The sequence below is a fragment of the Chinchilla lanigera genome, unplaced genomic scaffold, assembly GCF_000276665.1.
Source record: "Chinchilla lanigera isolate Chin_1 unplaced genomic scaffold, ChiLan1.0 scaffold00004, whole genome shotgun sequence".
Taxonomy (NCBI): domain Eukaryota; kingdom Metazoa; phylum Chordata; class Mammalia; order Rodentia; family Chinchillidae; genus Chinchilla; species Chinchilla lanigera.
Window position 1 is genome coordinate 20,456,412 of NW_004955405.1, and position 72,089 is coordinate 20,528,500.

Below are 72,089 nucleotides of genomic sequence, written 5' to 3' on the forward strand. Positions count from 1 at the left end.
TGTTTCCCTCTCTTGTAAGGAACCAGTCCTATCATATTAGGCGTCTACTTTTATAATCAAATGTAATCTTAATTACCTCTTTAAAGTCCCTAACTCCAACTGCAATGATGATTAGGACTTCAATGTATAAATTTTAAGGGGACATGTTTGATTTTATAACAGCACCAGTCACTCCAGTGTGGTACTATTTATAAACAGATCAATAGTCTGCTTGGTAGAAAGGGGAAGTAGTTCATTTTTATAGAGGTAGAAATCTACTCAGGGTATGAACTTTTCTTCCGTACTTGCTGAGACTCAGAATTCTCTAACCCACAACCCCTATAACAAAGCTTCCAATCCCCAGACCCATTTCACAGCTAGGAGAAATGAGAATGAGCCCATGACCATTGGGTTCACTGAACAAAACTCAATTTATCATTCACAAATAACCATCTTCATATAAAAATGGAACAACCTTCTAAAAATCTTTACATTGAAAGCAATACTCAGGAAAGATAGAATCTCATTTTTCATGATGTTCTATATGGATAATATTAAAATCCCAGATCTCTATCTGATGCTGTGTGTCAGTAAGGAGATTGCCTGTGTCTAAGAGGTGGGGGGTAGAAGTATGAGTGGACCACCTTACTGTTACACTTTCCTCACTCCTGATGACTCACTGGAGAACTTTTATTCCTGTCCAAAACAACCCTAAAAGTCTGTAGTGTTGGCTATTCTGGCCCACAGAGGAAAAATATTCTAGCAAATGACAGAATATAAGTTATGATTATTATCAAGAAACTTCAGATTTCTTGTGTTCAGTAGCGATCAGCTGAGAAAGAATAACTAACTGTGTTCAGCTGAAGGAGGTAGGACTACTTTTACACATGGAGAACAACGAAAAACATATGGAACCCAGATGATCTACTTGGGTGCCTTTGGATTCCCTGGAATCACAAGTATGAGCAAATGCACATCAACTCCAGTTTGAAGTGGAAATAATTATCAAGGGCTCAGAGCCTCAGAAGTGAAATTTTGAACCACATGATTAGCTGCTTAGCAGTTTACCCCAAGCATCACTCAGGCAGAGCATTTATGTACTGTCTAGAGCATTGCTTGAACTGTTGCCATTTCAACCAGTCAATTCTTGTATTGGATGAATTTGATGAAATTGTCATTTTTATATGTCTTATTATATTATGCTATAAAATTAATGAAAAATGTGTAATCTTGGTTATCCTGTGTTTAAATAGATGGACTGGCATAAGTCTGAAGACTTGATGAGTTGACATCTGAGAGTGAAGGATATTTAGAATGAATGATGGAGAAGAGAGAAGACAGTTGTTGCTTCTATCAGCAGTAGGGACAAAGGCTATATTTCATGCTACTAACTTCTCCTTTTTATATTGCTCCTCAGTATAAGAGGTCAACAAGGACTACAAAGGAACAGCTCCTGGAGTATACTTGTAGAAATAGATGTTTACTACACAACGGGTGGACCTTGGTGACCTTAATAATAAGCCACAGAGCATAATTAATGGACAGATCCAGGGGTTGTGTCTCTCCTCCACTAATTCTGTTTTTATCTTGCTGTGTGTTATTGGGATCAAATGGGCATTATGGATCTTGCTTTTTTGTGCCAACACAGGTGTTTCTTGGTGACTCTATTGCACATCTAGTCCTATCTTGGTGTCTTGGTTTAGGAAGACCCTACAAGACACAAAAGGAGAGATTGATGCAAAGCCTGTAATTATAAAAGGAAGATATTATAGAGACTGGAGAGGAAAAGCAATAATTTATCATGTAGACATGAGGACACTTTTAAAAGTCTATAAATATATTTTGCTCCACAAAATAGTATAGTGTGAAAATATTTTTGTAAATAATAAAATCAAACAAAATAGAAATGACTATGGATGTATTAAATGGAAGTCCAAAGACAAATGGGTTAGATATTAGGTGGGAAAAAGGAAAACTTCAGAGGATGCCCCCAGAACAAAGACCACAGTTGTTCTGACTGTGATATAGGCAAACAGCTTGCAGAATAGCATCCCCATAGCTCTTCTGATATTTAATTAAAACACTTTCTCCTCCTTTCTGAAAACCACTAGACTTGATTATCCAATAACCTGAATTCAAATCCGCATTCCACACTATATCTATGCTCAATGCTTCATTGCCTTTCCTTGTAAGTGGAACTAATGTCAATCCTGCCACAGAAGTTTGTTTTAAGATTAAATAAGAAGTGCTGAGCAAATGATATGAATTCAATTTATATTATTTTCTCTACAACAAAAAAAAAATCCCAGGAATTTAAGTGTTCTCAATATGTCAATCTGCAAAATAAAAGTTGGCAAATTATAGATGCTTACCTAAGGGAAATGTGTTGTGAAAAAACAAAGAGTAAAAGCAACATTATTGGTTTTAAGGTTGAAATGGTAATGGAAATGCAGAGATGCCAAAAGTCTGTTATTGATATTGGAAAGTGTATCTCTGGCAACTAATAGGGAATTTTTGGAGGTATCCTTTGCAATGACCATGACATTGGCACAGCAAGCACAAGGATAGGGAATTTGCCTTCCCTGGCTGCCTTAAGCCTTTGCTTTGTGCAGCAATGTCAAGAATTCTAGAACTATGAGCCACAGAAAAGAAAGGACAGGAGATGGAGTTATCAGGTCTTGATCTGTGATCAAGCTCAGGCTGAACTAGATGACCACAGTGGTATACATAAAGAATAACTATGGACAGACAATTATGAATTCTACCTTCCAAGGGAAATCTGCCTACCTATATATCTGTTTGTCCGACTTTGCAACAATGAAAACCAACACTGAGTGCCAGATATGGCACTACTTCCTCAGACACATAAGTAGCAAAAAGGGGGAATTTGCCTAAAACAGCCTTCTTCCATCATTCATGGTCCCAAAGGATTCTTATCTATGGAGTGAATTTTCTTTCCTCCATATAGAATCTCAGACAGCATTACTAGTAAGTGGCTAACGGAGGGTTTCAGGCATAGAAATGTAATCCTGCACAGCATAGCACCTGGTCAGGAGACTCATTCAACATGAAGAAACAACAAACTCATGGAGAGAGAAATTAGGGAAACCATGTCCTTCACGATAGCATCCAAAAAAATGAAATACTTAGGAATCAGTTTAGCAAAGGAAATAAAAGACCTATATATTGAAAATTGTAGTACTCTGAAAAAGGAGATTGAAGAGGATATCAGAAAATGTGGAATGATATCCCTTGCTCATTGATAGGAAAACCAACATTGTGAAAATGGCCATACTCTCAAAACTTTTATACAGATTTAACGAAGTCCTAATCAAAATACCTTTAAAATACCTCACAGAACTATAGAAAACATTCCCAAAATTCATCTGGAAGCAGAAGAGACCTAGAGTTGCAAAGGCAATGCTGAGAAACAAAGGCAAGGCAGAAGCATCACAGTTCCTGACTTGAAATAATATTATAAAGCTACTGTGTTCAAATCAGCATGTTACTGGAAAAAAAAAAAATCAGTCCTGAAATCAGTGGAACAGATGAGAAGATTCAGACACAACTACAAACACACTCAGTCACCTTATCTTTGACAAAGGGGCCAAATATAGTCACTGGAAGAAAGATAGCCTCTTTAATAAGTGGTGCTAGTAAAACTGGCTTTCCACATGCCAAAGACTAAAACTAGACCCAAGTCTATCACTATGTACTAAACTAAAGTTAAAATGCATCAAAGATCTCAAAATCAAAACAGAAACACTAAATCTACTGGAAGAGAAAGTAGGTAGAAATCTTTATGACATAGGGATAGGCAATGAGCTCATGAACTGAGCAAAACTTAACTGCAAGGGAAACACTCAAAGAATCAACATGTGGGATCGCATCCTACTTAAAAGCTTTTGTAAATCAAAAGAAATCACCAATATAGTGAAAAGACAACCCACAGAGTGGGAAAAAAATTAGCTTATTGTCCTCTAGACAAAGGACTTATATCTAGCACATATAAAGAATTGAAAAAATCAGATCTCTCAAATTCAAAGACCCAATCCAAAAATGGGCATCTAAGATGAATACATACTTCTCAGATGAAGAAATACAAATGGCAATAAGTACATAAAAAAACATTCAACATCATTGGTCATTGGAGAAATGCAAATTAAAACAACACTGAGATTCCATCTCACCCCAGAAAGAATGGCTATCTTTAAGAAATCAACCAACAACAAATGCTGGAGGGCCAGTGGAGGAAAAGGAACCCTTCCTTCTCCACTGTTGATGGCAATGTAGACTAGTGCAATGACTTTGGAAATCAGTCTGGAGATTCCTCAAAAATCTAGGATGAGAGGTCTCATTTGATCCAGCTATTCCACTTCTGGGTATTTCCACAGAAGAATTAAAAACATCATACCACAGTGATATATGTGCACCCATGTTTATAACAGCACAATTTGTCACAGCAAAATCTTGGAAACAACCCAAATGCCCATCAACTGAGGAATGGATAAAAAAGATGTGGTATTTTTTATACAATGGAGTACTACTCAGCTACAAAGAAGAATAAACTTAGACATTTATAGGGAGATGGATGCAGTTTGAGTCCATACTCATAAGTGACCTAAATCAGTCTCACATATAAACATCATATTGTCTTCTTAGTGAAAGGAGCTAAAGAGTAAATAAGACCCAGAATGTAAATAGATATTGCAAAATGGGAAGAAGCTGTTCAGAATGATAGAGGAAACTGGGATGGGGGAAAGGAGAAAAGAAGGAAGAAAAAAGGAAAAAATGTATATATATATATACATACACAAGATAGTTAAAATAGTTATACCACTAGCTAATTGCTATTAGCTAATTACTATTAGCTCATTGAAAGGAAAGGTTTATGCTTATATTAGTTGATCAATTTTTCATGCCTATATCTTGTGGTATGAGCAACTGCTTTGACAGGGCTAGGGATTTAGCTCAGCGGCAAAAGTGCCTGCCTGGCAAGCGCAAGGTCGTGAGTTCGGTTCCCGGTACCGGAGAAAAACCAGAAAAAAAAAAAAAAATGAGCAACTGCTTTGAGATAATAATACACAGTGTACTAACTATTGTTACTCTCCTACAATCTTGTTTTGAAACTTTATACTATTGTTTTTATTGGTTTTTCTTCTCTTTATAATAAATTTTTTTCATTTTAAACAATTAAATAAAATACTAATATCTAAAAAAATGTGAAGGAGGTGAGAAAATAAGCCCACATCTAGCGGACCCATTGGTCAAATCCTTTACCACACCAACTGAAAGCAGATAGCTCTGTACAAAGCTATAACAGTCTCTTAAAGGCACTGAAAGAACTCTTCTGAAAAGATGGTGCATTATCTTCCAGCAGTGTATTTATGAAGTCAAAAGCCATGGTACCATGCTGTATCCTCAATAGGAAGATTCATAGATCCTTCACTAAGGTGTGGGAGCAGGAATGACCCCACTTGTCAGCCCTCCCGGAGACTCATCTGATGATTTTTACTTCCAGGCCCTTACACTCCGGATTCCTTTGCTTCACATCTCAGGGCCCAACAGGAAATACTCTTGTCAAGATATTTCTCAAGTGGCTCACTGAATTTAAATCATGGATGCTGCCAACAGCTATAAAAGTCTGTGTCAAGGGATCACCTGGAAAGACAGAGGTGATGACCCTAATCAGCAGTAGGTACAGGTGTTTTTAAACTATGAATTCAAGGAATAATAATAAGTATGGAGATCAGGTGTTCTAGGTGGGTGTCTCCTAATACACCTTTGCTCCACTGTTACTGGGCTAGACAAATGTAGCAACCTCATGCTGAAAAGGATATGATTTCCAAAAGTCTCAAAATCTCCACAGACATGAGGAAAAGCAAAACGTGACAGTATCCTATATCATTATAGTAGAACTGATGTCTAGCCACCCCCAAAACTCTATAATCTTTTGGCCTTATTAGGTTTTTCACACTTTGTAAGGATTTGCCCTGTATCTAAAATGTATTTCCTAACATATTGGTGCAAGTTTTCTCACCTCTTTTTTTCTTTATCTAAGTAGCACCTCCTTACTAAGAGCTTCCCTGGTCATCCCTGCTTAAAACACCCTATACCCCTATATTTTATTCTTGCTTTGTATTTCTCTGTGGCACTAATTACCCAAAATTCAGCATAACTAATTTATTTGCATATTGCCCTCTCACCCTAACACAAATGTAAGTACCACAAGAACTGGGATTTTGTCTTTCTCTATCTCCACCAACCAGAACCGTGTCTGTTATACTGGAGTAGATCTTACTGAGTGAGTTAATGGTGGGTTTCATCAGCAACAACAACTTGTGTGATGTGAAACAACATAGGAAAAATCTAGATTGCAAGGATTATCATATAAATGGACACTGAGAAAAATAACAACAGTTAACACTAAATGCTTATTATGTTCTACAAAATGTACACCTTGTTTTATATGCATTATTTAATCTTGCCAACTCAATGATGTGCATATTGGTATTCATCTCATTTTCTATGGCTTAGAAAGGTTAAATATCTTAAACAAGATAGCAATGATAATTGGAAGAAGTGTAGTACAAACTAGATTTGACACCAAAACCTGAATTCTTAACCTGGGATCTCTGGTGAACACAGAAATCAGAGAAAAATTTTAGAACTTGGTAGTATACCAAAAAAATGGAATAAAGAAAAGAAATATTCAAGTAATTCAACAAGACCTACCTGCAAATATTTCTTATGTATGAAATATGTATTCTTACCTTAACAAAAATGTAAATAATGTTTTAAAAACACTCAAAATAAAATATTAAAACCTATAAAAGTAGTTTTAAACTATGCCCTATGAATACTAATTGTCTTTCTTCAAGAAAACAGACAATGAGTATATGCTTTTCTATCAATTCTTGAAATCAATTTTGACAGAAGCCTAGTTAAGAAAAGATTACAATACCAAAGCAAAATCACAACAAAAAGGCACTAGTAATACTCTAAGACCAATAAAGAACAATAAATAATTTATAGAATCACACCTTGGATTTCAAATTCCTGGCTCTAGGACAACTTTTTTAAGCACACACACACACACATTTATCAAATGGAAATGTACTATGTTCTTTTCATTTTTGTCTTATCAGTTCTAATCGAGACACAGGCACAGTATGTCATGGAAAATTTGCTCTTACGGAAACAAACAGCTACATTCTCAGTTGCTCTAAAAATATTTGAATTTCAAGGACGTTTACTTTGTTGCTTGAATGAAAAGCAGGTGAAAAGTCTGCAGGAAAGAAGCAAATCATAAAAGAACTACCGATATGGAAGGCATTTATGTCAAGGATAAGAAACAATGGTAATTATATGTATTGTACACAGAATAATCTGAATCAATATGAAAACAGAAAAAGCATTTCCTTTGAAATTTTCCAATGCATTTGTTGTTTTCAAGTATATATTGATGTATGCTGAAGGAAATTTCACTATTTCATTTGTAGGAAACATTTATCATGGTTTAAGATGCATATATTAGAATTTTAATTTTACCAAACTACTAGCTCATTAATGCATGCATTTACACACACACACACAGATACACACACACACACACACACACACACACAAACACACACAGGCAAGCACTAAAATCTCGGGTTGGGAAATAGCTCAGAGGCAGAACATTTGCCTAGAATAAGTAAAACCTTGAGTTCAATCCTCAGACCACCCCCAAAAAGGAAAGGAAACCTCTTGACAACTAGAAGTTAAATTTTGACTCCAAGATAAATGACCAAAATCAAGTAATAGAAGCAGAAACACAGAGTACTAATTGCAATACATCATGAGAGCAGTATGAGTATAGGTAGAACCAAGTTCCTGGGTGAATAATAGCTTAATTTAAATGAAGGATTCACAGAGTATAAATTTTAGGCGTAATGGTGTGATGTAGGGTAGTTCTTAGTCTTGAAATATTGTGGAGGTTACACTGAGACATTCGGCAGCAGGCCATCTAATACATTTTAAAGGTATTAGAAAGTGAATTATTTGCATCAAGTAAAAAAAAGAAGACAGGACCATTTTGAACAGAAAAACAATATCAGATGTAAATGACCAGTATGGTGCTGTGCAAGATGTACTAGAGCTATTGGAGGCAGGAGGCAAAGACACTGCATGCTACAAGTGTTGCGAAACGAAACCCTCTTGGAAACCAAGTTGCACAAACTACTTTAAACCAAGATGTAATCTGCGTTAGGCTGTTATAAGCAGGGCTGACATCAGCAGATCCTATGTGTGACATTTATATTTGCTGCCCGCCACCCTTCACACTTTACTCACGTTATGTCAACAGTACAATTCTCTCAGGCATTCAAGCTGTTCAGCTCTGGCCCAAAATTAGGGTGGCAGAAGAGGCCTCATATCAAGATCACAAGTTTTTCTTTTGTTGTCTCATGTAAGGCTTGTTTTTCAATGACAGCATATTTATAATTTTTTCTTTCATCATTAATTTACACATTAGTGGCCTTCACAGTTTGGATAACAGTTTACATGTGATATTCAAATTATGAATGACCTGCACTTTTTTTTTTTCTTCTTATTGGAGGTTGAACCCATGGCTCCTTCACTAAGCTACTTGCCATTATATCCTCAACTCTCACTCAGTCACTATGTTACCCAGCCTGGGCTGAAATTTTTAATCGTCCAGCCTTGGCCTTCCAAAGGGCTGAGATTACAGTACATGCCAGGACACTGGGTGTGACTATTTTCAATTATAAGGATTTTAATAGATGTTGCTTCTCACCACGTTTTTATTTCTTGAAGACTATCAATATTTCATTACATACTGTGCATTTGATTCTTGAGTTTATTATTGATGTCTCCTGATTCTACACAAACTATTTAACATTTAACTTGTAAGTCACAGTCTCTGGCAAACATTTATTAGAAACATCATAGAAAGACGTATCACAATCAATGAGCCAATTTCACTTCAGGCAGTGAAATCCGAAAGGGAGGAATTAGTCCACAATTTGAAGAAAGCAGTGGAGAGCCTGATGCGAGCTTATTTTATGATAACTACTTTGTCCTTCACAGTGAGAAAGAGCTGAGGACTGTGAAGGCTATCATTAAATGCACAAAATTTCATTCAGCATGCATGCCTTTTTTTAGAAATATTGATTTTGATGGAAAAATTTTGCAGTGTATTTTGAAACTAACAGCTTCCCTAAATAGCTGATTCTATCAACCCAAGACATGGAGTAAAATGAAACAAATGCTGTGATTCTGTGTGTGATCTTGAAACTGACAAAACAATTACCCAGTTATTTTCTGCTGTAAGAACCGTCTGTCAACAGAAAGAAAAAGAAAAAGTTTTGGGCTTTTTAAAAATCTTTTGGCTGCTCTGTTGGAAGAAAGTGGATCTATCTTTCTATGAATGTTATTACTTTTAACAAATAATTACTTGGTATTGATAAGAGTATTAAAATTTCTAGAAAAGAAATTATATCTTTTTATCAAATACAGATAAAGATACTATTGCAACAGAAATTAACTTGACATATGTGTGTGTATATATATATATATATATATATAATTTAATTTGAAAAATCCTTAATGCTAGAGAAACATGAAAAATATAACTTGAAAAACAAGGATGCGATAGTGAAAGCTAATAACAATTTAGCACAGATATAACCAAAACTGCCCCATAATTTAGTGATTTTAAAGAGATAGACTTCTTACAGTTAAAAAAATGAGTACTTATTAGGCCAGTAATATGCAATCAGTTCTTAAAAATTTATTCCTCAACTTTATTTAAAATTTTTTCCCTTTAACCAAGTCACTAATTAAATCTCATTATCTTTTCATAGATATGGCCTAAAATAACAAATACTATTTTTACTATGATTTTTCAAAGATAAACTGATATGTAATCTCTTGAATATTAATATTAAACATTTTCTGAAAACATTATCTTGCTGGAACTTAACATGTTCTATCTCATTTAAGCCTTTGACCCAATACCATTACTATCCTATTTCACAGAGGAGGAAACTGAGGCTTAGAGAACTTAAGCAAACTACTAAAGGCTATAAAACTGTCATTTACCAATATCTAACATTAACATCCGAGTATTCATAGTTTAACTAAAAAGCCTAAAATCTTAATTATACCATATTACCTTGTAATTCACAACAAGGATTCAGTTAAATCTCTAAAAATGCTGAAATAAATCATAAAAAGAACTCAGTAGCAACAATAAGGATTTAAAATGTTGATAATTGAAATCTCCTCCACAAAAAAAATTTCATGGCTTTGTCAACATGCCCTGCTGAAGTGATCTGTGAAGGAGTAACAAAGTTTTCATTTAAAAATGATTAATATCCAACTATTTGTTTAATGATCCAATAAGCTAATTAACTAACTAAATGCTATGAGTTTCATTCTTTACGGATCTATGTCTTATATCTTATAACAGGTCTATTTTTTATAAACAAAGTTCACTGTTTCATCTCAGTTCAAAACATTTTAACATGTTTATCATAGCATGGTTAATATTTTAAAACTGTACTTGTATACAATCTGATGAATTCAAACATGGCCATATATCTACAATAGTATAGTCGCAAAGTATTAAATACATTCATCGCCTCCTTTTTTGAGTTTGAAGATTTGTTGATGTCTTTGTTGTAGTTTTGCATATGTGTGTGGTAAAAATATTTAGCATGATAGCTACAATTTCAAAACTTTTAAGCACAAAATATGACATTGGTAACTCTAGATACTGTGTTATACAGCTATAGACACCGTGTTATCCAGAACTTACCCATCTTGCAAATGAAAATTTTAGGTGCATTGGGACACAGAAAATTTTAGCTGCATTGGGATGCAGCTCCTCATTTTATTCACCTGCTAGTCCCTGGAAACTGACATCAGGTTCTCTGTTTCTATGAATTTGACTATTTTACCTACCTGCTGTAAATGGAATCATGCAAAATCTATTCTTCTCTGACTGATTTTTGTAACTTAGTAAAATGTCCCTCAAGTTATTCATTTTGTTGCAAATGGTAAAATTTTCTTCTTTTCTATAAGGTTATGAGTAAATGATACTCCACTGTGCATGTTTAGGATTTATTTATGTCTATATACTTATATACCTACATGTGTATATATCTATATGCGGATAGGTAAATTACATATCCACATATTCTTTATCTATTCCTCTGTACATATAAATTTGGATTTTCTCACATCTTGACCATGGTAGATAATATTTTTTTCTTTTTTTCTTTTAAAAATTAAAAACTGACAAAACAACAATGAAGACAAAATCAAAACAACACAAAAACAACAAAAATGTTACATGACCTCAAAACAAAATGATAGAAATTGACAATGGTTGGTATATTTCATACTGTTGTTTTCAACGAAGTTTCTCAGTCCACTAGATCTAACAATGTAAGTTTGATCAAACAATCAAAGACAATAACAAGTAAAAAAAAAATTAAAAATTTAAAAAATTGGAAATGATGAAGAGCTTCACCACACAAGACGGCAGGAGTGCGACAATGGTTCTTATACTGCGTATTGTTTTCAGACCAGCCATTCTGCTTACCACAAATTCAAGTGTGCGAAATTGGTCAAGAAAAAAGAAAATTTTAAACATGGACTGTTCGTCTCAGTAAACCACAGACATCAGCAATACACCTATTCCAGCTCTCCTTATATATACGTATAAACTTTGTTTTTCACTTTAAAAAATAACAAAAATAAATACATAAAGAAAACACCATAGAGAGCAATTTAATGAACACAAAAGGGTGATTGTCTCTTTGAGATCCTGATGTAATTTTTTTCGGATATGTACTTACATGATGTTTTCTGTAATGGCCGCACCAGTTTACATTCCCACCAACAGCATACAAGCATTTCAATTTCAATGTTTTGTTGTTTGGATTTTGGATTCAACTAGCATTTTGTTGCTTATTTTCCCTTTCTATATTTAACTCAAATAGTCATACAAAGGCAAAGTACAGGCAGCAGTGTACACCTTCCAGAGTTTTGTCCTGCAGGACCCCATTCAAAGTTTACACGTTACTCAAGGAAAGGGTTGGAACAGCACACTGAAAAGGGGACCATATTGCCACCAAAGTCCGGGTGCTCTATGGGTGTTGTGTCTCTTCATTTATAGATGACGTGTACAGAAATTTGATTTTTCTGGAGAATGCTATCATATACCCTAGAATTCTTGGATCCAAAGAACAAAAACTCCCTAAATTTTATGGAAGAGTTTTTCACTTATTCTCCAGCACACATTAATTTTACTGCTCATTTAGGTATTTGTCTTTTACTGCTTCCCAGATGCAATAAATTTATCTAATTAAAATATAGAGGAAACAATACACCTTATAGCACCACTCTTTAAAAAATAAAATTAAAATATGAGAAAAATAAAATGAGGGATGTTATGATACTGCGTTTAATACAATAGGTATAGGCAGGAATTGATGTAATGACTTACATTATCTGATTTTTCAATAAACTGAGATGAATACTGTCCAGTTGTCAGAAAAATATTTTTAGTATTAGTGAACTGGCTTTATCTGAATAATTAAATTTCTTTATAGGCAATGCAAATCAATAGATAATACTTTTACCTAATTTGTGTCTTTCAGATTGATAGCAGTTTGAGAAGAACCTATGATACAAGTGATGGGTGAATTATGAATTGGGTTACAGTTATTAGTCATGTAATTTTTACATGGGTGACCAAGATGTCTAAGAAGTATTGTCCAATTATTCCCTCCAAACAAGGTATAGCACAAATTAGGAGAATTCCAGAAGAATTTTAATTCAGTCTTCTTCACTTCCTTCCTTATTTCCTTCTCGTATTACTGTCTTTGTCCGATGGCACTGGAAGTTTCCTTAGTTAAAACTGACACACAGCACAGTCACCAGTCTAATGTTACAGCACTGTTTTGACATTTAAAATATGGTTATAATTTTAATTAGGTTTCCATTTTTATGAAGTCTAACCAGAAGTTAACTACTTAATAAGTCATAAATTTAGCTGTTAAAAATAATTTAAAAACTGTTCTAAAATATTTTAACTGATACCATCATTTATATATTCATAGTCATCAATGGTTAGTACTTGCAAGGTAAAATTCACTGTAGCTATTTTATTTCACCTTTAAAAGTTTTCAGATTGCATTTTCTCACCTTGCCTGCTTCATTAAGAGAAAATCAGAGTCATAAAAAACTATATATGATTGTTGAAGAAGTCTAATAATTCTTATAATCCAGTAAGGCATAGGTTTTGCTAGGACATGATCATATATATTCTATACCTATGATATAGATAGATAGATAGATAGATAGATAGATAGAGATATATAGATATATATCTATATCCTGTGTCTAGATGTCCCCCAAAGCCTTGTGCAGTCGCAGGTGGGGCTTTTTAGATAAGGTTGGGTCTAGAGTATGTGATGATGGGTAAAGGCTATGTGTTTACTACATTAGTCCACTCATTGGTTTGGCATGGTTCTGAGTATGGACGATAGAAAGGGTCAACCAGGGTGCAAGTGCTACCTGCCCTAAAGTTGTACAGCCTGAATAGAATATATGCAACAGGAAGGGGGCTAATATTTTTGCTTGTTGCTTGCTGTTTCGCTACTTCATTGCTTGCTGCCTTGCTGCCTTCTGCCTGCCATGAATTGTTTCTCTTCTGCAATGTTCCCTTACCGCCTCACCCTGCCTAGGAGCCAGCCAACTATAAACCGAAAGCTCTACAATCTGTGACCTACAATAATCCTTTAGTTTCAGCTATTGGGTATTTTGTCTCAGCAATGAGAAAAAAATATATATATATAGTCATAACTGTTAATATATTATACATAAATTGTAAAAAATGAAATAGAATGAATTACACTTCAGTTTTGTCAGGATAATTCACTTATACCTCTTAAGCATGAGTCTAAAAACAATTTCAAGAAGGCCTTCAAAATATTTAAAATATTATATCATCATCTATATCAATATATATGAAATAACTGTTGATTTTAAGAGTTATAAACTAATCAAATCTAAGATTCTTCAGATGATTTATCTGTAAAATTATTTAAGCTTCTAGTTTTACAAACAAATATGCTTCTATTCATTAGAAGCAAGTAATATACGAGGTATCACTTTTATAAACTAAAATCTTGCAATAAGCACATGCAATATATGTAGAATAGAATTCATCAAAAAGAATCAGGCATAAATATATATATATAAACTGCAACAACTCATCGTTAACATTATGCAGGAATTGCCCATTCTGTATTTTCTTACCAGTTCCACTTTTAGTTTGTGAATTAGCAAGAATCTATTTTGAGCTGACCAAAGATATCTTTGAATTATATATGGAATAGGCAGGCATATGACTTAAATGTGATACTTCCTCTCTCTAGCATAATGTTTACCATATATAGTACTTATTAAGATCAACTTCCTTTTCATGTCTAAGCAAAATTTTTGAACAAATTTGCAGATGCATCTAGAAAATATTACAGCATAATGAAAAACAACATGTGAGGACAGAAAGTGATTGCAACAAAATATGTTGATGGTGCCTTGACAAGTATATTCTTTTAGAATTAATTTCTGCCAGATGAATATACATCAGTTTTACTAATTTTTATGGGATAGTAAGTAATTTATCCAATGTGAAATCATAAGACAAAATTTTTTCCATGAGAAAACTACATAATTTTTTTACTAATTACATAATTTTTTTTACTAATTTAAGAAAATTAGTAAAACATATGTAAGTGGCTAAACCTAGGACAAATTGCATTTTACTATAAAATACTTTATTTTAAATAGCTAATATAATATCATTTTGAATCCAATGAGAGCAAGAACCAGATGTTTTTCTCACTTGTATCCTATAGAGTATATGCATCTTATGGGACCTATATGAATACAAATATCACTCATAGTACTAAGAGATTAACTGAAAAAATATCACATGAAAAGATATTTCCAGATAAACATATAAAACTGAAAGAAATAACAGCTAATAATATTGTTGTAAAATAAGTAACTAATAAATTACTTCAGTAACATATAGAGTGAATTCAGGAAGAAGAAAAGTAGTCTGAGTATGTTGGATTGGGAAAAAAATAGTGCAAATGTAGTTAGAATGTTCTACATAAAGTAATATTCCTAAAATTTAATTTGAAATTTTAAAATAGGACTAAATGAACAAAGGGCATAATAAATTTGTAATAACACGTTCAAAATGAAATCTTTTTTTTTTTTTTTTTTTTTTTTTTTTTTTTTTTTTGGTTCTTCACCGGTACCAGAAACCAAACTCATGACCTTGAGCATGCCAGGCAGGCGCTTTTGCCGCTGAGCTAAATCCCCAGCCCCCAGAATGAAATCTTGACATTGTTTGTAAGGATGGTAATGGTGTAAATTAAATTACTTCTTCAAGTTAGGTATTTATGTTAAAAATTCTTGTTTACTTTTAGTATATAAAATAGAATACTTCTAGTAGAGTAGAATGAAAATGAAGAGAAAATGTATGATTAAAAATGACATTTAAAGCCATGGGACTGGTTGCGATCTCCAGTGGGATGTGTGAAGACACAAAAGAGAAAAAAGTGTACATCTGAATTCTGCAATATTAAGAGTTAAAAGTAGAAAATGATAAAAGGGATGAGATGGAGATTAATGTGTTAAGAGAAAAACCAATAAGGTTTATTGTTCTGACACCAATAGAGGACAAGGAATATGAAGAAAAGAGTGGCAAATTATGTTAAACACTGCTGATAGGTGGAACAAAATGAGAACAGACCATTGGATTTACTGTTGGTCTCATTGGTAACCACAGAAGAGTAGTTGCATGGAGTAGTCTAATTAGAGTGGTTTTAAGAGAAAACGTAGAGGTCTTTGGAAACACCACTAAAGACAAATGTTTTGATTAGTTTTTCTGCAATTGAAAAGAATGTAAGTGTCATAGTAATGAAGAAAGACATGATTTAAAATAGAAGAAATAACAAAATACTTGTATACTTGTTCAGTAGTAAATTAAGCCAGGTGTAGTGGCACATGTCTGTAATCCTAGCAATCGAGAGGCTGAGGCAGGAGGATTGCTGTGAGTTTGAGACCTGCTTGGGCTACAAAGTGAGCTCAAGATCAGCCTGAACTGCATAGTGAGATCCAGTCTCAAAAAAAAAAAAGACAGTAGTAAGTTAGTAACAAAAAAGGAATTGTGTTGGAGAAAGGAAGATTTCTAAAACAATGGCATAGTATAGGTGATGGAACATGGGACTGTATTCACCAGTAGAGGAGCTGTGTTTGTTAGCTTTGCATCACTATTACAAAATGCTTGTACAAATCAATTTTAAGAAGAAACTATTTACTTCGGTTTATGGTTTCAAAAGGTTGAGTCCATGGTTGGATAACTAATTGCCCTATCTCTATGGAGAGGCAGAAATATCATAGCTAAATAGCATAATAAAGGAAAGCTGCTCATTTTGTGGCAATCAGGAAGCAATGAAGCAAGTAAGAGAGTTAGAAAGGAAGGGGCCAGGAGCCAGATACAGTCCCCAAGGTCATGACTCCACAATCTACTCCCCACTGGCCCATCTTGTTTCTGTTACTCCCCAAATAGGTTTGCCAAATTATCATCTCATCAGTAGGTTCATGCACTGATGAAGCTGGAGCCTCCCAGATCCAATCACTTTCAAAAAGCCCATCAGCAGCCAAGCCTTCAACATGAGCCCTTGGTGGCATATTTTGGATTTCAAACATAACATTCTATTGCTGGACTTCAAAGTCTCATGTCCATCTCACCATGTAAAATACATTTATCCCAACTCCAAAAAGTGACACAATCCTAACAATTCCACGATTGCTCAAAAGTCCCAGTCAAATTCTGCCAACAACCTGAATGAGCCTGGAAAAAGACCCTGAGGAGAATTTAGGAGAAATATTGATTATATCCTTGCAAGATCCTGAGCAGAATGGCAGCTGTACCATATCAGGACTTCAGATCTACAGAACTATAAGATTATAAAAGGATGCTTTAAGCCACTAATACTGTGAGCATTTGCTAATATATTAGTAAAACAAAAAAAGGCAAACACATTCCAAAAGAAAAGTCAACATCTAAAGTCTTCTCTGACACTTGAAGCATCACTTTTCTGTGAAAATCGAAAAGTTCCACTTACTCCCCAAATGGCACAGGATAAACATTCCCCTGCCAAAGTGAAAGAATGGGAGAATGGGGAAATGGAGGAGTTGGATCAAAACAAAACCAAAACCCAACAGGAAGACATTAAATCCTGTATTTGCTAGTCCAGAGTCAATGGAACATAGTGGCATGATGTGATATTTAAAGGACTTGTACAGCCCCATCCTTGTGGTTTTTCTGTTTAGCTAGCCTTGTTTACTGACTGAAGTTTTCTTTATCAGAAATTCTATGGCCCTGGCACCTCTAATTTCTGGTATCCTCATTGCAGCTTCAGTTTCAATCTCACAGGTTCAGGAATCACCCTCTCAGGGGCTTCCCCTAGGAGTTCTAATCTTGCCACACATTATCTGGGTCTCTGAACTATCATAGAAATGGTCATGACCCAATAACTCTTGCTTTCTGCATGCCTGTAAAATCAGTATCATGTGGGCAATGTCACCATGAGCATAGGCTCTGCCTTGCTCAGTGCATTAACCCCTCCGTGTCTGGAGGACTTAAGGCAGGGAAATGCTTCCCTGGCAGCCCTAAGTAAGTGGGGTCCCCTGAGTCTGTCTAATTCTTGAGATTCTCTCAGAAAATCTTTCCTACCACCTCTGTGCACAGTACTTCACTTCTTTTTAACCGAGCTAATGTCTTCAGCAACCACACCCTCTTTGTACACACTTATATTCTGACCAAATTGCAAGATTTTTAAAAATCCTTCTGCTTTGCATTTTACTCTGGATTCTCACTGTAAACATGGGTAAAAGCAGCCCCCAAAACCCATGCCATAGTCTAAATGTTGTGCTACCTTAAAATTTCCTCGACCAGATTAGTTAGGTCACTCTCTCACAAAATCTCAAGGCATAAACATAATGTTCTTTGCCACAATGTACATGAGTGACCAATGGTCTAGTTCGCAATAGAGTCCTTATTTCCATCTGAAACGTCAGTCTTTACTGATTGCATTCACATCCATAATCGGGTCTTTTGGAGCTCACACCAGATTCACCTATTAAATGATGCCTATAACATTCTGTATCATCTAAAGCTTGAATCTTGTGACCTTACTAAATTTTTCCTGCAAACCAATTCCAAAGGCTTTTGAACCACATCATCAGATAATAGTAACAGAAGTGATCTCATTCTCAGCACCAATGGTCCGTGTTAATCAGCTGACTGTTACTGTAACAAAATCCTTTGCACAACTAAGAGGAAGAAAGGTTTATTTTGGCTTTATTTTCACATGTCTCAGTTCAAGGCCATATGGTTCCGTCGTTGTGAGCCTGAGGTTAGCATGGCTCCATGGGCTGAGGTGCATCTTCTTTCAGGGTGTGGTAGAGCAAAGCTTCCCATCTCATGGAAGGAAGCAGAAAGAGATGGCTAGATCCAGGGAAGAAATGGATGAGGACCAGATAGTTGCCAAGTTCATGCCCCTACAACCTACTCCCTTCAATTAGGACTCACCTCCCATTCTATCAACTACCACTAATGGCTCAAATCATGGTCTCATCAGTGGGTTAATTCACTAATAAAGTTAGATCCCTCATCATCCAATCATTTCCCAATACCCTATCAACAACAAAGCCTTCTACACAATGATCTTTTTATGAACCACCTTCTCCAAGGCATCACAATGGCTATTTTTAAGTAAAAGTACCATGAATGCATGTAAGAACCAAGATAGTTTATATATGAATGTGTTAACATTAACGGATGATTAGATGTAGTACTTATTTTCTGTGACTGCCAACGATTTCTGAAATTTTCTCAATGAACTATTGAAGACCATTAATGGAAAAATGAGACATTAGTATAGCTGCACTTTTTTCCTATTCTTACATTTCATGGATATAAGCTTCATTTTGTAGATTAGTTAAATTCACTGTTTCTTAAGTTTGTTAGTCAGTTTACCCATTGCTGGATACAATACATGACATCCACAATTTAATGAACGACAGGCTTCATTTGTCTCAGATTTTCAAGGCATTTGGGCCATGGCTGGTTGGCTCTAAGGCAACATCATGGTGGAAGGGAATGGCAAATTAAAGATGCCTCATTTTTAGTGGCTGGAAATAGAGTAAGGGAATAATGCCACAGAGGAAGGAGTAAGTACCAGATCTAGTACCCAAGATCACTACTCCATGGGCCAGCCAGTCCAACCAGAAGTGTGCTCACCCATGCCCTGGGCAGCTTCCATATCAATCAAGTTGACAGAATCAAGCTTAATGGTCACATTCTAATCCTTGTCAACTTGACATCAGAGTGAGAGAGTGCCAGCAGAGAAGAAGGGGCAAGAGACTAGATATAGTACCTAAAGTTAAACCTTCGTGATCTGTGCGGGCGCACCCAGAAGTGTGCTTCACTAATTCCCCAGGTGCCTCCCAAGCCAACCAAGTTAATGTAATCAAGTTTACCTATCACACCAAGGGAGTGAAATAAAGCAAAATTCGCTTTTGAAAAGTAGAGATTATGCAAGGAAGTAAAATCAGACACCATGGTAAAAGACAGTGAAACAGTAGCCATTGGAAAGTTACTGGTTAGACTGAAGGAGACTCAAGATCTGGGCAGTAGTGAAATGCAAAAGGAAGAGGAAAATATAGTTAGAGACTGGATATATGGAAGTATTGAAATTTGGAGTGGTTGTAATTGTGGAAAAGACAGAGTCTGTATGGAATTCCCATGGAAATGAATGAGTTAGAATAGAGGACAAGATCAAAGGAGAAGACTAGGCAAAACCACAGAGTCCAGAAGATTTGAAAGATTTCCCACACATTTAGTAATTTTCTACAATTAATAACTCATAAGAAAACAACTGTAGAAGAGGAATTAAGAGAAATTAAGAGAAATAATCTGGGACACTGTATGTTATAATGAAAAAACTGATGTAAAATTTTTGTTCCCTAATTTCACTCTAATTTAAAGCTTTGTTTTTGAAGGAAAGGCTGAATAGTTATTATTTCAGGATCTTATCTTATTTTTTAAGAGGTGTTCAACTACAAAATTCTTTATAGTTTTGTGAATTAATGTGCTCCAAAAAATATACTAAGAGCCAGGCATAGTGGTGCATGCTTGTAATTCCAGCTCTTGGGAGGCTAAAGCAGACGGATTGTCCTGAGTTTGAGACCAACATGGGCTACACAATGAGTCCAAAAAAACATTATATATATATATAATTTATAGGCTTAACATTGACAACTGAAATGACATAGAAAACCTTCCTCAAGATCATAAATAGAAGCAGAGGAAAACTCTTACAAGCAGTAGGTAAGATCAGAGCAGCTTCTCAGAACAATGACATAACCCCATACAAAGGCAGTTATGTGATTAAGTATCAGAATGCAAAACACAAGCAAGAAGATTATTAATTTTAAGAAGCTTGAAATTCTCACCTCAAAGGTGATGGTATAGGGAGCTGGAACCTTTGCTAGATGCTTATAATGAATAGTATTAATGCCATTATAAAGGAGGCCTGAGACAGATCCCTTGCTGTTTCCATTATGTGAAATTACAATGAAAGGATGACTAGGATATGGATCCTAACTAGACACTGAGTCGCCTTGTGCCCTGATCTGGTCTTCCCAGCCTACACAGTTGTGACAAATATATTACTATTTTTAAAACACCAACAAGGCTATGTTTTTGTTTTCGTCTGTGTTTTTGTTTTTGTTTTTATGCAACCTGAAAGAGTAAGACAGGCTCCACAGGGTCATATTCTGAAGAAAGAAATTATTTTAGTCACTTTCCTGTCACTGGGATACAGTATGGTAGGGACAGTTAGAAGGGGAGATAGGCAGGTGTGTGGGGCATGAACAGGCAGATGTGGCATGGCTGACATGACAGATGTTATAGAAACAACCACTTGGTTACCAGAAATTGTCCTTTATGAAATCTTTGCAGGTGTGCAATGGTTATTTTTAGAAGCCAGCATGCATGCATTTACTGTATTCTCCTGGACCCCATGAACCTTAGCTTACCCCAGTGACAGCTCATCCAACAACCAAGGTTAAGACCCTGATTGGTCTAGAATACACCAATCAGTGAAACAGCTCATTTTTAGGGCTCAAAACAGCCAGAAGAAAGACACTAGGTTGAGAACCTCATTTCAGCTCTCACTGCCTGTTACTTGTCCCCCATCAGCTTGGTCTCCACCTTCACAGTATTATAAATAAACCTCTGCTTTGTACTACTGTCCTTTCTGACTTTCTCATTCTTTGTGGGACATGACATCCTTATTTTGTACTGGGGGCCTTGGATTCACTCCAGCCCCACTCCTGCAGTCTTCACTGGAGTGGATGTGAGAGGCCTGGAGACACGCTGTGGCTCATTAGCCCCTCAAAGGCCACCTCCCTGGTGCTACAGTAATCAACACCCACAATATAAGGAAGGAAAGGTTTATGTTGGCTCAAATTTTCAGTTCATGGTCAGCCAGCTGCAAAGTAGAAACCTCAGAGGAGAAGGGCCTGCACACAGAAAACCCGCTCACATCATGGCGGCTAGGAAGCAGAGAGAAAAGGGAATAGCCAGGGAAAAAAGATATCCTTCCCGGTCACGCCCCAAGTGATTCACCTCTCCAACTTGTACTTGTGCAGGCAGCTGCTGAACTCTCTAGGGGGTGTTTACTTATTGGGCTCTTCTTCCTGACAATATTGGTGTACCCCCAATGGGTACGTGCCCTCATGATCCAACCATCATCCAAAAGGTTCACCTCAGAGGACATGAAAGTTTTGGGGGACAATCCACACTCAAACCACAACAGAGATAGTTATCCCACATTTTCCATTGGAGATTAGTTGCAGTATCCCTGTGAATAATCAAGCTGCAGAAGCTCAAATTCCTCACATAAAATTCTATGGTATTTGCATGTAATTTACATACATCTTTCTGTATACTTTAAACCGTTTCTCTATTACTTATAGTACCTAAAACAATGTGTTATGTACGTAGTTATAATATTGTATTCTTTAGAAAATTATGACAAGAAAACCGACCTTCCACATTTAGTCCTGATGTAATTTTTAAGATATTTTACCAAATGTTCATGAACTGAGGAATGGATAAAAAAGGTAGCATTTTTATACAATGGAGTACTACTCAGCTATAAAGAAAGGTAAACTTGAGGCTTTTAGGGTAAATGGATGCAACTAGAGACCATACTCATAAATGAAATAAATCAGAGCTGCACATATAAACATTGTATTGTCTCCCTAATATAAGAAACTGAAAGAGTAAATCAGATGCAAAAGGTACAACAGATATAGTGAAAGGGAAAGACACTGCTCAGAAGGAAAGAAGTGGGATGAGGGAAAGGAGAAAAGAAGAAATAGAAAAAAAGACGTAGCTAAGATAATAGTATTACTAATTTCTATTAGTTCATTGAAAGGAACAGTTAGTGCTTATACTGTTTGATCAATTTTGCATGCCTGTATCTGGTAATCTGAGCAACTACTTTGAAGATAACAATGTGCAATGTGATAGCCATTGTTAATTTCCTATCATCTTGTTTTGAAATTCTGTATTGTTTTTATTTTCCTCCCTCTCTTTAAAATTAACAAAGAAAGCTATTTTAGTTTTTCACTTTGTGAATGTGGAACCAATAACACAGAGTGGCAAGTGCAATGTTGGTTAGGACAGACAAGACTGGCTTAGTAATGCTGCATAACCAATAATCTCCAAATATTCCTGGGAAATACAATAAAGGGCTCTCTCTTATCCTAAACATTAAATCTATTTCAGTAAAGTGGGTGCTCACCAATCATTGAGAAATCTAGCTGACGTAGGCTCTGTCCTACACTGGCAAATAACAGCTGGAGTTTATCTATATCACACCTGTTCACAATTTGTTAGCTGTGAAAATAAAGAAGTAACAATATTTGCAAATGGCTCTAATGACCAAAACAAAATGATGATAAAATAAACTAATAACAATAAATAGATACATTTAACTATTGATAAAGGGAAAGGCATGACTCTTACAGAGTTAAAGTCTGCAACAATATATTACTGACTCGCACCCTCTGCAAAATCTATGCATTGACACTAAGTATGCCTGCCACTTAGCTCATCATTCACAAGAAATGAATGTTGTCCTTGTGCAAAACTGAAGGTAGAATCTTCCAATCAGGTATGGATTAATTGAGACACCTAGGCTTATACTTTTTCTTAGAAATGTCGTGGAAGCGCTGTCCCTTGTCCTGTACCTCCAGTTCTTCTTATTCTATCATAAAGCTCTTACAATTTCTTAGTAGGTATAATCTAATATTTCCATAGTTTTAAATATAGAACTTAAGGGATTTAGCTCAGTGGCAAAGCACCTCCCTGGCAAGTGCAAGGTCGCCAGTTCTATTCCTGGTACCAGAAGAAAAACAAAAACAAAAAATATAGAACTTAAAAACTGTAGTAACTGTGATCGAAACTGGACATGACTTAGAAAAAACTGAGATTCTCCCACAAAAAGTTCCAAATTCTAGTTATTTTTTCTTTCAGCAGCACTGTTTAGCTTCGCTATGTAAGGACAAATGGAAAGTGTAGACAGAAATGTTTTGATCACACATAACAGCAGTCAGAAAAGGTTAGCAGCATGCTGTTATGGGAGAAGATAATGGGGGTCAACTCTTCCACAAGATTTTGAAGACTTTTGTTGTAACATTCTGATTAGTCTCTTAAAACAAGGTTTGGTCCCAGAAGAGTTATCATATCGCTTATGGATATTTGTTCTGATGGGAATGACAGGCAGGGTAGGAGAGAGGCCAGGAAGAAGAGCCCAATAAGTAAACAAGTGTCACACAGCCGAGGCATACAATGCCAAGGGAGACAGGAAGTCAATTTCCAGATGAATCTACACACAGCAGGAAGCTTACTGCCATAACCTCAGATATATAAGTCAATCCCAGCACTCTCTGTGTGGCTGGCTGTCAGACAGCCTTCCAAAAACTATTTCTGAAGGTTCTACTGGAAAGAGTTAGGAATAACATCAATACAGACTGTGGAGAATGATTCATGGTATAATCAAATAGAAAAAAAAGATTTCTCCATCGTTTGTGCTTGGGACAGAAAGAAAAATAAAGGAGATATTATAGCATAAAATGAACTTTCTTTAAAAGCTACATATGTGAAGATGGTATGTTCAGAATAATACCGCAAAGTTCATATTAAATACTGGTAATCACTATAGCGAAATACAGAAGAACTTAAGCTTTAGAATCAGACCATTAGGAATCAAAATCATCCTTCTCAGGTAAGATCTGTGACTCATTTCCTTTACCCATAAAATGGGAAAAATTATTAAGCTTATAAGAAAATTAGTGAAACAAATATATAAATCAGGGTATATATAGATAGACTAAGAGTATGGTATAGTAAGCACTGTAGGAATCTGATAAAGTATTAAATGAACTGCAGATAATTTTAAGTTATTCTCAGTAAACTGACTATAGAGAAAATCTACCTGATGATGACAAAATATTTTAATAAGGCTATTAGAAGTATGTCATCTAGCACACTTGAACTATAAATATCATATTATGTTAAAATATTTCTCAATGTATAAATGTATTTTTTCTTTAAATACATATTTCTTTGAAATGTGTATGTATACACTTACAAACACATAGAATATTTCAGGAAAGCACAAAAACCTGTTCATGACGGTTACCTCTGAAGAAGAAGATTTTGTGCATATGTAATGGAAACTAACTTAATTTTTAATATACATTAGGCCTTGTGTTAAAATTTTTTACTACAGCTCCTAACAGCATTTCAATAAAATATCTTCTTTACACATGCAGAGCTCTTTCTTTCGACTCATAATGCATATTTTTGCCTCAATAATTTTTTCTTTTGTCTCAGCCAGCCCAATATTCAGAATTCAGAATACATATGCTAAATTATGTATGAACATTAAGAGAGCTTTATTTTTTAATTCTGGCACCAGCAGCACTTTGTATTGGGTTAGAGCAAGGAAACACCCTATTCATTGATAACCTGCCAGAGCAAGATTAACACCACTTCTCCTTGCCAAAATGGGTATTCTTTCTTCTATGTTAGTTTTCCCCCTAAAGGCAGCCACGAGAATATCAGGAGATCAGTACTATTATTATCTCTACTATCAATGAGTCAAAGAATATTTGATACGAACATGTCACATCACAAGCTTATAATGGAAGTCTGTGGTTCAAGGTAGTCAGGTTTCCTAAAATATCACAGTTTTATTAGAGGAGAAAGAAAAAAAGCAGAGTATTTTTCCTAGTGCAATTTCTAGGAATGTTGTGAAGTAGTCTTCTTTTTATAAAGTGTTGGCACTGTTGACTGTGTATATTAAAAGGAACACACTCTTACATCGTTTTTAGTTCTAACATCTTTGCATCAAGTATTATTTAATTTTAACTTGTCCTGCCAAGTTTTTTCAAGGAGAGCTATTTAAATCTTTAGAGTGAGCTCTAATATTGATGGCTTTTGTTTATGTATGTCCTATAAAAAAGCAGTTTAAAAATATAAATTAAACTTTTGATAAATTCATTAACGTCAACATATTATGGAAACTCTATGCAGTATTGTTTTGTGCTTCTCAGAATATTCAAGCCATAATTAAGCCATAGCTTAAATTATTCAATAATTTATAATTATACCAGTGCTATAAAAAGGTACTACTTCTGATTTTACCAAAAATAGTTAATCTCATCCGTATTTTTCTATACTCGTATGAGAATTAAACATACTTGGATAGAAACTACTTTCAATGAAACCTATTGATTTAGCTGTAATATATTTCATCCTCTGAAAAGTTTGACATGAATACCTCATGATCTCTAACTCTAACAATGCTATTTAAAGAAAATTTTTAAGCAGAATCTTTATTTAGTATAATAATAATAATAAAGCATTTAATAATAATATAAAGTGAGAAAAGTTCTTATCTGTTTATATTCAACTAGCTTTTTTTTTTCTTTCCGGTACCAGGGATCAAACTCATGACCTTCCGCTTGCCAGGCAGGTGCCGTGCCTCTGAGCTAAATCCCCAGCCCCTAGCTAGCTTTTCAATGAGTTCTTTTTTCATGAATCCAAAGTAAGGCATGTTATTGTATTATTTTTAATTAATAAAGGATTTAAAATCCAAGTGAGTGTCTAGTTGATGGAAAACAATATGAAGCAGCCCTGAACAGGACTTAAATTAATAAATTGGCTTTTCATGTTCACTTTTGAATCTGTCCAAGTCCTAGGCTCCTTGTCTGGAAATGGGTGGTGGACTCATAGTAAGTGAAGCTGTGAGTCACTAATCCCTACTAAAGCCTGTAATGGTGGATGAAACCAGAAAGCCTCAAAGGATAAGATAAGATCACAGCCAGCCAAGGACACCTGGATCTAATCTCAACTAGATAAAGACTGTAGCCTCAGACATCCCACTCCAGGGTTGTCTGAGCATAATTTAATGCTTATTAAGGATTAATTTAATACCTTATTTGGAGAAGTCCTTGAGTGATTCCACCCTTCTTGAGTACTCCCCTCCCTTCCCTTCTGATAACCAACTAAATATGGGCCACCTAGAGAAGGTCTTGGTTTTAGCCCTGAGAGAATCTCGAATTCTATGAGAAGGCTTTGATCCTCCTAGAGTCCTGAAATTATTCCATTCTCCTCTTTTCATTTAGCCTTCCCTGTACACTCTTTTGGGAGATTGTGAACCAAGCAGGCCACAATAACTAAGGAATATTATTAAACTGACACCTAATTTTAAAACTCAAATATGTACAGTTGCAGTAGCAGTGTGAATTTTTATTCTTCAACTGTCTTCAGTCATCCAGAATGCCATGCAGCTTAAATTGTAATCAATTAGATATGAGTGTAAGAAATATCAGAACCTTACAATACTATCGTTCTATTTATCTATCCTTTGTTTTTGTGTCATGTATTTTATTTCTTAATGAGTTTTCAATCTCACAAGGTATTATTTGCTATTTACTGATTAACTTATTTATTTGAAACAATTGTACTTTTATTATTATCACTATTATTATTATTACTATTATTATTTTCAGTGCTGGGCATTAAACCCAGGGCCTTCATGCTGAACTATATCCTAAACCTTTTTTTTTGTTGTTATTTTTGAAATAGGGTCTCGCTAAGTCACTAAGTTACCCAAGCTGAGCCTGAATGGGGGTTCCTTCTTGCCTCATCCTCCCAGAGCCATAGGACTACAGCCTCACTACCACATTTATTTTGAAAGCTATTCTTGCTGATTGTAATATTCTAGATTGAAAGCTGTTTGTTTCAAGCGTTTCAAAGATGTGATCCTACTGGCATTTGGCCTCTAATATTACTGTTAAGAAATCAGATGAATTTGTAAGTTTCTCACTTAATAACAAACTTTTAAAGAGTGCTTTGAAAATTCTTAAAGTGTGGCGCATGCCTGCAATCCCAGCACTCAGGAGGCTGAAGCAGGAGGATTCTTGTGAGTTCAAGGCCAGCTTGTGCTGCAAAGTGAGTTCAAGACCAGCCTGAACTGCATAGTAAGACTCTATCTCAAAAGACCCTAAATAAATAAATAAATAAAATTGTTTCTTTACATTTCTTTCCAGAAATTTTATCATGGCATGGTTAGCTGTGGTTTACTTTTATTTACTGGGCTTGTGATTGGGTACTAATAGTGTTCTGTGAATCTCTGGACTGGTATCTTTCATCACATTGGGAACATTTTTAGTAATTATCTCTTCAGATGTTAGATCTGCTCCTATTTGGCCTCTTCTCTCATCCATTGTCTGAAATTTGCATATTAAATATTTCCCACATGTATCCAAACATTTCTACAACACCTGACAGCTTTTAGTCTCTACAGTTTATTCTGAATTTGTTCTTCTACATATCAGTTTGCTAATTCATCTTTCAACCATGTCTAAAATGTAAAGCTGATTGATTTTTATATTTAAATTTACTTTACATTTTAAATTTTAAAATAATGTTTATTGAAAAGCAACTATTCTTCCACTTCATGGTGACAAACAAAAACAAATCAGTTTATTTACAAGAGTATTAAAACATAAAGTAGGGATAAATCTCACCACAAAATTTACAAGATCTATACGCTGAGCAATAGCACTACAGAGAGACTGAAGATTTGAAGAAAAACATTTTAAGGTGAAACATTTGAAGATAACAATTTTAAATTTAAATTTAAACTACATTTTATTTCTACAATATTCATACATTTATTTTTCTCCATTTGATGAAACTTTCATATTTTCATCTACAGAGTTATTTTAAATTATGTTTCATGGCATCAAGATCTTCTGAGCACTTTTTTTATATGTCTCTCTTGATTTTTACTCAACTAATGCTTTCTTATTTAAGTTATAACTGAATAAATGCTGACTTTGTGGCTGAAAAATTATAAATATAGTTTGAAACTCCTGATAATTTTACCTTCTTTCAGTGAGGTTTTCTCTTTGTTGTTAGAAGGCACTTAGGATAACAGCTATTTGGCGTTATCTCTGGAAGTTCCTGACTTTAGCACAGAGGCTGTATATAATACCTGTATGACCCCAGTGGTCCACAGCAAGTGTATATCAACATTTTGGTGCTGTCTGCCTGAAAGTTTTCTCCAATTCCATGGAAGTCTATTTCAAAACTCCACAGAGGCAGAAATAACAGGAAAGTAATGCTTTCAGAATAACACACAACCAACACTGATCAGTGTCAGTAAATTCCAGCTTTTACTTTCTTCTCAGTAATTGTGAAGTAACGTCTGCATGGTTTCTCAGAGGGGTCCCTTCTGGTTTAATACTCAGTCACTCTCAGTAGTAATTAGATCAATAAAATGTTTTTATTGATATTTTTACATTTTCTCTGATTTCCTCCCTCTCAACTGCCTCTTTCTGCTTCCACAATAATCTAAAATATACTACTTGCATCCAGAGTTTTGTATCACTCTGCATTTTGAGCTAAACTAAGCAAGCTGGATCACCTTAAATCAGTCACAAATTGAGTTGATTTGCCCTTAGACTTTAATCTTAGTAAGGCTGGTCACTTTTCACTTCATGCTTTCTCTTAGATTGAAACCCTTTGAGAAACTAAAAAAGTCTGGATTAGGTTGTTATTTTCTTAGCTACCAATTAGAATTCAATCTCTCAGCCTCAGCTTTTGAATTGGCAAATGTCTCATTACCTCTCCCAAGGCTTCAGATTTCTATATTTATGATTTTCTTCAACAACAAAGTGGATTTACTTGCTTTTTATGTTCCAGACTTTATAATCTCTCTAAAAAATGTTGGTATGAATTTAATTTCATTAAAAACTACCAAATCTATTGTATTTACTATGTTGCACAATATAACTTCTTGAGCATTAACCATTCTTTAAAAGAAACAAAATACTATTAAGAACTATAATTCATAATCATAAAGCAATAGATAAATCACAATAAATTTTTAAATATTAGAAGAAAAAGCAAAATTTTCTTTACACTAATTATAGGATTTGTATTGCTTGTGACCATGTATGATTTCTAGGTATTAGAATTACATATCTTCAAAATCATCATATGTTAAAATTTAGAAGCTTTTTGTAGATTGTACAGTTTTGTACACTATAAGATTTAAGGTATGAATTGACTAAATGTCAAAGTTTCTGAGCAATTGCTTTTAGACGAAAGTTACAAAGGCCTTACATGACACTGCACACTGTAAGCTCTTGTTTAGCTCTGGATTCAGGCAGAAAATTGCTCTTTTTCTCCAAAATAGGTTTAAATGACTGGGATGATTAGTATCTGCATAATGTTGATCACTGGGAAGAAACTAATTTTTTCAGAGGGGAAAATGCTAAGTGGTCATAAAAGAAAGATGCTGACATATTGCACAGCCATTTGAGACAATAGGTAAAACAATTACTATTTTTGCATAGACCATTGGCGACACCTTACACTTTCGTAAAATCTATACTTTCTGAACATTTGCTGCAGTGAAAGGAGAGGAGGTGCCAGCTGTGGATAACAGCTCCACCACAGTGTCCTTGGTACCTTGAATGTATCCACAAGGCAAAGGCTTGAATCACAGTTTATTTAGTCTTGGCAGAACATCTTAGGATAATCCTGCTATAGAAAAGAATGGAGGCCTATAAGGAGCTATCCAGACACCCTCTCTTACTCACCTCCCTGTCCCCCTTAGGGGGACGGCATGAAACGCTTGCCATTTCTGGGTTTTGATGAGACATGAAGATTTCTGCCTCACTGTTCCCACAGCACGGTGTCAGAATATAGAATTATTTCATTGTAATCTGTATTTGGTTTCTTAGCAATAATGAATCCCACAGATTTCATCGATGTCATATAACTTCTGTTATTTTAATATCACCCCTTTCAATTTGCAGGATAAGAAACTGGCACCTTTGGTTTAATCACTTCACTGACTATATAAGTAAAAAGCTGTCTAAATCAAAAATGGCTCCCTTTACCTTTACCAAAGAAGCCAGGGCCACAGTTTGGACTTGACTGTCTCGTGCATTTTTCTCACAGTAATAAGGTTTGAGTAAACTACACTGAAGAGAGCATGAAGTATAGAAATATATATATATATATATATATATATATATATATATATAAAATCTATATCTACATCTATCATCTATGTAGGAGTGCAGGAAAATTGGAATAAAAAGACATTAAGATAGTTTGGATGGAAATCTATTAGAAGTCATGTAATATCATTATAACTATCACCTCATAAATAATGAAATGGAAACCACAGAAGAGGAAAAATTACAAAGCATAGTATAGTTATGGGGATAAATAAGAGAGTGTACAGCATTTAATAATGCTCTAATAAAGGGAAAAATATTTTGTGAAAGTTGTATTTCAGCTGTTTGTACAAATATCCTTCTATATGAATTCACTATGAAGAACGGTGCATTTTTAAAATAGAAAGAAAAACTGAAAGCACTGGTTCTCAGTTGCATATAACAGTAAGATTTTAATTAGCCCATGGGTGAGTGGGCAGGCTAGGGTTTGTCCATCTGAGTCTACACTTAGCTGAACCACAACAGGACTCTGTCTCTGAGATCTCAGCTGTGCTTAGTCACTGGGCTGAGGGATGGCTGATATGGAGTCAGCCTGGCTAGGTTGGCTCTGTTCCACATTTCTGTTATCCCTGTTTCCCTGGGGACAGAGCAGAGTGATGCCACAGTCTGTTCATTTCATGTTCGTGTAGAGGAATAAAAAAGAGGCTCAACCACACAAATGCATTTCAAGATATTATTTATATTATACGTGTTAATGTCTGGACAAAAAAAAATGCTTTCTAATCCAAGATCTGAGAGTTGGGGAAGTATAGTCCTCCCAGTGGTGAGAATGTACTGCAAAAGAAGTGTGGTTTTGTAATCCTATTACTGCTGAAGGAGTAAAGGGTTGGAACAATAACGTAATCTGCCAAAACCTCCCAGCTGAAGTCTCTTATCCAAAGGGATGCTTAAATTGAGGGCAATCATGTGTACTCAAAGACTGTATCCAAATAAAAACATGAATAATGAATCTATATATGTGCAAACAAAAACATTTAATTGTCTGTGAGCTTGGCAAGGAAGTATCAAATTAAGTTGTCATATACCAGCTTATTTTTCACTGGGATAACATTTCGTGCCATAAGTATTTAAGTGTTTTGTGTTCTGTGATTATCTCTTCAAAAAAAGGTAAAAGAGCTACAAAAGCTCATGTATCAGAGAGGAATATTAGGTTATGAACATAAATGAAAGTGTATAATTTCAAACTCAGACATACATATGTGTAAGAAGAGTTTTTTAAATGATAGAAGTGTGTTTGCTTCTGAGAGCTAGCTGTATTATCAGAGTACATTATAATCTTGTTTTATATTTAAGAAGTTTAGTAGTACAATTTTGATACACAGAATGATCACTTTCATCATAGGGAACTTGTACCTCTGCATGGTATGTCTTGATGTTCCACTTTTTTCTCTCCCATTCCACGCCCCTCCCTTCAACTCTTCCCTTTCTTATTTACAAAGCTTTGTTTCCGTTTTATCCTTTTTCTGTCACTTTTTTCCTTTGCTTTCTCCCCACATCCTAGCATTCCTCTTTCCTTTTGAACAATTTCTTTTATTTCAGAATATCTATTATATATTTTGGTTCTTATTACACTTTTAGTTTCTCACACTAGAGAAATGGTGCAATATTTACACTTGTCTGTTTTCTTTCACTTAAGAGTGTGCATCTCAAAGTGCATCCATTTAGCTAGAAATGTCTCAAGCTTATCCTTCTTTGCAGCTGAGCAGTAACTCCACTGTATAAAAAACCACATCTTTTTAAATCCACTCATCCTATTTGGTTTTTTTTATAAGATTCATCTATTGCAAACTCTGCTGCCATAAATGTGGATGTACAATTATTATTGTAGTATCATGCTTTTAATTCTTTCAAACTGCGAAGGGGAATGACTGGGTCAAATGAAACCTCTACTCATAATTTTTTAAAGAAATATCCAGACTGATTTCCACAGTGGTTGCACCAGCCTACACTCCCACCAACAGTAGAGAAGGGTCTGTTTTTTCTTGCAGCCCCACCAGCATTTATTATTGGTTGATTTCTTGATAATAGCCATTCTTTCCAGGGTGAGATGGAAATTCAGCATTGTTTTAACTCGTGTCTCTCAAATGACCAGTGATGCTGGACATTTTATCATGTATTTGCCATTTGTATTTCTTCTTCTGAGAAGTGTCTATTCAATTCAAATGCCCATTTTTTGATTGGGTCTTTAAAGTTGGGAGGTCTATGTTTCTTCCAGTGAACATAGTTCACTCCTTTATCAAAAATCAGGTGGCTGAGTGTGTTTGAAGTTGCTTCTGCGTCTTCTAATCTGTTCCACTGACCTTCAGGTTTATTTGCCAGTACCATGCTATTTTCATAGCTTTCCAGTATAGTTTCCAGTCAGGGATTGTTCTGCCCTCTGTCTTGCTTTTGTTTTCAAGATTTTCTTTTTCTTTGCTTTTCTAGGTCTTCTGGTTCCAACTAAATTTTAGGAGTGTTATCTCCAGTTCTGTGAGGTATGCTAATGGTATTTTAATTGTATTGCATTAAATATGTATAATAATTTTGGGAGAATGTCTATTTTTATTATGTTGGTTCTTCCTACCCCAGAGCTAGAGATATCTTTCCATTTTCTATATCATCTTTGAGCTCCTTTTTCACAGTACTGTAGTTTCAATGCAGAGATCTTTTACTTCCTCTGTTAGATTGATTCCTAAGTACATCTTTTTTTTTTTTTATATTGTGAAGCTTGTGGTTTCCTTAATTTCTTTCTCAGTGAGTTTGTTATTTGTGTACAAGAATGCCATTGATTTTTGCATGTTGACTTTGTATCCAGCTACATGAATGAATATGGTTATTAAATCTAGAAATCTTTTGGTGGAGTTTTGGGATATTCTATGTAATGTATCAAGCTGTCTGTAAATAAAGATCATTTATTCCTTTTATTTCTTTCTCTTGCTAATTGCTCTGGCTAGTGTTTCCTGAACTATACTGAATAGGAGTGGTGTTAGTGGATATCCTGTCTTGTTCCTAATTTCAGTTTTATTTAGTTTTTATTTATTTTAAGAACAGAATATATTTATTGAGGGAAAGAAAGCTTCTGTCCAAGAGAGGGACAGAAGGGGGACCCGAGTGAGTTAGCCAAGATTCTGTCTTTTCTAGAGACTTTTATAGAACAAAACCAGGAGGTGAGGTGGGTCTAAGGTAGGGAAAAAATAGACAAAACTACAGTCAGCCAATAAGAATTATTCAAGTAAAATTAATTAAACCAGGAGTTTTAGAGCATTCTGTATGATGTTGGTGTCAGGTTTTCATAGATAGCTTTTATCAAGTTGGGATGAAGATCATCTATTCCAATTTCTACAGAGTTTTTGTCATGAATGGGTGTTGGACTTTGTCAAATGCTTTTTATGCATCTATTGAGATGACCATATGGTTTTTGTCCTTGGCTTTGTAAATATGGTGTATTACACTTATTGACTTGTGTATATTGAACTATCCCTGCAGCCCTGGGATGAGTCCTACTTGGTCATGGTGTATAATCTTCTTGATGATTTGCTGCATTCTGTTTGTCAGTATCTTACTGAGGATTTTTGCATCAATGTTCATTATGGAGATTGACCTATAGTTCTCTTTTTGGGTTGGGTTCTTCTCTGGTTTTGGTACCAAGGTAATACTTCCTTCCAGAAATGACTTTGGGAGTATTGCTTCCTTTTCAATTTCATTGCAGAGTTGAACAAGTAATGGCATTAGATCTTCTCTGAATTTCTTGTAAAATTCAGCAGTGAATAAATCAGGACATGGGCTTTTATTTTTTCATAACATTGTAATTATGTTTTCAATTTTATTTATTGATAATGTGTTTATGAAGTTTCTGTAGTTTGTTTTGCTATCAATTTCCAATTTCATTGCACTATGGTTAAATAATATATATGGAATAATTTCAATTCATTTGCATTTACTAATCATGCTCTATGGGCTAATATGTGGTCTATTTTGGAGAATGTCCCATCAACCACTGAAAAGAATGCATTCTGAAGTTATGATGTGGAACACTCTGTAGACATTGACTAAGTGCATTTGTTCAGAGGTTTGGTTCAGTTCTGATATTTCTCTATTGATTATTTGTCTATTGATGTTTTTTTTTATTGATATTTAGCTGATTTATCTATTTGTGACAGTGAGGTATTAAAGTCCCAGATTATAATTTTATTAGTGCTTATTTGATTACTCATGTCCACTGATATTTGTTTTATATAGTTGTGTGCACCTGTATTTGGTGCATATATGTTATGATTATTATCTCTTTTGATGGAGGTTTCCCTTTAACAAATATGTAGGAAACTCCTTTATTTCTTTTGATAAATCTTGGCTTTAAGTTTATTTTGTCTGTAAGTGAATAACTACTCTTGCTTTTTTTCTGAGTTCCTGTCACATGGTATTATTTTCCATCCTTTGAATTTCAGTCGATAAATTTCTTTTTGAATTAAATGTGTTTCCTTAATGTAACATATTGTTAGATCTTATTTCTTATTTATTTATTTATTTATTTATTTATTTATTTATTTATTGGTTTTTTTTCTGGTACCGGGAGTCGAACTCATGACCTTGCGCTTGCCAGGCAGGAGGTGTGCCTCTGAGCTAAATCCCCAGCCCGGATCTTATGTCTTGATCCATTCTGCCAGTCTATTTATTTTTATTGGTGAAGTGAGACCATTTACATTGATGGTTATAACATATAAATTGGCTTGTCTTGCCATATTGTTTTCCTGATGTTGGTTCCCTGATTTTCCCCTCTGTTTAATTGCTTGCCCTTCCTGGTGGATTCTTTCTATTGGTACTCTTGTGAGATTGTAATCTTTATTATCTCTTTCTAGAATATCTTTCAAAACCCTTTGTAGAACTGATTTAGTTGCCATGAATTTCATCAGTTGTTCTTTGTCATTGAAGTATTTTATTTCTCCATTAGTTATGAAAGATAATTTGGGAAGATACATCATTCTGAATTGGAAGTTGTTTTCTTTCAAGACTTAAAATACTTTGTTTCAAGCTCTCCTTCACCCAAGGTGTTTGTGTTGAGAAGTTTGCTATGATTCCGATGGGCTTTCCTTTATAAGTGATTTGTTTCTTTTCTGTAACAGCTCTTAATATTTTGTTCTTGTGTGAATTTCTGGAATCTTGAATATTATATTCCTTGTTGTAGATTTATTTTGTTCATGACTAAATGGAGTTCTGTGTGCCTAATTTATTTGTATGATACATTCTTTTCTATCCTTGGGAAGTTTTCTGTTATTACTTCTGTGAACATGTTTTCTTATGTTGTATGTGCTGACTCTTACTTTTTCATTTACTCCCTTTACCTTATATTGTTCTTCTTTGCAGCATCTTGCAGTTGCTAGATTGTTTTTTCATGATCCCTTGCTATTTTTAATAGAACTTTCTTTTCATAATCACTATTCACAATCCTGCTTTCTAGGTCTGATAGTCTATCTTCACTTTCTTTCATTGGATTTTGCAAACTTTCAAGGGAAAGTTGTTGATATTTCTTTGAATCTCTTTCATGGATTCCAATTCTTTTCTATGTTAGGTAATCATGATTTCTATCCTTTTTTCTATGCTCCTCTAGTTCTTTTTTTCATCTATGTCTTCTTTTTTTCATCTATATCTTTTATGTCTTCTTTTCTTCATCTGTGAAGCAAGTACAATACCTTTGCTGAGCAAGTCCTTCATTATGGTTGTCATCTCTTAATTAACTTGTGAAATCATTTCTGTTTTCCTTTCCTCTATAGCCATTTATATATATAGAATATTATTATATATTATATAATCATACTGTTATATAATAATATTTATTATTATATTATATTATATTATGTTATATATATATAATTTCTGTTGCTGTCATTCCAGAAGATTCAGGTGGATGACTTCTGATTTCCTCTACCTTGTTGTCACCTGGCTTTATCTTGGGTAGACTGGAAGCCTGGAACTGTGTTTTGCTTCTGCATCTTGTCATTTTCTATGTTGTATTTTATTATTTTAATTTGTTTTCTGTGTTGTTGTTTGTATCTTTGTTACATCAGGTAGCTTTGTCATTGGTATCAAGGATTCTCTAGGAAGTGTCTGTACCTCTGAGATGTCTTCTAGGTATAGCTGGCTGTTGGTTCTTCATGTCTCTCCAAAGGTCCTATTTTCCCACTTTATTAGAAATGAGGAATTGCTATCTGTTTGGCTCAGCACCCAGTCCTTTGGTACTGGACTTTCAGGATGATTATAGCCCAGATTATCACAGTGTTGTCACACAAGGATGAGCAACTGATTACAAGAAATATGGGACCCTGGCTAAAGTAGTACAGTTAGCAATGACAATATCATAGAGCACAGCTGAGAAACTGACAATCTGTTGTATCTGCTAATTTGTTATATCTAACCCTAAGAGAAAGATCTATGTTATATAACAATATTAAACATAAACCACAAACTTGTGGTTTGGTGGTAAGAGACCACAAACAATCAGTTTCACCTTGGTAGAGTGATTTTATACTATGGGAATGTGAAATTTAGGAGTGATAGGGGACAAAACAGAGTAATAACTGAAGAGCAATATAGTGGAAGCAAGGCTGAAGGTCAAAGGATGATCACCAAAACTTTGGGAAGCTGGAGAAGAGGATAGGAAAGAAAGAAGGAAAAAGCAAAAGAATATTGAGGTGAACCAGATAGTCCAGATGCAATTTTCACTCACATGTAAACATCAGAAAGCCACAACCGGGGCTGGGGATTTAGCTCAGCGGCAAAGCACCTGCCTGGCAAGCGCAAGGTCGTGAGTTCGGTTCCCGGTACCAGAGAAAAACCAAAAAAAAAAGACCAAAAAAAAAGAAAGCCACAACCACTGAGGAAAGAGAGGGATAGGACAGAGAGAACAAACCAAACAATAAAAGTCAAAACCTAAACAACCACTGCTTCAAAAAGCAAAATTCCTCTGGTGCCTTCAGTTCATTGTTAGTTCCCTCATTAGAGCATGAAGCTGAGTCTGTAGTAGAATTACTGCTGGGTGCAGGGCTGGTCATGGCCACATCACTGACTCCTCTTACAAGTTGGTCATAGGGTAAGGGTAGTACCCTTTTCCCATCATCAGCCATGCCTTCTTGCCAGCTTGCACTGCTGGTAACTGGGCAAGTAGGGGTGCCCTTGTCCCACTGTTGGTCAAGTCAGCTTGCCTGCTTGCACTGCTGGTCACAGAGCAAGGGGCTGCATCCAGTGTTTCATAATCATGGCTAATACTGAGTTTTGGCCCCCAGTTAAATGGACTTTGGGTGTTCCCAGCTCCTACTTCTGGGCAAAATTCCCTCTAGTCTCATGTCTAATTGCCAGCTGTCTAATGTGGCTGGATGACCCTCACCTCTTTCCTGTCTTGGAAGTTGGCAGTGAAGTGACTTTGGGGCTGTTCTGCTACTGGAATTCCAGGCCTGAGCCCTTTAAAATAAAATGGTGGTCTCACCCACCCACTGCTATTCCTGTGTAAGACTGTGTGCTGGGCACCTTTTTAGTTCTCTACCAACAGCTGATTGGGGGCTGTACCACTTTGGAAACTGTCCCACGTTCTCAGTGGTGCCTCGACTGTGCAAGACTCTCCTGATCTAGATGAAGTCTCAGTCTCTCAGTGAAGAGCAAAGTTGCTTTTGCTGCCCACCCACCAGGGCAGCTACATAGCTGCTCTAGCCACAATGCACATCTCAGATCTGAGACAGTGAGCTGTTTGTTCTGTAGTAATGAATTCTATTTTCTTCTGCAAGATCAGTTCCTTTGTGGTTCTCATATGCCCTGTACTCCCTTTGAATTCTCTGTAGCATGTTGTTTTCCATATTCTCAGCACTTTGTTCTAGAGTAGCTAAGTAGCTGATACTAGGCACTCGGCCATTTTCCTTCTCCTCACTCCTGAATAGATCAATATAATATTTTTTAAATAACTGGAACATAACTTGTACAGTGGATATAATCAACCAAGAATGCCATCCAACACTGTTTTCACAGAGCAGAGTATGATCAGCATACTCAAAAATCTGAAGAAGGGAATGAAGGAGATCATTGAGTTGTTGAGCGACTTTCCAAGAAAATATTAGGTAGATCAACTGATATAGAAATATGCAAACTTTTATATTTTGGATATCATCATTGAACAGTCTCTTATGAACAATGAGGCAGAGCAGTTTTTTCTGGTGCATTATAGCAAACTTTGGATACAGTTCTCCCAGTATAAAATAAATTTTATTGTGTGCTTCTGAGGCACTCATTCAACCTAAGTCTCATGCTTGATTTAAAGAAGGATAAGGAACACTTGACATCCAATCTTAAAGGAGAAAAAAATTATAAAGAAAAAAGCCTTCAAATTCCAAGAGAGAATGACCATGAGATATAGTTGAACATTTATTTTCAAAAATGCAATTACAATACAAATATGTTCTATTTACCAGGATCTGTTTCAAATGAGCAAAAGAGTCTCAAAAAAGAAATTTATTTTTAATTTTTTCCATTATATTGCTCAGTTGAAGGCCTACGAGGATGGGTAATTCAGAGAAATCCTCTAAAAAGAATCTTTAGATCAGGAGGTAAACATCAGATGTCTGAATCCTTCACCACCCTACTCTTGCTCGGTGCTCAGCAGCAAAAGTTACTATCATGTCTATCTCCCTTTCTTACCACCAAACACTACCTCCTTTCAATCTATAAATAGATGCAATTTTAACTCATCCTTTCAATAAATGTTTATTCTCATAAATGTATTTGCATGATGGACCTTTAAATTACTTTATTAATTCTGTACTTACATCACACTAATTTGTATATTCTTGACGTGAAAGAGGATAATGTAATTTATATCTACTACTATAGTGTCATTAAATTTTTTGCCATAGTATACCTATGAATAGCATCATTAAATGTTGAATAATAATTTAATCTTTTTTCTACATTATATTGCATAGAAACTCTTAGATCTTATATATTTATTTGAGTTATTTGCTTTGAAATAATGGGAAAAATTGGGAGGGTCTTGTGGTAGCTGATAAATCACAATTCTTTCATGTGTTTAACACTAAGAATCACACTATATTAAATATTTATTTTGAACATGTTTTCAAGTAAACAGTAGATTCCAATAATCTGAGGCAGGTGTGTGTGTTTGTGTTGATGTGTGTTGGTGTGTGCATGTGTGTGTGTGTGTGTGTGTGTGTGTGTGTAGTTTACCTTATTGGCAATAATCATAAAAGACTGGAAGTTGCTACCAATTTCTATATTCAAGCATCTCAGAATAGTCATTAACTCATGAACAATAAAGTTTCCAAAAATTGACAAGAAATAATCTAAGTTGTATTTCATGACTTGAAAATGTATTTTATTAAATGTTTTTCCTCAGAACTAGGGAAAGGAAAAAGAACAATATAGCAAACATTTGCCAGATACTTTAAAATATAGCAAATAGTCCTAACAAATAACTACTATTACTTAGGTATTCAAGGCAGTGTAATGATCACCCAAAACAAGAAAGTCATCTTAATCAGGAGCTTGTACTGATGAAAGATTTCAAAATGTGAATTTTAATAATACCTCCATTTGAAATTATAAATAAAATCGTGCCACTCCATTATATGTCAGCTTTTGCAGCCTATTGCTGCCTTAGGAAACCCACTCTTATACAGAAAGCAGCCAGTGTTCTTTGTTTAAAAAGTAATAGTTAAAACGCTATAATTGTGTAATTTTTTGTTTTATTTCATAAGATCTTAAAATCTTAAGAAAATATAAGTGCATCTGACCTCTCTTGTCCTCCAGCATGCCTTGCTTGGGAACTAATGTTATCATCCAATGTTACTTCCAAGCTGAGAGGAAAGGGGCTGCCCACTTATGAAAACTAGAATAGTTCAGAAGCAGGAGATATGTAGTTTAAAAATGGGACATTTTAACACTAAACTCTTTAAATTCTTGCCATAAACCATTATTACATATGTCAGAGCTTTGATAAACATAGATTTTGCTCATTTACAAGGCATACTTTTTTATTGTCATAGCTATATTTTAAAACCTTCAAATAATCTATGACAAAATTGATACATTAGAACGGTTTTGGAACAGTATTATGGAGCAAAAGAACAGCTAATCAAAATGATATACTTTTAGGGGCTGGGGATTTAGCTCAGCGGCAAAGGCTCCTGCCTGGCATGCGCAAGGTCGTGAGTTCGGTTCCCGGTACCGGACAAAAAACAAAAAAAAAAGAAAAAGAAAAAAAATGATATACTTTTATTCACCACAAAGATAAAATAATACATGCTGGTAGTTTATTTTCAGATACAATGAGAAGCATAATAACTTTCTACTATTCACATGAAAATGCAAGAATAGAGGAATTTGGTTTATCAGAGTCAAAGAAGAGAACACAAAATTTTTCTTAAACATATTTCTCATGTAAGTTTAAACCATATTTCCACTGAAATTTTTGTTATGCTACATACATGCTTAGTTTTCCTTGCACTTAGAAACTAGATTACTGACAATTATAAAAGAAAAGAACATTTGACCATTTGTATGAAATATTTTCTTTAAGTCAAGACTACCTTAGACCTGTAAGTTCTACAACTTTTTATAAAACTACAGAACTGTGCAATAGTTACAGTAAGTTGTTGTAATCACTTCAGATCAACTGTCACTCTATTTTTGTGAATTTACACTACAAGAAGATGATTAACATCCATCTATGCAAATTTTCTCAAACACTGTCCCCTTAGTGCCCAAACTCAGGTAGTCTTGTCCAACTACCACCAGGAACACAAGTTCTCCTTTTCTCCACCTGTTAAGGCCTCCAAGTCTTTCATTTGCATAAGATATTTTCAGGTATATAAAAGTAAACACACGGGCACTTACTTGAATTAGATTCTGTAAATTTTCCTGTAAATTATGGAGAATCTACATAAGATATTTTTTTAAAAAATTGGGACTCTCTGCCTTAATTAAAACTATGGAATACATGTTGTAGTGTCTTGAAGCTTGCTTATGGATCAGGAGCTCCTGGTCTCCCAGAAAGAAAGGTCTTATGTAAACTCTATTGTACCCCAATCGTTACTCAGATTGTTCTAGCAGGAGCTCAGCAGTGGATAGCAATAGCAGAGATCCAAAGATCAAGGAGCTCACTTTTTTCTCTTCCTGACTGTGAACAGATATAGACTGATAAGAAATGCTATGAATAAGAATCACATATTAAAATATCCACATTTCCCCAAGATAATTTTTTCCAGAACACTATAACTATTTACCTCTGAGGATTTCCATTTACATTTTATTAACTTAGTAATCAAATTGCAGCATCATTTGCTTGACTGGCAATTGTTTTATTTCCAATAAATCCCCAATAAATCATTTTCTGTAATTAGAAATATTACCCAAACTTATGGAACATTTTTAGAATGAGAATTTTTTTCATTATTGTTATCTGTTGAGGCACAGTTGATATACAAATATTGCCCATTGTTAATGTATAGGTCCTGATGTGTTTGACCATTTGTCTTCTGGTGCTACTATGATAATAATCAAAATACTAAATATATCCACTGCATTCACCTATTTCCTTGTGATGTTCTGTGATCTTTGCTTTGGGGGTTTGTTTGTTTTGTTTTGTTTTTCATAAAAACATGAAACATAAAACCTGCCCTTTTAACATATTTTAAAATACACAATAAAATATTGTTAACTATAAGTGCTATGTTGTACAGGAGACTCTCAGAAGCTTCTTCTCTTGCATAACAGAAACTTTATATCCATCAAGGAAACAATTTCCCATTTCTGCATCCCCCACCCCAGCCCCTAGCCACCTCCATTCTATTCTGTGCATCTATGTGTTTGACTATCTTAGCTATCTCCTACAAGTGGGACCATGGAGAGTCTGGCGTTCTGTGACTGATTTAAATCACTTAGCAAAATATCCTCCAGATTCAACACATTGTTACCAATAACAGTATCTTTCTTTTTAAAAGTTGAACAGTGTACCATTGTATTCATATACTAAATTTTATTTATACATTCATTTGTAGATGGACATTTGGGTTATTTACATTTCTTTCTTGTTGTGCATAATGTTCCAATGAATATGCGGGTGTAAATAATTCGTCAAAATACTGATATCACTTCTGTTGAATCTGGACACAATTATAGGGAGTGAAACATAAGGAAAATTTAAAAATTCACAAATATGTGTAAAGTAAGCAACATACTTCTGAACATCAAATTAATCAAGAAAATCAGGAGCTGGGGGTTTAGCTCAGCAACAAAGCACCTGTCTGCCAAGTGCAAGGTTGTGAGTTTGATTCCTGGTACTGGAAGAAAAGACAAAAAAAAAAAAAAAATCAAGAAAATCAAAAGGAAAATAAAAATATCTTGGGCCTAATTAAAATAAAAACATAAAATACCAAAACTTTATAGGGTACAGCAAAAGAAGGATGAAGAGGGATTTTTATAGCAATAAGTGCCTAAATAAAGTAGGAAGAAAGGATCTGAAATTAACAGCTCAACTTTATGCCTCAACAAGAATAAGAACTAACCCCAAAGTTAGTGAAAGGATGCAAATAGTTCAGTATTAGGTAAGAAATACATGGAAGAGAAACTACAAAAATAGTACAAAATATCAGTGAAAGTGAGTTGTCTGTTTTAGGAAAGAAATATGAAATTGACAATTGTTTAGGCAAAAAGGAGACTCAAGTTAATAAAATTAAAAGTGAAAGCAGAGACATCAAAACTGATACCACAGAAACACAAGAAAACTCTATGAAGATGTATACATCAGCAAATAGAATAAGGTAGAAAAAGTGGATAAATTCCTATGAATATACAACTCCTCAAGACTGAATCATGAAGAAATAGAAAATATATACATACCAATAATGAATCAAGGGACTGAATCAATAATCAAAAACCTGACAACATAGAAAAGTGCAATACCAGCTAGTTCCACTGGTGAGTCCTATGACCATTTAAGGAGTTAAAGACAATCCTCTTTTAACAAAATTTATATTTTTCATGTAAAAAGTTTAAGGCTAACCTCTTAAAACTCTAAAATGTAATTTTAAAATCATTGCTTCTTTTAAGGTTCCCTTTGGAAAATAAAAAAGTAAGCCCAAATCTTGATTTTAAAATAATCTCATTCCCAAATTATTTGAAAGCCAGTTAGAAATATTCATTTATTTCTTGCTGTTTGCAAAAAACTGCTTTTTACCTCTCAAACCACTGAAACTGTTCCTTTCATTTAAAGAAAAAATAACTATCACACTTCTAACAGTTCATTAGTCTTTGTAATACACTGCAATGAGATGTGCTATGTTGTTTGTCTAGCTCGATAAAGCTAACACAAATCAGAAAAATGGCAGTGTTGTACTTGGATACTAATGCTTATTCTATTCATGATAGTCTTCAACATCAAAACCGGGATTAGAGTGAAACCTTTGTGTTCACATTACTTACCGAAATGACTGTTATCTTCCAATATCATTAGAGATATATGCACATTGATTAAATTTGCTATGCTTTCGTAAACTTAAAAAATGAGAAAACTGTTTCTTGAAGGATACACCAACTCAACAAAAAATGTATCACATAGCATAATCCATACTCTCCTCAATGCTCAGATCTGAGAAAATGAGCTGCTTCTGTTAACCTCAGCACATGACATTGTGGTATACATAATTAGCAAACAATGGATTGTAGTGGAACTGAGAATTATCCACGGAAACTTACGTCATAACATTTTAAAAAACAAGATTATGAGGGCTGGGGATTTAGCTCAGCGGCAAAGCACCTACCTGGCAAGCGCAAGGTTGTGAGTTCGGTTCCCGGTACCGGAGAAAAACCAAAAAAAAAAAAAAAAGATTATGATATAAGAAAAAGGTTAGGGTGTAGAATCAAAAGGTTCAAAACTGAATGGAAGCTCTGATATTTACCAGAGTGAGGTTTTCAGAAAAGCTTACTTAAGTCTCATTTTCTCTTGAGTTTATAAAAATAAATTTTAAAAATTATTAGAAGGATCAACAATATAAAATATACGAGAATGCTTTGTAAATGCTCTTGTATCCTAATACACTTGATATGTAAAATATAAATAAAATGCTAACCCTAAAAGTGAAGCAAACATTCTAATTACTGTTACTGCATTACTGATATTTATCTCCTATTGTTCCCTGGAATAATCCTTACTTCAAATAACAGTAACTTGCATTAAGTAATGAAATTATATTGGCACTACAAGAGTGCAGCACAATGAAATAACATAGAAATATTGCTAGATTAATCACTCATCTCATTACAATTTGTTCATTCATTTCCTCTTTGTCTTATTGGCAATTCGTCTGTGTAATTTACTTTCATTCCTAGGACATTAGTGTATAATAAGATGAAAGATTTCCATTTATTAGTGACTATGTACCAAACATTGATGATATCATGTTTTGATTACATTGTGTTTAGTTTTAATTTAATGTTGATCTTGTACATTTCACCTATCAGAATGACACAAGAATCTGAGACAAGAAAAGAAAATATTAATGAATAATCCAAAAAAGACTTGAAGTTTGATAACAATGAGGAAATTAATAACAAATAAGGTAATGGAATTATGGGTATTAATATTGTTTAATAGCAGAAAGAATGCACAATAGCTATGAAACACACATTTTTGAAAATATAGCATCACATTATATCTTTCAGGTAAATGTTAACATAAGCACTTAGGCAGGTTTGAAAACACTAATCCTGCTGGCTGGAATAGAGGCTGGATGTTTTCATAAGATTCTAGCAAAATAAATATTGTTTGTAAATAAAATCAAGCATGGAGCAAATTGTTACATCTCAAAATATCTCAGAAAGTCTTTACACATTGATCACGTCTGTAACTAACCTTAACATTTGATGTATTGTCTACAAATTATCTTTAAATACTATTTATGAAATATTTCATTTCAATTCTGTAAATTATGAAAAAATAACACCTATAATTATAATCATCTTTGCATTTATTTTGCTTCAATATTTTCTTCAAAAAATTATAGCTTCAGACTACATGTGGCTGGTGCCTTCTTTTTATCTGCTACACTCCTGAGCTTTGGCATTCATTTAATCACAAGGTCTGATCTTCTCAGTTCTGTCTCCAGAATTTTTCTGTCGGTGCACACAACTGGGATCTCTGCTTCTAATTTTATCACTACTCTCAACCCCATGCATTCTAAGTGCAACTACAGAAAATTAACTTCCAATCACTCATATCTGAGTGTTTCACACCATCCTAAATTTTCCTAGCAGTTGCCCATTGACTGCAAAAAAGAGTCCAAGTATAGAAAAGAGACACTTAAAATTAGCAGTTAAATACAATGACATGGAAAAATGTACCATGAAGAAATGAATATTTTAGATAAGGTTCAATGATGTATATTTCCAGTTAAAATGTCATTTTCTTTAAACTTTAAACTAGAAAATTTATAAATCACTTTCTGAACTCACTAATCTAAAATACTATCTAATGTTAAATATATATAAAGAAATTCTCAAGCTAAACAGGAGCCTTTCTTTTATGGGAGAAATAAGTCACAAAATTGGTTAAATATGTGAAGAAATGTCCATGATGTTGAGTTACAAATTTTAATAGCACTTGGGCAATGAGGAAATTAAACAATATACATGGTTCAATGGAAAACTAAGGCATATGTATATAAATGGGAGTTAATTTGAATGAAGAAGATATATGTAGGAAGTAGCTAAAATTTGAAATAAAACAAGTCTATCAGTTTTTTTCTATTTTAAAGGGAAAATACAATGAAAATGATACAGAATTTCAAAAAGGGAGACAGGAAGTTAGCAATAGTTATTAGAGTGCATATTGTCATCTTCAAAGTAATTGCTCAGATTACCAGATACAGGCATGCAAAATCAATCAAACAATATAAGCATTAACTGTTCCTTTCAATGAACTAAAATTAGTAGTGTAATTATTTTAGCTATCTTGTGTATATACACATATTTTTTTCTTCTTCCTTTTTTTCTCTCTTCCCCCATCCCAGTTGTTCTTTCCTTTTGAGCAATTTCTTTCCCTTTTACTATTGTACCTTTTGGATGTCTATTGTACCTTTGGATCTATTGTACCTTTTGGATCTTATTCATTCTTTCAGTTTGTCTATTGTACCTTTTGGATCTTATTCATTCTTTCAGTTTCTTACACTGGGGAGATAATACCATGTTTACACATGCAGGTCTGGTTTATTTCACTTATGAAAGTCTCTAGTTGCATCCATTTACCTATAAAAGACTCAATTTTATCCTTTTTATAACTCAGTAGCACTCCATTTTGTAAAAACACATGTTTTCTATCTATTCTTTGGTTGATGGACATTTGGATTGTTTCCAAGGTTTAGCTATTATAAATTTTGCTGCTATAAACATGAGCGTTTTAATTTACATTTCCCAAATGACCAATGAAATTGAATATTTCTTCATACATTTATTTGCCATTTGTTTCTTTTTTATCTGAGAAGTGTGTATTCAAGGCTAATACACATTTTTGGGCCTGATATTTTAATTCTTTGTATGTTCTAGATAGAAGTTCTTTGTCTGAAAAACAGTATGCCAAATTTTTTTCTTCATATTGTGGGTTTTCTCTTCACTCTGCTGGTGATTTCCTTTGATGTGCAAAAGCTTTTTAATAAGATAAGATCCCAGTTGTTGATTCTCTGAAGTATTTACCATACAGTTTGGTTTTTGTTCATGAACTCTCTGCCTACCCCTATGTCTTCAGGATTTCAACCTACTTTCTCTTCCAGTAGATTTAGTGTTTCTGTTTTCATCTTGAGCTCTTCAACCCATTTTTACTTTAGTTTATTGCATGGTGATGCACATGAATCTAGTTTTAGTTTTTGGTATGTGGAAAGCCAGTTTTTCCAGCGCCATTTATTAAGGAGTCTATCTTTCCTCCAGTGAACACGGTTGGCACCTTTGTCAAAGATAAGGTGCCTGTGTATTTATAGTGAGTCTGCATCTTCTAAACTCTCCCATTGATTTTTAGGTGGTTTTTTTTTTTTCTTTTTTTTTTTTTTTTTTTTTTTTTCCAGTACCATGGTGATTTTACCACTTTAGTTTCTGGTTTAAATTCAAGTCAGGGATTGTGATGCTTCCTGCCTTGCCTCTGTTACCTAGGATAGTCTTTCCTATTCTAGGTCTCTTCTGGTTCCAAATGAATTTTAGGAATGTTTTCTCTAGATCTGTGAGGTCTGATAATGGTCTTTTGATTGGGATTGGATTAAGTCTGTATAACAGTTTTAGGAGAATGGCCATTTTCACAATGTTGATTCTCCTATCCATGAGCAAGGAATATCTTTCCATTTTCTGATATCCTCTTTGATCTCTTTTTTCAGAGTATTGTGGTTTTCAATGTATAGATCCTTTACTTCCTTTGTTAGATTGATTCCTAAGTATTTCATTTTTTTGGATGCTATCATGAAAAGTGTGGTTTCCCTAATTTCTCTCTCAGTGAGTTTGTTATTTATGTACAGGAATGTTATTGATTTTGGAGTGTTGATTTTGTATCCAGCCGTGCTACTGAATTTGGTTATTAACTCTATGAGTCCTTTGGTGGAAGTTTTGGGGTCTTCCATGTGGAGTATCATGTCATCTGTGAATAATGATAATTTCACTTCTTTTCCTTTCCTTATTACTTTCATTTCTGTCTCTTTTCTAATTGCTCTGACTAATATTTTAAAAACTTTATTGAGAAGGAGTGGTGAAAATGGACATCTTTATCTTGTTCTTGTTTTTAAAGCAAAAGCTAAAAGAAGCTTTTGTTTGTTTGGTGTGATGTTGGCTACTGGTTTTTCTTAAATGGCTTTTGTCAGATTGAGGTAAAGACCATCTATTATGATTTTCTGTAGGGTTATTTTTTATCATGAAAGTTTATTGGACTTTGTCAAAATCTTTTTCTGCATCTGAGATGATTATGTGGTTTTTGTCTTTGGCTCTGTAGATATGGTATATTCAAAAGCTTTTTCTTTTGAATTGAAAAGAAAATCTTTTGAATTGAATTGAAAATCTTTTGATTTGACTTTGTCAAAATCTTTTTCTGCATCTGAGATGATTATGTGGTTTTTGTCTTTGGCTCTGTTGATATGGTATATTACATTTTTTATTTGTGTATGTTGAACCCTCCCTGGGATGAATCACTCTTGGTCATGGTGTATAATCTTGATCATTTGCTACATTCTGTTTGCTAGTATTTTACTGAGGATTTTTGCATCTATGTTCATTAGGGAGATTGGCTTTTATTTCTCTTTTTTGGTTGAATCTTTCTCTGCTTTTGGTATTAGGGTAATACTTACCTCCAGAAATAAGTTAGGGGTAATTGCTTCCCTTTCAATTTCCTTGAAGAGCTTGAGGAGTACTGGCATTAAAACTCCTCTAAATTTTTTGTAGAAATCAGCTGTGAATCCAACAGGACCTGAGCTTTTCTTTGTTGGTAAGTTTTCAATTATGTTTTAATTTCATAAACCGATACTACATTATACAATCATTTTATATTTTCTTCATTCTCTGTTGGTAATACATTACATATCTAGGAATCTGTCCATTTGTTCTGTGTTTTCCATCCTATGATAGTAAAGATTTTCAATGTAGATATTGATGATCTTCTGAATTTCTAAAGGATCTATAGTGATTTCACCTTTTTCATTCCTTACTGCATGAGTTTGAGTTTTTTCTTTCCTTTTTTTTTGATAAGGTTAACTAGTGGTTTATCAATTTTATTTATTCTGTCAAGGAACCAACTCTTTGATTCATTATTCTTTGTATTGCTTACTTTGATTCCATTGTATTAATTTCTTCTCTGATCTTTAGAATTTCCTCCTTTCTTTGGTATTTTGGCTTGACTTGCCCTTCTTTCTCTAGAAGCTTGAGGTACAGCAGTAGGTTATTTTTATGTTCTTGTTCTGTTTTCCTGATGTGAATATTCACTTCAGTAAATCTCCCTCTTGGAACTACTTTCATTGCATCCCACAGATTCTGGTAAGTTGTATTTACATTTTTGTTTTGTTGTAGATAATATATAATTTCTTCTTTAATTTCATCTGTGACCCATTAGTTATTCAGGAGGGTGTTATTTAATTTCCATGTATTTATAGAGTTTTTGCAGTTTCTTTTGTCATTAATTTCCAATTTCATTGCACTATTATCTGATAATATACATATTTTCAATTCCTTTGCATTTATGTAAGTATGCTGTATGGTCTGGTATGTGGTCTATTATAGAAAATGTCCTGTGTGCAGCTGAGAAGAGCATGTTTTCTGATACTGTTGGGTGGAACACTGTAAATGTCTACTAAGTACATTTTTTTCACAATTTTGATTCAGTTCTGTTGTTTCTTTCCGATTTTTTTATCTAGTTCATCTATCTTTTTGTAATAATGGCTGTTAAGGTCCCCTGTTATAATTCATTCTTTATTTAATTTTTCATGTCTTAATATGTCTTATACAGTTGATCTTGTATAGTTGATCTTTTGATCATTCTTAGTTTGAATTTCACATTGTTTGTGAACAGAATAACTACCCTTGCTTTTTTATGGGTTCCTGTCACATGGAGTATTGCTTTTATCCTTTGATTTTCAGTCCGTGAATTTTCTTTTGAGTTAAATGTGTTTCTTGTATACAACATATTGGTGGATTTTGTTTCTTAATTTACTTTGTCAGTCTGTTTCTTTTGATTAGTGAATATAGGCCATTTACATTGATAGTTATAACTGAGATGTATTGGGTTATGTTTGTCATATTATTTTGCTGCTCTTTGTTCCCCTTCTTTTCCTCTCTGTTTAATTACTTGTCCTTCTTGGTGGTTTGTTTCTGTTGTTGTTCTTGGAACTGTGGTCATTTTTATATCTTACTAGAATATCTTTCAATAATCTTTGTAGGATTGGCTTGGTGGTCATGAATTTCTCTAGTTGTTTTTACTCATGGGAGTACCTTATTTCTTCATTAATTTTAAAAGAGATCGCAGAGTACATCAATTTGGGTTCGAAGTTGTTCTGTCAGGACTTGACATACTTCCTTCCAAGCTCTTCTTGACTTGATGAATTGTGTTGAGAAATCTGCTGTGATTCTGATGGGCTTTCCCTCGTAGGTGATCATTTATTTTTTCTAACAGCTTTTAATATTCTGTTCTTATGATGAATTTCTGGGATCTTGATTTATTATATCTCTGGTTGTAGATTTTTTTGGTTAATGCTAATTGGACTTCTGTACGCCTCACTTATGTATATGTCACATCCTTTTCTTATGCTTGGGAAATTTTCTGCTATTACTTCTGCAAATATCTTTATGTTATTTGTGTTGACTCCTGCTTTTTCTTTGACTCCTATCTGTCTTACATTGCTCTTCTTTGCATCATCTTTCAGCTGTTGAATTGTTATTTCCTGATTCCTTGTTATTTTTAAGAGATCTTTCCTTTCATGGTCACTAGCTGCAATGCTTTCCTCAAGGTGAGCAATTCTAGCTTCAGTTTTGTTCATACAGTTTTACCTGTTTCAATTGAATTTTTAATTTCCTAGATATCTCTTTGAATCTGTTTCATGCATTCTAATTCTTTCCTAAATTGCTCAAAATTTCCATCATTTTTCTATGTTCCTCTATTTTTTTTATGTATATCTTCTTAAATGTGTTGAGAAATTCTTTCATTATGGTTATCATTTCTTTTTTTACATGAGAGATTATTTCTGATCTGACTTCCTATACAGCCTTTTGGAGTTGTTTCTTTTACTTGCTATTATTTCAGAAATTTCAGGTATGTGACTTCCAATTTCTTCTATGTTGATGTCTCCAGGACTTTTCTGGGTGGGTTAGAGGTCTGAGATTGCAGAATGCAACCTTTGTCTTGATATTTTCTGGATCACTCTGGCTTAGCTGGCTGCTCAGTCCTGGGCTCTTCCTGCACTAGCTGTCCTTCCTGTGGTGTAGATGGATGGGCTAGGTCAAATCTATCAGTTATTGATTATGTAACCTTGGAAGAAAGTAATCCTTTGAGCCTCTTCCCTCACCAGGAAAATGGAAATTAGTATAGCATATTATCAAGCCTTATGACAGGGGACCTCCCAAAGCCTCATGCATTCATAGGTTGTGCTTTACAGAGATGGCTGAATCTAGAGTGTGTAAATATCAATTAAGGATGTGTGATAGTAAAATTAGCCCATTGATTGGTTTACTGTAGGTTTTGGCATGAATATTAGAAAGACCAATCTGGGTATGTGTAGCACAAACCAATACACTTGAAGTCTGGATGAAATAAAAAGGAAAGAGAACCTTAATGCTTCTACTTCCTGCCTTCTGCCTGCCATCCCATAGACTGTTTCTCCTTTCCCCTGCCCCTCTGCCATTGTTCCCTGCCTCAAAGCTAGAAGGCTGTATACTGAAACCTCTACAGACTGTGAACTAAAATAAACCTGTCCTCCTTTAAATTGTGGTGTCAGGTATTTTGTCCCATAAAAAAGAAAATAACTAAGACACATATCTTCCAGTGGAAAATTTGAGGAATATATAATGGGCTTAAAATTAATGTCAGTGCTTGCATGTTTCTTCTTCAATGTGATCTTTCAAATTGTTGTCCTTTTCCATGAAAAATTTTATTGAGTGTATTTACAAAAAAGACTAAGAGGAAAGTATACATAATTATATAGTAAAATTTAATATAAGCTAAATATAATGAAAAGATATAGATAAATAAATAAATGGAACAGTCTAAAAGTCAGACACTGTTCTGAACCTAGACAATTTTATCTCCATTCTCAAAAACTTGGAAGGTCAAGAACCGAGAAAAGTTATTTCATCAGGCAAAATATTAGCTATATATTTCATTTAGCACTTTGTCTAAAAAGATAGATTACCTGAGTTAAGAAGCTATACTAATTATTGGGCTATAGCTAATGATCAGGAACTCGGAAGAAATAAGATTAAAGACTTGTGACTAAGAACATTAGTGAAGAAATGCTTAGCCAAACACTTCCACATAGAGTAGAACATCAATAAACTGATGGATATGTTTACCCACTCTGGATGTATGTTAGCCTTCTTTTCAGTAACCTACTGCCTATTCAATGGGCTCCAAAATAGAGTGAGTGGTCACACTGTCATATGTGTGGACATAGAATGGACATATTCTATGTATATAGAATATGTGTGGCATAATGTTATGGAATTTCCTTCGTTAAGACTGAGCTGTCTGTCACCACTATTATCTAGTTTTTAAGAGGCAGTAACCAACTGTGACACTTCAGCATTCTCTAATTGTTATGATATGTGTCTGCATGTCTCCCCAAATCCTCATGCAGTCATGGGGTGAGATTTTAGAGTTTTGATTGATTGGGTGTGAGTGCTACACGTGCTCTGGGATGGATAGTTTGCATATGTAAGGAAAAGAGGCTTGCTCTTCCCACTGCTCCTCTGTTTTGCTCTGGTTGCTTTACTGTGTTCTGCCGCCATGAACTTTTGCCCCCTGCCATGTGCTGCTCTGCCTTAGAGTCAGCCAAGTATGGACTAAGTCTCCACAGACTGTGAGCTAAATAAACCTTTCCTTCCTTAACTTTGGGCATCAAGTATTTTGTCTCAGCAATGAGAGAAAAGTAACCAAGACACTAATGTTGCATGCTGTCATGCTAGACAATGACAGATTGATTGCATCAAACATCCTCCATTACAAAGAGGGCAACAAAGCATCCTCATGGAAATAGACAGTCATTATGCTTTTAAATTTTCTTTCATTACTTATTCTGCTTCTATCCAGACTACCATCTGTAGTGGACAGATTTGCTAAATATCTTATGTACCAACACTTTATCTATGTAACAATACCTACCTATAAAGCAAATGGTGAAAGAAATACACAAAAGATTGATCTCTGAGAGAATTATTGGTTTTATCTATAAAAGAGTAGAAAGGTGTACTAACTACTCAATTACACCTACAGCTGCAAGGCAGTAAGTCAAGAGACTGTACTCTTATTATCTCTTAGTGGCTTCTTGCTTTAATTTTAATATTAATTACAGATAGAGACACCTTTGATAAGAGGTTTATTCAAGCCTATATCATAGACCAAGTCTATATTTCTGAATGTAATCTAACCCTAAGAATGATGAGTAAAGGAAAATAAAATATATTGAGTCCATAATATGTGCTAGATAAAGTCTTAGTCTATTTCACAGATGAAATAGGCTCATAGAAGGAAACAACAGAGATGATGTATGCTTGGATGCAGTTTAAAACGTGTGCACTTCATTCTAACACTGTGATTTTCTAGTGTGTGATGTTGTGAGAAGGTCAATCATTACTGAAGAAAGTTTCTACAGACATTTTAACACACTAAAGTAAAACAGAATTTATATCTTCTTTAAAGAACGTGTAGTGCAGCACAAGCACCTGCCTGGCAAGTTCAAGGTCCTGAGTTTCATCTCTATGGTTCCTCAAGTAATGCACAATTCTTGGAAAATGTTCCATAAACATCTATTATGTGAATGAATGAATGAACAAGTGAATGACAACCATATGTCATTTAGTTTTTCCACACCTTTTCACAGATTTCTTCTAGCTATTACTTGAGTTTCAGATAGTAGCTATCTAAGGCATTCTTTAGAGATCATAGACCAAGTTTTTGTCTCTGATTTTAAGACTCTGTTGTAGAACTTCCAATTTGGAGTAATGGCTATGCCTGGATATTCAGCAAAATGAATGTGAGATGTAAAAACACAGAGTACTAGATTACTATGACCCTAGCACTGACTACCCCTAATAAGCTGCAAGTTCTTGACCAAATAATTCAGTGGACTGGAGCATTTTTCTTCATTTAAAAAATGAAATGAGTAGCTGTTGGAAGTTGACCTCTCAGACCAGTTAGTTCTATAATATAAACCACCTCTGAATTACATTGTTGATTGTTTTTTCTTTCTTCTGAAGAGTGGGATATTTTTCTTTAGTCTATACTTTAACATAAAGGCACTTTATAAAATAAGGCATACTTACTTGTATGTTTCTTTTTATTTATGGCATACAACACTAAATTATATAATATATAAGTATAAACCATTAAAATAGAAACTATTACTATTAGAAATATGCCATAGATTGACTTTCCTGACTTACTGATTATACATTTTAAGTGCAGACTGTGTAGTTTCCATTCAGAAAATTACTCTATACTAAAATGGCTCAAGATATTCAGTTTTACTTTAAAGGTGAATTAGGTAGCAGGCAGTACATAGTAGCAAGAATCAAGGTTTTTCCTATATACCTTAGAGAATCAGATAATACATTCACTTCTGTAGAGAAAGTTTAATTACTGCTATTAAACTGCTAAATTGATAACATTTAAAGGTCCTTGGTATTCAATTTTCTTAAACTAATTAAAAATACATAGAATATATTTTTTTTCACTGACTTCACAAAAATCCCTGATTAACATGCCAGATGCCACAGCTTTTCAAGCCTGACAAAGGTTCCCTGGAGTTAATGTCCTTTCAGTAATTGTTGCCAGAGAACTGAAACAGATTGTGCAAAGCCACATAATCATATTATTTCTCCCATAGTGAGGAATTACTGCTCCAAAAAAATCAACTGACTTTAGTTTTTTTTTAAGAAAAGGATTATAATAACAAAATATGAAAATATGTGGATAATGACAAATTCTAAAGGCAGGTCACTAGCACAATGGCACTTCACATCCCAATTTGGAAGTCCATATTTCAATTTCTCCTTCTACATTTTATTGTCATGGAATACAAAGCTGTATAGGAACTGAGCTAAAGGAAGAGGTGCTCTGGTTGGTGCAGGTTGTGTTTATTGATATTGAATGAAAATGGAATATAAGGAAGATTATATTATTTGATCCACTTTGATTTTCATTTTAAGTTTTACATCTTTTTAGGTAATATATTCAGTAATTAAGATTATCATAAGCAATCATGGAGAAAAGTCAGCCAGTGAAATAACAGATTTACAGCTATATACAGAGTGTTAGAACAACCTATTACACTGTGCCTTTTGGGCTAAAATGGCCAACTGTGGAAAATGTCATTAATTCCCCCCCAGTCTCTATTCTCCCTGTTTTTTGTTAACAGAATCATGATTTAAATAAACAATATACCATCTTTATTATAGATACTAATGATAATCATGAGGATACCTTTTCTTATTTTGCAGTTTTCCTTGAAGCTGCAGTAGCTAAGGAGCATGCTCTTGTCAGAAATACTTAAGGAAAAGTCTGCAGGACACTGTTTATGAGGAAGATCTTTCTTTCACAGTAATGTACCTTCCATGACGCTTTTCCCTTTAGTCATTATTCTCCATCATTTTTTGTTATTGTTGAGATGGAGTTAGGATAAGATTTCCTGAAGAACTACAAAGATACTGATCCTTACTAATTAGCACAGTCCCTGAACCAATTATAGCTAATATCAACTTTCAAGACTCTTATTATGTAAGAGAATAAAATAAAATTAAAAAATCTAGTCAGTTACTATTGCAGGCTGGAATTTCTACAACTTGAAGCCAAATGCCTTCCTAATTGTTAGTCCAACTACTTAGAATTACATCTCACTTTAATCATTTTGTTAACAAACCAGCTTGTTTTGCCTAAATTGGCTGTTTGATCGATTTTATTTTCTCCAATTTAATCCATTTGCCTTCAGATGTTTTCTTTATAATACAAAACTCTATTCATGTCCTCTTTTAAGACTTTCAGTATCTCCCCCATGCCTTCAGGACATGCTTCAAAAGTCTTATCCAAACCTGAATAATGGGCATATTGGTTGTGTCTCTAGCCTCATTAATTTACTCATTAATTTAAAGATTATACATGCACTATACATTTACAATGATCTCATAAGTGTAGAGCCAGCACAATCCTACCTTTATACAGTCTCCTTTCTTTCAAAGGAAAAAAATGGCCAAAAAATATGAATTTTCACTTTATCCCATCTTAGGAGCCTGAAGCAGTTAACCAATGAGGCTCTAGACTAATTTCTTATCGTGAAAATAATACAAAATAATTCCTCATCCTCTAAATCATGTATCTCAAAAATATTCAAAAGGAATTAACCTTGTTTTGTCAATATTTCTACTGCACAAAATAGATCCATCCCATGACTCATTAAAAGAACACAAGTGAGTATTAAGTGCCATTCTCTAAATCTCTATTCTTAGATGATATATGTAACTGTTCACTTCTCTGTTAAAAACTAATAGGTTGCGTATAGAACTATTAGATCATTTACTCAATTAATTATTAATATATGCTACCAAACTTCATTAGTAAATAGAGCTGGTTTTAGAGGGGACATTAGTAAAGCAGGGCACAAATGTAAATATGCCACCAACAACTCATTTAATTTTGAGAACCATTTGAAAATATGTTTCAAAATTAGTTGAGACAAAACAATTTTGATATTAATTGAAGCAAATCATTTACAGAAATTCACACGGTAAGGTCTCAATGAACATTAAGCAATTATAAAATGATAGACACATATAAAACAATTTGACATCTAGGATAAAACTGAGTAACCAGGGCTGGGGATTTAGCTCAGCGACAAAGTGCCTGCCTGGCAAGCGCAAGGTCGTGAGTTCGGTTCCTGGTACCGGAGAAAAAAAAAAAAAAAAAAAAAAAAAAAAAAAAAAAGTAAAACTGAGTAACCAAAATTGACATGAACTCATATTTTCAGGAGTTTAAAAAAACTGTTTCACCACCTTCTTGCTCTTCAGATGGTGCACAGTGGTGACACTATAACTTGAAGATTACTTTTTTCTCCCTAAGATTATGTAGAAACATTTCAAAAATAGATTCTCAATGCAAGAAATGTTGTAGACCTTTTACGTTTCTATTACAAATATGCTGTAGAATGTGTCTTAACATTTATTTCTCATGGTTCTTGGTCCTGTGAAATCCAGGATTAAGGCACTGGAAGATAAAGAATCTAATGAGAGCCCAATTCCTAGCTTGCAGATGGCTGTCTTTTCCTTGTATACGTTCAATAAGGAGAGATGATGCAGAGCTAGGTTCCTTCCATTTCTTATGTGGAAATTAATCTCCCAGTAGAGTCCTGTAGTAATGATCTCATCATCTCTGAAAGGTCCCACCTCCTAACACTATCTCATTAGAGGTTACAGTTGAAACTTAAGAATTTGCAGGGTGCACACATAGTTCATAACAATCATGTATAAATAGAAAACATTAAAGTTAAAGCTATGCTGTGAAAACATACAGGTTAGTAAGAAAATGTAGATTAAAACTTATTTTGAAAAGAAAAGAACCAGCTCAACTCCTATTCAACAGCTTTATCCTTGAACAAACCGGGGTTGAACATCCTGCATGAGAGCTATAAAAATCACAATAAGCCTTATGTTTACATGATGTTTATAGTTGCAAAACCTTTCTTTGTATTTGCTTTGTCATTTTATTTTTATGTCAAATCTGCCAATACAGATATTTTATTCATTTGGAATAGATTCTCTAAATATTTTAATAGACTTTATTTACACCAGAAAAAATTAGTAACCCTATGTGATTTACTTTAGTATTTGAAATTTTTAATTAAAATAGCAGTTTTTTAATATAAAATCAAGCAGAATCTATATTTGAATTCTGACTGTAAAGGGTTCTGGTTGTATAATGTCACCTAACTTTTCTAAGTAAAAACAGTTTTTCTTATATTTGTTGAAATTATTTAGAATACTAAGTAGATTGTCATACTTAAAGTGCCTGCATTTTAGCACAAGGCTTTGAATATAGCAAAAGCCCAAAATGCTTCTTTACAAACCCACTTTTATCCTTTTTTCTCTTCCTCTCTTAAAGATATATCTATGAATTTAAGAGAAAGGAAGGCTGGAAGTGTGACATGTATTTCCTACTTTATGGAAAAATGACAAGTCTATGTAATTTTTCCTCAGTTCATCCTCTGAATAGATTTCAGCTACTGAAAATTTGTATTTTGAACCCGTGGGCTAGTTGATAAAAATAAAGGAATATACTGAATAATTTTCAGGTGTTTTTTCTTTCTATTCCTATATAACAAAATACTCCAAAACTAGGAACCTCTCCATGCCACTTTATACTCAAAATTCCAGAAATCCATCACAGGCACAAAAATCTTAAAAGCGGTTAGAGAAAGGTAAGGAATCGCATACAAAGGCAAGCCTATTAGAATCACGGCAGATTTCTCTACTCAAAACTTAAGGTCCAGAAGGGCTTGGAGTGAAGTGTTTCAAGCCCTAAAAGATAACAGCTTCCTACTCTGGCTTATATATGCTGCAAACTTTCTTTTAAATTGGATGGAGAATTCTTGATAATAGCCATTCTTCCTAGAGTGAGATGGAATTTCAGCATTGCTTTGACTTGCATCTCTTGAATGATGAATGATGTTGAACATTTTTTCATATATTTATTTGCCATTTGTACTTTCTCCATCTGAGAAGTGAGTATCCATCTCAGATGTCCTATTTTGGATTAGGTCTTTACATTTGAGAGGGAGGGTCTCATTTTTTTCAATTCTTTATATGTTCTAGACATTAGTCCTTTGTCTGGGGAACAACTAAATAAATTTTTCCCACTCTGTGGATTGTCTTTTCACTCTGTTGGTGATTGCCTTTGCTGTACAAAGCTTTTTGATAAGGAGATCCCAATTGTAGATTCTTTGTAATATTTCCCATGAAATCGGGGTTATGTTCATGAAGTCTTTGCCTATACCTGTTTCCTCACCTATTTTATTGTGGGCAAAAGATAAGATCCCCTTGTTGGAGACCAGATAGCCTCTTTAGCAGTGGTGATGAGAAAACTGACTATCCACATGCTGAAGGCTGAACCTAGACCCATATTTTTCACTATTTACTAAAATGAAACCATAATAGATCAAACAGCTAAACATTAGGGGCCAAGGGTATAGCTCAGAGATTACAGCGCCTACCTGGTTAGTGCAAGGTTCGATTCCTGGTATAAAAAAAAAAAAAAATCAAAGATCTAAACATCAGACAAAAACACTCAGCATGATAGATAACAGAACAGGTAAAACTCTTCAAAACATAGGTGTAGAGAAAGATTTTCTGAACAAAACCACAACTGCACAAAAAATAATACCAAGAATCCACAAATGGGATCACTTCAAGCTTCAAGAAAGCTTCTGCACAGCAAAACAAACTACGAACAAAGTAAAGAGATGACCCAGAGAATGGTAAGAAAACATTTGCCAGATACTCCTTACCTGAAGAACTAATCTCTAGAATCTAATTTCAAATGGGCATCTGAAATTAATAGGCTTTTCCAAGATAAAGAAATACAAATGGCCAATAAATACATAAAAAAATGTTCAATATCACTGGTCATTTGAGAAATGCAAATTTAAACAACAGTGAGATTCCATTTCACTCCAGAAAGAACGGCTACCTTCAGAAATTAATCATTACCAAAAGCTGGTGAGAACATGGGGAGAAAGAAACCCTTCTCCATTGTTGGTGGACAGTAAACTGATACAACCACTATGGAAATCAGTATGGAGAGTCCTCAAAAAATTAAAAGAATTCCATATGACCTAGTTATTTTTCTTCTAGGAATTTTCCCAAAAGAGTTAAAGACATCATACCACAGTGATCCATGCATATTATAACAATGCAATTGATAATAGCTAAATCTTGGAAACAGCCCACATGGCTATCAACAGAAGAATTCATTTAAAATGTGGTATTTATACACAAGGGAGTACTATTCTGCTGTAAAAAGAATAAACTTGAGTCATGTGTAGAAAAACGGATAAACCTTGAGACCACAATGTTAAGTGAAATAACTAGACACACAAGCTTAAACATTGCATGGTTTATCATATATACATGTTATGACAGATAACAGAAAAAAAAGAGAAAGAGAAAATGGTATTGCATCCAGTGTAGACAGTGCATCTAAAAGTATACCTTGACTTAGTACAATTGTTATGATTTGTGTCTGCATGTCCCCCCAAAGCCTCATGCTGTCATGGGGTGGGCTGTTAGAGTTTATGATTGATCCATGACCCAGTGCTGGGATTATGGGTGTGAGTGGTACACCGGCCCTGGAGCAGATAGTTTGCATGTGTAAGGGACAGAAAGAGGCTGCCTGCCACCCCTCCTCCCTTTTGCTCTTGTGCTTTTGCCGTTTTGCTGCCATGAACTGTTGCCCTCTGTCATGTGCCACTCTGCCTTGGAGCCAGCCAAGTATGGACTGAAACCTCCACAGACTGTAAGCTAAATAAACCTTTCCTTCCTTCATTTTGGGGATGAGGTATTTCGTCTGGGCAATGAGAGAAAAGTAACCTAGACAACAACTCTGTTACATATTTTATATGTTCTTTGGTCTGTTAGTCTGGTTTTCAATCTGTATATATGAAAATTAATTTTATAAGATCTTAGAAAAATAAGTGAATCTGATGCTGGAGAAATAAAAGTGGAGGGAGGGAGAGGAAAAGGGAATCGCAGTGTGTTATATGCATGTACCAGTTCACGACAGTGGCACATCATGTACTGCTAACATGTACTGTACCACTAACACAAAAAGAAAAAATCCCTCCAAAAAATAGAAATTTAAATTACCAAATGTGTATTATCACACAATTTCAGGAATTTAGGCAAGAATCTCTTAGTTAAGAGATCCTGGCTCAGTTCCTTTTTAGAGGCTCCAGCCTAGTTAATGATGATTCCAATAATCTGAAATTTCTGAAAACTCCACTTCCAAATTTACTGTAGGAATTTGTGATAGAGATTTCAATTTTTCCCACATGGGCCCATCCAAAGAGCTACTCAAACAACACGGTAGCTTTTTCTAGAGCAAGAGCTTCAAGACACAGAGACCATGATGGAAGCCATAATCTTTTAAAATGGACTCTTAGAAGTGACATACCATCAATTCTGTTGTTTGTAATTGGCCAAACAGACCATCCAAGCAACTACAATGTAGGAGGGAACATACAAAGTTTTTCATATGACTAAACTGGATACTCTCAAGAGTATCCAGATTTAAATGGACATAACACAGTATGAGGAATTTGCTTTAATATTTACTTAATTGGTAATATGTGAGAGCTATGGTGCTAAATTGACATTTTGTGGTATTCTACTCTAAAATACAAGAGAGAAGCAAGAATGAATATCTTATTATTTTGCATTATAAACTTTGGAGAGTATAAAATAGATGCCTTTAAACTTTCTTCTTGTAAACCACATCTTGTCTAATTTTTAATAGTAGTACTTCTCTGGTATCCAGTCTTGAGGATGGCACCTAATGACCTGAAATATTTAAGCAAATTTCTTACACTGTCTCTGATCTGTTTAAATCTAAATACTTTCACAGTTTCTTGAGTTAGCCATATTTAAACTCTAGAAGAAGGAAGAAGCATCCTTGCTTTTCCTGTCCTTAAAAATCTTTGAGCCACAGAATTAATTTCAGTGGTGCAAAGCAATTTTCAAAATCACTTGTGGAATTTTCATTTTGGTGTGATAATTTGATAAAATACTACTTGATATTTTATATATTTACATATATATACAGTCTGAGTGAAATACTTGAGAATAATGCATACACTAATTGGCATACAATAAGAATTGTGAGTATTTATTAAATACATATTTTTGCCCTTTACTACAAAAAAGGCAAAAAGAAAATACAATTAAATGTTAAATATTTGTGCTAAAATTACAAATGTCAGGCTATTTTAGAGAAAACTAAAAATCCATAATTATACATAATTTTAAAAGAAGCACATGCAAGAGAAGCAAAGTGTTTCTGCCAGGCTAGAAACTTGGATTTCCAAATAACTATAATCTGAAGAAAAATAAAAGATTTTGTGTCACATTTAAAGGTCAGTTAGCATTCATAACAATGACAACCTTTTACCTTTATTATAGTACATGCATCTACTTTCAAGGAAAATTATATCAGAACTCAAAACCTGAAATTAGGGTAATTTAAAACCGTTTCAAACATGTCAAGAATAACCTCTTTTTAGTCTTGTCTCATAGGTACTTTTCTATTATAATTTATAATTCATGACTTTGCAAGAAAATGAAAAAGTGACTTTCAGAATTCATTTAAAGGCAATTTTAAGCTGGCAAATTGTTCAAGGATATTATTGAAAAATTAAAATATTCATAAATGTTTCTATGCTTTATTATTTTTAGTTATAATAACCTATAATTTAATAATAATCTCAACTATTTAAATGCAGTGAATAAAATTTTTAGAGGATGATTAACAGATTTTTAGGATTATTACTTTTTATCTTGTTAAAAGTATAAAATGTGAGAAAGTTTAAAAACAATGTTGATAGATGATGATGAATTAAAGCCTTTCCCATTTCTGGACATTTATTTTAAAAATTAAGGCATTTCTGGGTATGGTGGCACACCCCTCTAATCCCAGCACTCCAGTGGCTGAGGCAGGAGGATCATGAGTTGAAGGTCAGTCCAGACTACATAGCTAGACATTGCCTCCAAAAACAAACAAAAAAAAAACAAAACAAAAAAAGAATTAAAGCATTGTCTTTAGAATGTGATTATTAGGAGTGGCTGCAATGAGCAAAGCAAATAACTTTCTCATGTTTAACTTCAGAATAATTCTAAGGCAAAAGCCCAGGATCTTGAAGTTAGTTCACTTATTTACCCTGTTTTCCTCTGAGTTTATCTTCATAACAATTACCACCATGCACCCTATTACACAGTTATTGTTTCATTGTCTCTATCTACTCTCTAGAATATGAACTGCACAAAGAACTTCAGATCCAGAGTAGGTGTTTTATAAATATGTACTAAATGACTCAATAAATGGATGTCACATGTCATAAACAAGGTGCTAAACATGCAGTTATGAACAATATAGAGCTGGTCAGCATCTTGATAGGATCTATAGTTAAGTGAAGGTATAGACAAGTAAGCAGGCAATTGCAAGAGCAATCTTTGCCATACCATGAGGTAGCAGAGCAAAGCAGTGGTGACTAATTATGGAATGGAGGAAGGCTTTGTGAAACTGAAATCCAGATCTGAAAGGTGCCAAGAGAGTAACCAAGTTTTTGAGAGGTGGAAAGGAGGCTGTTCAACATAAGGATAACTTCACGTTCAAAAGCCCAAGGTGAGAGGAAGAATCGTTTGCAAGTACTTCTGTGTAACTCAATCTTAATGTTTAAAATGATGGCAGAGTGGTATCACTTAAGATATTTTCAGCACCAAATAATAGAAAAATCACCTGTAAATCCTGAGTGGTCTGTGCAGTCCAGCAGGCCAGGACCCGGGTCATTCTTTCCTTTCATCAGGTCCAATTCTCTGCTGCTCTTTTCATTCTTGGCATCAGCTTCCACATTGTAGTCTCACAGTGACGTTAGCAGAGTCCAGATTTACTTAGTTCCCTTTGCATTCAACAAAAAAAGAATGAGGTGATTCCTATTAACCCCAAAAATTCTGACGTCATATTGGCTGCCTCAATTTAAAGGACATGAAAAACAGATGGTGGAATGGCCTAGTCCACATCTTCTGCTCACTGGAACTTAGATAGAATTAGTCTCCTTGAAACTATAGGGAGCCAGGAAATACCAGGCAATCTTTGTAATAGGAAGAGAATTTTCCACATAAGTTCAGATTACATCATAAAAGCAATGAAAAGTCACTGAATGAATCAAGAGAGAGCCACTTACACTTTCATCTTCGAAATACCAGTCAGCACTGTGAAAAAATGGTGAACAGAACCAAGATTAAAAACAAGGAAAACTATTAGGAGGGTACTGCAAGCAGAAATGAACTGCAAAAAAAAAAAGATATGAGGGATATGGGGATATTAAATCTTTACAATTGGAATAGATCAATATTGGCAAATATTTCGGTTTAAGAAATGAATTACATAACAGTCAGCAATGATTCCCATGTGCTGGGACTGGTCAAGTGGACCTGTACCTTTGGATCACAGAAACTAAAGGGGAAAATAATTTGTAATGGGAAATAATGAATTGGTTTCTAGATAAGAGTTGGACAAGCCTCCAGGTCATAACCTTGGAGTTGTTTCAGTTTTCCATTCTTGTTATTGCAGATTTTAGAGATGTATGTCAGTCTAAAATTAGATATGAAATTTAGTAATTATTAGCAAAAGATCCACCTCTTTGGGATGGTGAAACATTTGTTCAGCAATTGATAAATCCTAATGTGTTTTTCTCCTAAACTTTCCTTGGTTGGGAGGGAAAATGAAGATACCCACATCATATGATAAGCCGTTTGTGTTTTCCTTCAATGAGAAAAATAAATGCATGTTAAATATCACATGTATTTAATATAAGACTTAAACATATTCCTATTCAGTAAATAAAGAATTAAACATTAGCTTGATTAGCATCAAGGTCAAGTAGAAGCACCAGAAAAGAGAAAGTAGAACATGATTTTAAAAACCTAACAAGATTTAAAAAAAATATTGTAAGGTGGCCACACTAGATCTTAAAATATAAGAAGCAGCTTCACACAGGACAATGCCTACCTGATACATCACTCAGAAATCTAGGCAGGAAGATTAGCAGCTGCAGTATGGAAGTGATTCAGCAGCAGATGTAAGGCAAACTCCTTGTTTCCAAATTTGCTCGAAGGATAAAACCTTGTTAAGAAGAAAGCTCAGTCTGAGTTATACAATAATGAAACAGACAAAGACATAGCAAAACTCTGCTTCATAATTATTCAATGAAAGTTTTAGGATGGAAAGAAGTGAAGAAGAAACAGGAAGAAAAAATAAGACAGAGAAAATGGGGGGAGGAGAAAGGGAGGGAAGGAGGAAAAAAAAGAAAATCTCAAGAAGGTAATCAGAAGTATTCTTGTGGACCGGATGCTAATAGAACAGAACACATTTGCTATTTAATTCTAAGCTATTTCGGTTGATATAATGATAAACCTCCATGTTCTCCCCACATTTTCAGGAAAGTCTGCTGCATTAAAATGTCTTTTGTAGTGGTATTGAAGAGAAGGAGACTAGGAGCAGTAATAAGAACCATGACCTTCCCTGCAAATCACCTTCGTACCAGTTCTTGGAGAGAGCAGCATTACCTCCTCAAGAAGAAACACAGAAGCTCCACATTGTGTGTGTCGTTGCAGATTACCTTGTGATTAGGTTTTATACTATGTAAATTAAAAGTGAAATTTTCTTGAGGTAGTGTTCATTCATGTATCCTACGAATACCATCAATGACAAACTGAAAAGGTGTCCACAGCCTAGAAGAGTATTTCTGTGAAGCAGCTGCAGTGTAAGACTGACCTACAACTTACTGGGACACAAATGCACAAACAGTAGTTGTGAAGTTCAATACATTAATAGTATGTGAACCTAAGGGATGCAAACTTCCTTCTTGTTACAATAGAATATTCCTATAAAAAATACGCAGTTTTAAGGGCCATTGTTTTCAACATGCACCAGTACTATCTACATTTTTATGGACATATAACTAAAGTCCTAGTTCTAGCTTTAATGATGTATGTGTGATTTGAGAAACACACATGACATTCCCAGAGCTCAGTCCCTGTTCTATGATTTGGAAGGTTTCGATTGGATGATGGCTCAAATGCTCAGCCTAAATAATCTGTTTCCAATGCCAATATTATTGGCTTTTTCTAAGGTGTGGAATTTATATTATGCTCATGTTGTTGTAGTTGTTGCTGTGGTTGTTGTTGCTTCAGTGCTGGGAATCAAACCCAGGACCCTGTGCATACCAGGCAATTCTATTGTTGTGAGGCTTTTTTAAAGGACTTCTTCTGCGCCATTTATTAAAATAATACAAATTGGGTATATGATGTGCCAACTGTCTAGTGATCTTTTTTTAAACTATATAACTTGTTTCAAAAAAGGTAAAACACAAAATGGCTTACTGAAAACAACAATCTTTTGCAATCAACATCTTTTGCTATTATTCTCATATTAGGTTTTTACACCTTCCTAAATTTGACTTCTGTTACAAAAGTATAAAAACATTATTACTAATTGCTATGACAGGTTTCCATGTGATACAGCTTCATTAAAGAATCACTTTCAGGAAATGTGTTGATTTGCATATGTATGTTTACACACACATATATTTATACACTAATCCACATACACATATGCCTATATATTAGTAAACACATATATAGTTACTGATTTTAGCAGATTTTAGGTATGATTCAAATCACAATACACTGTTCCTGTCCAGAAGGCTCATAAATTAATTCTGAACATCCAAAAACAATGCTATCTTAGAGGAAAATGGCAAGAAAGTACAGAACAAGAGGTTAATCTGGTTGAATCATAACATTTCTTTGAAATGAGGATAATAATATTATCTATCATAAAGAATTGCTCCAAACATCAAATAAAATAATGTTTGTAGAGCATGTGGTGACCATAGTTATTCAGTAAATTCTTTCACTTATCTTCCCCACAGGTCTAAATATCTCAATTTTACCGATAAGAAAACTAAGGCCAAAATCATAAAGCCAGCTTATGTCCACTGGTGACCTGACCTATCGAGGTGCCTCCAAAGGCAGTAAATTTGACTGATGTGCTATTATGCCTTCCCTATTTATTATTACCACACCCAAAGCTTATTTTGTCTAGCAACAAAGAGTTTTATTGACAACTTACTATTGGATCAGACACTGAAAGACCACACAAACTTTGATGACATAAATTATTAACTGGACTAACTAATTATTATTCCAGTACACAAGTGTGACCAAAATTCTTTGTAGCAGATGGTGAAGCTTAAGGACTCCTGTCTTATTCCAGGTATGGGATGCAGGCACTTGGGTAACAAAACCAGGAAATGAATTAGGTGTATTCAGTGGAGCAGGTTAAACCTATTACAGGTAGCAGTTGGAAGCACAGTCAGGTTGGCAGAGTGTTGAAGTAGTAACGGTTAGGTGGTAATTCAGGTAGGTGATGCCCATACAAGAGGTAAGAACAGATGCTCTCAAAGGCAGGTGCAAAAGCAAAAGCAGGAAGTCTTGTAGCAGGTAAAATGAAATAGGAATGAGAGTTAATATTCATAGTACAGTGAAGCTCCACCTAAGGCTATATGTGAGATCAAAAACATACGACCTTGGGAGTGTGAAGTGAATAAAATGATTGCGGTAAGGCTATTGCAGAGGACAGAAATTGTCAATCATATTCTATCCAAATTTGCATTATTTCAGGATTTACTATCTCAGTGTTTCACTGTGATGACTACAAATCCAGGAAAACTCTAAGTGCTTTTCTTGTAGTAACTCATTAAATCACCACTAACTACCGCAAAAGTAGTATTATTTCATATGCACAAGTGAGAAAAATGAAGTATCACAAGGTCTTATTTATCTAAGATCGGACAGACAATGAAGGGCAGAGCGAAAATAAAAATCTATGCTCTCCCTATTGGAAGCCCAGCCTTGCCACCACTAGGCAAATGGGCTATGGCTGGAATGTTTGCATTCCCTGCAAATCTCCTATGGAAACTTAAACCTCAATGGAGCCCTATGAAGAGGTGGGACCTATGGGAAGAGAGGGGGCCATGGGGTCTCTGCCCTAATGAATGACATCCCAAACTTTCTGAAAGTGCTTGATGGAACTAACTGGGTCTTTCTTTTTCTTTTCTTTTTTCTCTTTTTGTAATTTTAAAGAGAAAAGAATGAAAACATATTAACAGACACACAGACAGTTACAAAATAACACAAAAACAATATAAGCAATACAGAATTTCAGACAAGGGGATAGGAAATTAACAATGGTGATTGTATCATATATTGATATCTTCAAATTTGCTACTCAGATTTACAAAAATAAGCATGGAAGACTGATTAAACAATTAAACATTAACTGTTCCCTTCAACATAGTAATAGAAGTCAGTAGTACAACTATCCTAGCTATCTTGTGTATACATATGTACATATCTTTCCCTTCTTCCTTTCTTTTCTCTTTTCCCTCATCCAAGTTCTTTCCTTCTGAGCAGTTTCTTTCCCTTTCACTATATCTATTGTATCTTTTAGATTTTATTCACTCTTCAGGTTCTTACACTAGTGAGGCACTATGGTGTTTAGACATGCAGGTCTGATTTATTTCACTTATGAATATGGTGTCTAGTTGTATCCATTTACCTATAAAAACCCTGAGTTTGTTTTTCTTTATAGCTAAGTAACCAACTTCTACCTTCCACTATTCACAATTTTCTCATAAGAATGAAGCAACAAACTACCTTCTTGGCAACAGAGACTGGTTGGTTGGAAGCAGAGATCCTGAATCTGTCAGCACCTTGGTCTTGGTCATCCAGCCTCTGAAACTGTAAGAAATAAATTTCTGCTCTTTGTGGATTACTGAGTCTCAAGTTTTTTCTTCTAGTCTCAAGTTTGTTAGTCTAGAAATGGACTAACACAGATCTTGTATCTGCAAAAGCAGGAGATAGTACAGAATCTGACAATTGGTAGCAAGGCTCATGTCTCAAGGTTCAGGATTTGACGTGCAGGAACAAAACTCTGGTCTGCAGGACAGAAGCCGCTCATACAGTGATTAGTGTGTGATGGGTGTCCAAGAAATGTTATTTATGAAAATAATAATTGTTCCTCTTCATATAGGGAGAGGAGGAAACTGAATAGGGAGTGTTATGGACTGAATTTTGTCTTGTTAAAATTCATATGAAGTCTTAACTGCAGCACCTGAGGATGTGAGTGCATTTGGAGACAGGGTCTTTAAAGAAACACATGGAAGAAGGGATCACACAGGGTGGAGACAGGCTCCAGGAAGGGCTCAATTAATGACTCAGATGCAAAGACAAAATTCTGAGTAATACCAAAGTTAAACTTGCTCATACATGCTAAACTTGCTAAACTTGCTAATACATGCTAAACTTGCTCAAACTTCTTAAATATCCTCTGTAAGGGGAGGAGGAGGAAAGCGTGGGGAAGACAAAGAGATGTTGTCTTGTTAAAGTTAAATGTGTACATTTACAACTGAATGGGTAGGAAAGTAGAGAGTCACCTAATCTAGGGACATGCCACTATCCGATGCATAAAAGCAATCTTACTTTTTAGATTCAATTTAAGCCTCAATATATGTTAGGCCTAAGCAAGGTCATTGTAGCTGTACTTTGTCTGCAGTCTTGCTTTTTTCAAAGATACATGTCTCAAAATAACATGATCCAGAAATCAGTAAGTTACATAAGGTATCAATATTTACTTATAATTTCATTGTCATCCACCAATTTTTTTAGTGAACACTAATTCTCTCTGATTCACTGAGGAACATTTCATTCACTTGTAAACATTTATGTGTTTTAAACAATAACTGTGTTCTAAAATGGATTATATGCCTTGGTTTGAATTCATGGAATTATTCCAGACAAATGACATCAACCAATGGCTTTCTTCTATATTTTGACCACCACACACCTAACTACTGAAAATAAAACAAAGAAATGTAAAAAGTAAAATCTGTTAGTAAAATCGTTGCTTCCCATTCTTTGCTAGTAATATATATATTTCATTTTATTATCTTTGCAGACACTATGGTTTTGAAAATTGAAGGTTTGTGGGGCTCCTGCACTGAGGACATGTATCTAAATTATTTTCCCAACAGTGCTGATCACTTCAGATCTGTGTCACATTTTGGCAATTCTTACAATGTTCAAAACCTTTTCCTTATTGTATCTGTTGTAGTGATCTGTAATCAGTGATCTCCTCTGTTACTTCTGCCATTTTTTTTGAAGTACCACAAACTGTGTCTGTGTAAGATGTTAAACTTAATCCATAAGTCTCTGTGTTCTTACATCTCCACTATCAAATATTTCCCATTTCCCTTCTTCTCCTCAGGCCTCTTTATTCCAGAGACACAATAATATCAAAAATATTCCAATTGATTGTACTACAATGGCTTTGGGGTATTAAAAGGAAATAAGGAGTAGGACATCTCTCTTACTTTAAATCAAAAGCTAGAAATGATTAAGCTTAGTGAGGGAAGCAGGTCAAAAGTTAGGCCTCTTACAAACAGTAGTTAGCCAAGTTGTAAATGTAAAGAAAAGTAAAGACAATTAAATGTGCTAGTCCACTGAATACACAATTAATAAGAAAGTAATAGGACATCGTAGCTGACTTGGAAAAAGTGATTGTGGTCTGGATAGAGGACAAAACCAGCCTCAAGAATTCTTTAGGCCAAAACTTAATCCAGAGCAAGGCCCTAACTCCCTTCAATTATATGAAGATTAAGAGAGGTGAGGAAGTGGCATAAGATAAGTTTAAATTAGCAGGGATTTAAAGAAAGACGCCATTTCTGTATCATAAAAGGGCCAGGCAATACGGTAAAGGCTGATGGAGAAGCTGCTGCAAGTCCTCTGGAAGATCCAGCTATGATAACTGAAGAAGGTGGCTGCATTAAGCCGAGTCTCCATGTAGATGATAGAGCTTTCTATTGGAAGAAGATGTCACTGAGGACTTTTACAGCAGGAAAGTCAATGCCTGACTTCAAAGCTCCAAAGGGCAGGATGAATTTTTTTTAGGGGTTAAAGCAGATGGTGACTTTAAGTTAAATCAGTGCTTATTTAGCATTGTGAAAATCTTAAGAACTACACTAAGTCTACTCTGCCTGTTCTCTATAAATGGAACAACAAAGCCTGGGTGACAGCACATCTGTTTACAACATGGTTTAACGAATATTTGAAACACACTGTTGAGACCCATGGCTCAAAAAAAATCTTTTAAAATATTACTACTCAGTACCAATGCACCTGGCTGCCTGAAAGCTCCAATGCAGATGTAAAGTGAGGTTAATGCCTGCTAGGACAGTATACATTCTGGAGCCCATGTTCTTTCTCTGACTCACTTTACTTTGATATGTTTTATTCCAAGGGTCTGGAACTGAGCCCACAATACCTCTGAGGTATTGAATCCTTTGCATGCACACAGTATCAAAGTAGTTCAAATGAGCACGTGCAAATTAAATTCAATTAATGGTAGTAAAACCATTCACAGTTTCACGGTATAACAGATTGTAGACAATGTGAAGCAATTAACAATTGAAAATGTAGCAGGTTTTTCTACTATGAGAGATCCAAATTATAAATAATTCAAACAGCAAAAGGAAAGATGATAGGAAATAGAGAAGTAGTCCTTGTCCAGACGGAAAGGGAATCTAAGGATGGAGACAGAGGGCAAAGTGGGAAGATCAAGTAAAGTAAAAAGGATGAACATGTGAGATGTACTTGGACCAACTCTCCACAGGAATGTACCCATTATGTATCTCACACATGTCCTAATAGAAAAAGAAAATGTTTTGGACAGGCTTTCAGCTATCAGAATTTAA